General features: G+C 40.5%; 1 long non-coding RNA gene across 3 annotated transcripts; it reads right to left on the minus strand.

Moving 5' to 3' along the window:
• Positions 1-6,514: 6,514 nt before the first annotated feature.
• Positions 6,515-11,101, minus strand: LOC104094293 (uncharacterized). Of its 3 annotated transcripts, none has more exons than XR_685848.4 (5): positions 10,886-11,101; positions 10,311-10,372; positions 8,865-8,973; positions 8,462-8,510; positions 6,515-6,836 (listed from the first exon to the last, which is right to left on the minus strand). It is a non-coding gene; the product is annotated as an uncharacterized lncRNA (long non-coding RNA). The 3 variants fall into 3 exon arrangements; XR_685852.4 differs by having other exon boundaries at positions 6,699-6,836; positions 8,865-8,965; positions 10,886-11,025; XR_685850.4 differs by having other exon boundaries at positions 6,699-6,836; positions 8,865-8,977; positions 10,886-11,025.
• Between the last annotated feature and the right edge of the window lie 60,988 nt (positions 11,102-72,089).

The following is a 72,089-nucleotide window of genomic DNA, read 5'->3' on the forward strand; positions in this document are numbered from 1 at the left end:
TTTACCTTAACGTCCAAAACGTCCGTTAATATATAACGCTCGTCACTCTTTTTTTTTTTACTTATTTTCGTCCTACATAGCAAAAAGAACCACATTTAGGTTCTGGACTCTAGATTATAATATATCAACAGTGGTAGATACTAGATACACGTGATCGATATCTCGATATCAAAAGTACAACATTGATTGAGGGGATCAGATTTTAATTATCTTACATATAATATGCTATTAACTCTGGTTTAATCAAGTCTTATCTACCTAAGTACAAAATTGTACTATGATTCTTTTTATAATCACTCAAAACGTGAGAATTCAAGTTAAAGATCAATAAAATGATACAACATTTATCCTACGTTATTTCTCTGTGGACCGTAATATATTTTGCTTACGTGTGATAAACTATTCCCTCCATATCACAATTCAAATGATCATGTTAATTTGACCGAACACCAAATTTATACAGATAAGATTTATTTTTTAAAATTTATGTTCTAAAATAAATTATGATATTTGTATGCTTACAAATCATCTCATTAATATATATATATATATATATATATATATATATATATATAAAGTGTCATAAAGTGAAACTGCAGGAATATCAATTTTGGTTGAATCAAGATATTGTATTAATATAAAATATAGTAAATTTTTATACGATGATTCTATCTGAAACGTGACAAAGATACAGAAACAGAAACTTGAGAGGGAAATAGAAGAAGAAGAAAGAAGAATAGAAGTGCATGTGAATCACGTGCATGCAGTGTACGTTCCGACGCCTTTACTTTCAAACTCAAGTGGGTCCTACATGCCAGACTAATTAATTTAGATGCAAAAATAAGAACAATAACAATTAATGCAGTGCTAAAACAAGGAAATAATTTGTTTCCCAGTGGACCCCACTATTTATTTTAGCTGCCCACGTGGGCGATAGTCACAACCGTAGAAAGATGCACTTAGATTTTTAAGTTTGTATTTTGACTACAAGACAGTTTTATTTTCAATGGAGCTCATTATCTCTCGTCTTTATATTTTTATACTAAATCGTGTTTTTAAACATGAATCAGGAGTAGAAGTATCCAAAATTCAATTCCTTTGATTTATTCAAGATTTCTTTTTCAGTTTATCCTTACAAAAATATTTTTGTCCTTTGGCGTGAGTAATGACAGTGAGTAAGTGGAGAATCGTAAAATTTCATGTTCAAATTTTAAGATTCGAATTTGTGTAGTGTAGCACTCATTTAAGCGAGAATCGCTCCCTATTAAATTTTACTACTCGTAGGATTCAAATTCAATGCTTTTAGTTAAGAGTGAAAGAATATTATCTATCGCACTATATCTCATGGTGATCAAAATGGCGTGAATTAATTGACTAACATACTCTAAACCCACCAGTAGATGATTTCTTAAAATAATGTTGCTCAAATTAGTTTGTGTGTACTTTAGTTATTCTACTGGATACCTATTAATATGTATTGGGTAATTCTACTTACCAAGAGACGGAAGAAATCACCTAATAATTTTTTATCTTCTGCAAACCAATATCAAATACGGGATAGTTAAATAAAATTATTTTATGTGATTTTGAGAACTTCATTTTCATGACCTTGTGACTCATCATCCTCTTGAAGTAGGAGTAAGATTTTAAATTAGTAAATGTAACTTAACAAATATGTGTAGAAGAGCTCCCTGGATGAACTTGTAACTTTAAAGCCTAGTAACTATAGTTTGCCTAATTATCATTCGTATCTATACTATTCAATTGTTACTAACTTGTATCACTTGTATTCAAACGTGTAACGAATACAATTATGTCAAGAATACAATATGTATCAACTATAACTAATGCGAAATACAAGGGTGTATACAATGGATACAATATGTATCGACTGTATACAAGGGTGTATACAAAGGATACAACATGTATCGACTGTATTTGTTCGCACGAATACAACTAAGGTGAAATACAGAAAATACAAAAAAATAAAATGTTCTTGTTAATAGTCGAACTAAAGACCTTCGCTAACTAAATACGCGCTCTAACCAACTGAGCTATAAAAGCTTGTTGCTCTCTTGTTTCAGTTCAAAACAATTAATCTTTTATTTTATGGATTTGCTATAAAATTCAAATATAGCTATGACTGATAATTTTGCTGAAAATATAGCTACAAATAGTAAATAAAGTGTAAATGTTTGATGTGTCGATTAATTTTACCTAATATAATTCATGTGACCAAAAGCCCACACTTGTGAAATGAATATGCATGCTTTGAGCTAGATCCCTTTTTTATTGGTTATATATATGCTTGCTTGGCAATATTGCAAAGGCCAACTTAACTGAAAGAATAGTTGCTTGGCAATATTGCAAATACCTAATATAATCTGAGACGGATTTTTAGTTGCACGCCCAACTTTTGCGGGATCCTATTACCCCTTAACTATTTTGACGTGAACGCATTACCAATGAGACATGTGATAACCAAATTTGTAGAAAAACGGTGATATACGGCATCATCACCTACGGGTGTAATTATTTGATTTCAAAAAAGTCCAAGAGGTGTATAGGAAAGCTTGGGTATGTAACCGAAGTTCGACATAAGTTTGAGGGGTATTTATGCTCTTTCCCAAAAAAAAGAGAAAAATATATTTTTAGCCGCTCCTAAAAATGTATATCTTATGTATATATATTAATTATATACAAAACTATACATATTTTATATACATTTTGTCTACCGAATGCAATTAATTTGGGCCGATTGACCAATTTTGTATTTTGCACAAATAAAAACTTGTAAAAATTGCATGGGGCACCCTATTTAGTCGCTCATTTTTAACTTGTACCCGTTTTATTTTTTCATTTGCATCCGTACCTGTTTTTTGTTAAAAGCGTTTTAAAAAGACGAGTTTGCCCTTCTTTAATAAAAGACTACTTTCTCTCCAAGTATACGACATATTGTCTCTTATCTCTGTCTCTCTATCCTTCTTCGCGGTTTTTGATTATTTTCTGAAATCAAATGGTTTTCGCCATTGCATTTTGCTTGATTAGCAACTGTTTATTCTCCAACAAAATTAAGTATAATCACATGTACGATTTTAATGGTTGTTTTTGTGCATTGCATTAACTTTGTAAGAGGTTTTAATTTAGGATTAGTTCTATGATTTAATTTCTTATTTTTTGTTAATAGTAATCTTAGTTGAATCGTTTTTCTTTTTTTATTTGTGCTAAAATAGTTTCCTAGGTTTTGCTTTGATTAGTGCATTAGTTTTGTAGGTTTTACTTTTACGATTAGTGCTTTTAGGCTTTTTGAAACTGTGTTTGTGATGAAAATTCTATATATTCTTCAGTAATTGCTGGAGATGTTGAAATTTTTAAAAAGTTTGAGACTCAAATAGATGATTCTATTAAAGTGTGAAGTTTATAATACTTCAAGGATAACTTAATTCTAGGAGCTAAAGTTTTGTTTTGTGATTTGTAAAACTAAAGTATGTTTTGTCTGCAGTTTTTATTTTATTTTTGATGAACTTCAGCATTATTGGAGTTGAAATTGTGTTCTGTATTTGTAAAGCTACAACATATTTTGGCTGAAGTTTTTGTTCTGTAATTGCTGAACTTCAGTATTCTTAGAGCTGAAATTTTGTTCTGTATTTGCTGAACTTCAGTATTCTTAGAGCTGAAGTTTTGTATTGTATTTCTCTGAAGTTAGAAGGCTTTAAAATATAATTTAAACCAAATTGTGCTGAAGTTTTTAATGATTATTTTGATAATGTTCTGAAGTTATTTTTTCCACCTATAAGTTTTTGAACATATGGCATCTAGGAAATCCAAAGCACCTAAAATACGTAATGCTCCTTCAGTCCCTTTTGCTCTACATACAAAACCAGGGGAGAGATATTATGAGTTCGAAGATTGGTTTAACTGTTCTTCTTACTGGAAGGGGAACCACGATTTGAAGGGTTTAATTGCATCTTTTTTGACTCCTGCACAACAGGAGAAGCTGAATAATGGTACATTTCGGTATATCATGGCTATGGAGAATTTTCGTTGCAGCATGAAGTTGGTTCATTGTTTGATTCTTTCTCGCGTATTCACCAATGATCGAGATCCATTAGTTTCAAGATTTTTGGTCGTGATGTGTCGTTCAGCCTTGAAGACTTTCACATTATGTGCGGTTTGAGGATCACATCATATAATGTTGAAAAACCAATTAAACTAGAGAGTAAGATTCTTAAGCGCTATTTTGGGAAGTCTAAGGGTGTAACCTTGAAGGACATTCAAGAGTATATGATACGAAATCAAATTAAAAAGGAAGATGTGAATTTCAAACACGTATGTGAGAGTGATGAAGATGCTGTGAAGCTTATGAAAATTCTTACTGTGGAGTCTATTTTGTTCGGAAGAAAGTATGAATTAACTGTGTTGGAGGAGTATGCAGCTATTGTTGAAGACAATGAGGCTTGTCTTAATTATCCTTGGGGTAATGCGTCTTATGAGAAGTTTATTACCTCAATGAAACATGCTTTGGACAACAAAGACAAAAATAATACAACTCAATATAATGTAAGCGAATTTTCATATCCATTATGTGTTTGGTTCTATGAGTGCTTCCAAGATATTGGGGACAAGTATTTAAAAGATGACGACTACTTTGATTTCCCTCAGGTTCCCAGGATGTTACGTTATCCATCTTGGGGAGAGCCTAAATTTAAAGAACTTCATGCGGATTACTTCAGTAATCATGGTGTAAGTTAATGTTATTTATTTTTTATTTTTTCTGTAGTTTTGTTAATATATTGACATATCAATTTTATTTTATTTTTTCTAATATACTTTTTTGTATTAAACAGAAATATCGGACATTTAGGGTATTGGAGATAATTTCTACCGAAGAGGAATTGAATTCAATGCCTTTAATTGGACAATTACCATGCAGTCGCAGCCGTTTGAAGTTAATGAATCTGGTTCCTTCAACTGGTGAATCACCACGTAGTCGGAGTCGATCAAAAAAAACCAATCGAACTCCTGTAATTGGAGAATCACCTCATACCCAGAGTTGTTCTAAATGTTCTACAACGGTGTTTGATAATAAATTAGTTAACACAATATATCATGTAAGTTTTTTTTTTGTGTATTTAATCTGAAGTTTTTCATACTATTTTTTTGCTTAATTATAGGATGTTTTATGTAATGTTTTCGTTTTGTATTTTACTGAACTTCAGCATTGTTTTTTGAGCTGAAATTTTTGTTTTGTGTTTATAAAACTATAGCATGTTTTGTTTGAGGTTTTTGTTCTGTTTGTGCTGAATTTCATCATTCTAGGAGCTGAAATTTTGTTCTGTATTTGTAAAACTACAACATGTTTTGGCTGAAGTTTTTGTTCTGTATTTGCGAAACTTCAGTATTCTTAGAGCTGCAGTTTTGTTCTGTGTTTCTATTTTCTGAAATTATTGTGTTGTTTCTATTTCTATACTATAGGGTAACGGGGGAGGTTAAAAAACATGCAATAGAAGAAAGTCACATGATCGCAAAAGAAGTTCTTCAAGAGTTTCGACGGGATGAGCAATATGTTATTGCGGACGAGGTTGTGAAAAAAAGTAAAGGTAGGCTTATTTACAGAGAAATCTTTTTTCCTGCTCATGTTATTCTTTTATTCAGAATAATCATTGTTAGTAATTTTTTATAGGAATATTTGATAAGAAGTTTGAAAAGTTGTTTGAGATTGTCGACAAGCCAAAAGGAAGAGATGATGGCGATGTAGATTTTGAATTCATGAACTATCAACAATATGATAGGATAAACGACTCCTTCGAAGCTCAATCTGATATTAATGCTGGTCATGATGGACTGCATAAAGTCGCAGATGAAAATGTAAGAGGTGAGCAAGCAACTGTTGAAGGCGGAGTTCAAGTATTCGAGCAAGTTCAATGTGTTGAACGGCAAGTTGAAGCGGAATGTTCTAGTGTTGATAGACTGAGCAAAGTTGCTGGATATGACGAACAATTATCAATCGAGAATGTAGGAAGCAAGAAAGGTGCAGATGATGAAGTTTTCGATACCGAAGAACATGTACCGAGTTGTGATTTGGGTACTCCTATTGCAAAAGGCAATATGTTTGCGGATGCAGATGATGAACTTGTTGGTAATGAAGAACACACACCGGGTGATGTGTGTACTCCTATTGGGAAAGGCAATGCGATTGCGAAAGCATTAGCTATTTGCCAAGATATTTTAGGTGCAGAGACACATGAAGTTGTCACTACAAGTATAAATATTTTCTATATATATATATTACATTTCGCGTTTCGTACGTTAAAATTTCGTCATAAGTTAATCGACGTAGTCTCGGGAAGGAGATTATTTTTTGAGATTATAAGTATTTATGCTATTTATAACATGTGATAAGTAAGTGCCGTGAAGGTTAGAGGGTAAACAGATCAAAGAAAATAAATTTCGTTGAAGGTTGTCAATTTGAAGGGTAAACAAATCAAAGAAAACAAATCAGAAAATATAGAACTCATCCAAAGATCAAACATATATATAGATTGGTACAATCTCTCATATTCTATATTTCTCATACAATTTGGCTACAGTAAAAAAAAAGAAAAAAGAAAGTGTTTTCAGCATCTAACTTGCTTCAGTACCTAGCTAAAGCAAAGAAAAAAGCAATCTCAGATTTAGCAATCATGGTAGCTTAAACAGAATCCAATCTTTAGCTCGGGAAACTTGATGCAAGTTCCATGAGTCCTATTGTGTGATTTATTGCATGCAATGTCCCAGGAAATCTTTATGCATCTCCCGCCAAGTGATAGGTTTCTTGGATTCTCCCACTTGAATCTCTCCAAATTCATATAATAATCAATTTTAATAATTAAAAATTGAGCATCGACTATTCTTAATTAAAGAAATGAGCACTTGACAATACAAATCAAAACCCAAATCACTGGCATAACATGATTTTAGGTGTAAAATGAACATTCTTTATAATACCTATTGCACAACTATTAATTGTTGTTGGCGCTATCTCTAAGGCATAGGGAAGGTTTTCCTAATAGAGATTTCATCAGATGCTGTACGATCAACATTGGCAATCCCATATTTTACAAACAGATTTAGAAGGATAACTGGATTATATTTACATCATAGGATGGGCTAATATACTTCATTTCTGGTGCGGCATATAAAAACATAAGGTTTACCAACTATATTCAGTTTTCAGCACATGTTTATGTAGAGTTAAATTTTCTTTTCCAATAATTATATTCTTATAAATTATCTTAAAATTCTCCACTTCGATACCACCTATTTGTGATGCATCATCATTCCTCATGTTCTTTTAACAAATTTGAAATTAAACTACTTCTTATCTAATGTCCATTTATTAAGGCTTAGGGAGCTCGTAAGCTCTTTCTTCATTTCAAAAGTACCATATAAGCTGTCAAGTATCATATTTTCCCCAACAGACCAAAGCAATAAATTTCAAACTTGAAGGCATCTAGCAAATAATTAACACAAACATACTCTAGATCGTTACTTCAAAAATGTAGCAGTATCGCTTTTTCTTTGAAAAGATAAGTAACAACTTAGCAGTAATGTACCAGTATCTTCGAAACAGTCAAAGTAGAGTGGAAAGGATATGAGTAGAGAGCTATCAAATTTGATAAATAGCCATATGTCCATGAAAGATGGTCAACTCCTAAAGCTATACCATAATACTGCATCTCAAAATGTTCAAGAAAAATTGAGCAGTGGTATATCGGGTTCTCTTCCTCTGGAAGGGAGAGGGGGGCTAGAATTTATTGTACTGGTTTGTGCTCAGAAAAGAAAATCATGTAACACATCGGCCCTAAATCCTATGATCTCACTCTACTCTCCTCACTCACCCCACTACGTGAAAACTATTGTGGAAAATCCTGAAAGACCAAGCGGAGATGTATAAGCTATATAATTCTAAAACAGATAGAACAGATAAATTCCTTCGTCATACTTGAAAGTTAATGTCTATAAGCCAAAGAAACTACTACTGCCTATAGGATTGACAATGCATATTTACATCCATATTATATTTCAGATGTAAAAGCACCTGACCATCTTTCGCTGTCGTCATCAAAATGGCTTTTCATTATGCTTTTGTACATACACTCTTTATTATATGAGTAACCAAGGACTTATATGTCTGACAAATTGAAATACTTGCGTTCTTTATTTTCTTTTGGACTTCTCCACTATCTGCATTTTCCTCCATTACGTCCAAATCAACAACGATATGTATAATACTTATAGTCGCTTACCCTGTTTGTGAGAGATTAAATTGTTGTGCACTCTTCCCTCCAATAAAAACGTAATTTTAACAGATGAAACATGAACATTGCATTTCATTTGTGAAAGGGTTCAAGATTGTTTCTAGAAGCATGAACATTATATTTTACAAACCATAACTCAAAAAAGGATAAAGAGAACTAACCACATCTCCATAAGAAATATAAATTGTCATTGTTTCTGATTCCCTTAACCTAAAAAATAACAGTAGCACATATGATCACATGAGAAAAAGTTGATAACAAGGAAATAAGAACTAAACAGCAAAAAATACATGGAGACATGATATTTTACTTCAAAAAAAAAATTGAAACATTAAAAACTAAGAGTTGAAGTTTATAGATTAACATTAAACACTTGGTGTATCCCCCTCGTATTTGTTTAAATGTTCATGCTTTTATCCTTCTTCTCTTCTTTCTGTTATTATGTTTCTGCCATCTTATAGCTCCTTAATCGTTCCTTCACTCTCAGCCTCAGCTTCGAAGACATAACATATGAGTACCTATATAATTACTTTAAAAACTAAAAGCTTTTAATCAATGGCCTACCAAAAGCAACAATATCTTGTACCAGTTCCTTTGGCTGAAGAATCTTGTGCATGAATGGCAGCCTGCTACTGGAAAACCAACTTTTTTGTTGTGCACATGACCTACATTTCTAGCTTTAATTGACTATTAGCATTATATAAAGCTTCTTCTGAAGGCATCAACCAACAAAGTAGAAGGATCAGACCCATGGGTTGTTATCTTCAACAAATTAAACAAAATATAACAACGAATGAAAATAAAATACAACAATTATATATGACATTTATATACAGGAAAAAAGCACTTAAATCAATTACAATCTCTGAACAACATTAGACTTGCATATTTTTCAGTTCAATTATCAAGATTCAAATTGGTTTCTGCACCATCCGCACACGCAAAATTATCTAATAATTTCTGCTCAATGGTTCATCTAAGTGTCAGAAATCATTACCTCCTAAATGAACATATGAACTCCAACTGGAGATTAGATCCTTTCAAGACAAGTGCAAGTCGAGGTTTAATCTTCTATGAGAGTTTTTGTTTAATATGTATTTATTGTAATTTGTTTGTTCTTATTGATAGTCGTAGTTTCAATTTTTTTCAGTAATTCTATTCTATTTTCCCAAAGAGGTACTCTGTGTTTGTTTTCAAGAGGTAAGTATTTGAGTTTCTTGGTGAGTATTATATTTTTCGATTTCTTTCCCTGATTGTGAGGTTTAGAATCACAGCAAATCAGTCAATGCTTTAATTGAATATTTGTTTTGTTTCTGTGTATGGTGAAGTTTACATTTTACAGGATGTTCTATATCCTTGATATCTTTGATGCTTTATCTTGGTTGGTATCTGTATGAAATTTGTATTGCGCTACTTCCTAAGGAGAAAACCTTAAAATTGTAAGTTTTGTGCCGCATCTAGTTATAAATACCATAAAAGTGCAGACCTTGAGCTCCAGAATTGGAGTTTCAGCAACCCCCCTTCCTATTCTATTCCTGACTTTGGCATTAGCTGAATTATTCAGTTTGATGCTTTGCTATAATCTTGTTGTGTTGCACAGCATAACTACAACTTTAATTTCTGAAAATATCAGTTCATACAATTAGTTGTGTCTATCCTTGAATTTGTAATAGTAATTTGTCCTGAATTCAATTACATGTTAATCAAAAGAGGCATACTAAGGTAACATTTAGAAGGATCTTATCATTTAATCTATCATCATAGATATTAATCATATTTCATGTCATGTGATGTATAGAGCATTATATAATGATTTCCACAATAGAATTTACCAATGTCTTCTTTTTGGCAGTGTCTTTGCACTACAATTGATTCACTAAACCTATAAACTCTTACATTTTTAGTAAGAACATAGCCAGCTAAATCAGCAACCATGTTATGATGAAATGGAATCATGGCACTGATCAAACCTCTTCTTTTGAAGCCACTTTAGGCAAAAGAGGGACTTACCTCATTTACCAGGAGCACTTTTGCAGCATCCTTGACTTCAATACCTTGCTGCTTTAACAATTCTGCAACGATACCACAAGGAAAAAATTAAAACAACTTAAAATAAAAACACAATAACTCTTCGCAGGTTGTGTCGCAAGCATATACCAAAGAGAACAGAGGGCACCCAATGATGTAGGTGTTTTGATTTTTTATTCCTAATTAGATTTTGTATTTTGCTTAAATTTTTTATAGCATTTCACCCTCAATAGGCACTCCAAAAAACCCATTTACCCTACAACATACTATTTTATCCAACCAAAATCAGAAAGATGCACCTACCTATCTATTCCTAAGCAATATACAACACAAATGAGAGACAACAATTGACATGCATGAAAAATCCAGTAAGAAAATAACCAATGGAATATGAAAACTAAATGGAATAAAACTAACCAGAACTTAGAATACCCCACTTACAAATTGGAATCAAAATAAAATTCTTTTGAAACTAACCCAGAAGCTAAAGCCAAAAACTTGAGAAAGAAGGAAATAACATATTTGGGATTTAATGGACAGAAAGCAAGAAAACAAACCCAAATTGGCATCAATTTGTAGAACTTTAAGGCGGAGTTAGGGCTCAGATTTTGCGGTGTTTCGAGATGGAGACTCAGATCTTCACAAAAATCTGTTATTTTTGGCCTTCATCGTTGTTTAACAAGGAGAGCTGGGAGGCAACACATAGAAATTGTCGAAGAAACGGGCATGAAGGCTGAAAATTGTCGTTAAACACAACACATAGAAGTTGTGTTTAACGGGTTATTTACCCTTGGTCACTTTTATAAAGTTAAATTAAAGGTGGCATATTTAGGGGATTTTGGCATTAATCCATATCAAGTGGGGGGTCACGACCCGAAATTTTCACCGTCGGGACCATGATGGCGCCTAACATTTCACTTGCTAGGCAAGCCAACGTTAGAAAATCATTAAACCAAATCCTTATTTTCATTCAGTAAATAACAATAATTAGCTAAGATAAAATATAATAAATGCAGAATAATATAAAAAAACTGTATTAATTATTACCACCCGGATCTGGAGTCACAATTCACGAGCATTCTACAATTTACTACAAGTAATAGTCTGAAAGAAATACAACTGTTTGAATGAAAGAAACAATAAAACAGAAGGATAGACGGGGACTTCAAGGTCTGTGAACGCCGACAGATCTACCTTGAGTCTCCGGATAGCGAGTCCAATAGCAAAAATCTCGATCAACCCGAGCCGGTACCAAAATATGCACAAAAAGTGTAGAGTGCAGTGTCAGTACAACCGACCCCATGTACTGGTAAGTGTCGAGCCTAACCTCGAAGAAGTAGTGACGAGGCTAAGGCAAGGCACCTATAAATCAACATGTATAATTTAACAGTGTATATACAAATAACAGTAATGAAGAGCTAGACAAGAATTATCGGGAGGGGAAAACATGCTGGGGGGAAATACGAAATAAAGAGCTATAGCAGAATGAGAACTGGAACAACCAATATACTATGAGTTAACAGGAGCACGAATACAGTGAAGGAAAAATGCACGGCATCACCCTTCGTGCTTTTACCCCCAATATCACCATAAAATCAATAAAAACGGCACGGCATCACCATTCGTGCTTTAACTCTCATATCATGGCACGGCATCACCCTTCGTGCGGCATCACCCTTCGTGCACTAACACTCACAATATGGCACGACATCACCTTTCGTGCATTAACACTCTCCCTTACCATAATGCAATGCATGAATAACAACACGGGGATAGAATAATAAGTACAAGCCTTACTTCAACATTTGACTCCACAATATCAATCTCAACTTTTAAATAAATACTCAATTATCACCACAGAATACGTAAACATGATAAGAACGATCAATTTAACAATACTAGTCTAAACACGTAACCATTAGGCATAGGAAAGAGACAATATAAGAAAAACGGAAGAAAACAGGGAAAACATATAAATTGACGGCGCATAAGTACTCGTCACCTCATATATACGCCGCTCACATGAATTTCACATAGCAAATAATCTGAGGTTCCTAATTCCCTCAAGTCAGGGTTAGACATAATACTTACCTCGCTTCGAAAGCCACTTAATACTCAATCACAACTTTTCCTCTAGATTCACCTCCAAACCACTCGTATCTATTCAAAAACGACTCAATAATATCAAATATTGCTAAAGAAATTAATTATATTGCATACATTTAGATTTTCCAAATTTTTCTCCAAAAAGTTAAAAATCGACCCCAGGCCCGCATGATCAAAACCCGAGGTTCAGACCAAAATCTATTTACCCATTTACCCCCGAGCCCGAATATATAATTGGTTTTGGAATCTGACCTCAAATTGAGGTCTAAATCCCCAAATTTTCAAAATCCCTAGTTTCTACCCAAATCCCTAATTCTACCATGAAAACTCTAGATTTTAGGTTGATAATTCATAAAATGCAATGGGTAATTGAAAGAAAATGGTTTAGAATCACTTACCAATACTTTGGGGAAGAAAACAACTCTTGAAAATTGCCTCTAGTCCGTTTGGTTTTTGAGAAAATAAAATAAATGGCCAATTCCCGTTTTTGGATTCTGTTAAGTGCTGGGCGATAGTGTTCATCGTGTTCACGAGAGCACTGTTGCGTTCGCGAAAAGTATAGGCTGCCAAGCCTTCGCGTTCGTGAGACCGTATTCGCGTTCGCGTAGGCTACCACCTGGCCTTCGCGTTCGCGAGACATTGCTCGTGTTCGCGATGAAGGAACGACCAACCCTCCCCAGGTCCCCAAGTTCTTCGCGTTCGCGATGAGCCGGTCACATTCGCGAAGGGTAAATCCCCCATCACTTCGCGTTCGTGACCAGGCCTTCGCGTTCGAGAAGAGATTTTCAGCCTCACCAGTTTACTCTTCGCGTTTGCGAGAGAACTTTCGCGAACGCGAAGAAGGACATGCCAAAACACCAGAATCTGCAGAAAAACCAAATTTTTTCAAAATCCAAAACATCCCGTGGCCTATCCGAAACTCATCCGAGCACTCGGGGCTCCAAACCAAACATGCACACAAGTCTAAAAATATCATACGAACTTGTTCGTGGATCAAATCGCCAAAATAACACCTAGAACTATGAATTTAGTACCAAATCAAATGAAATTCTCAAGATTACTTTAAAAACTCCTATCTTCTCAACTGGACGTCCGAATCACGTCAAATCAACTCCGTTTCTCACTAAATTCACAAACAAGTCTTAAATATCATAATGAACCTGTACCGGACTCCAGAACCAAAATACGGATCCAGTACTAACAATGCCCAACATCAATCAATTCTTAAAAATAATTAATTTTCAAACTTTTAATTTTCATCAAAAAATCATAACTCGAGCTAGGGACCTCCGAATTCGATTCCGGGCATACGCCCAGGTCCCATAATTCGATACAGACCCACTGGGATCGTCAAAATATGGATCCGTGCCCGTTTACAAAAAATGTTGACCGAAGTCAACTAAAATTAACTTTTAAGGTAAAAATTCTTATTTTCATGAATTTTCAACATAAAAGCCTTCCGGAAACATGCCCGGACGGGGCACGTAAATCGAGGAGGGTAAAAATGAGATTTTTAAGGATTAAGAGCGCGGATTCGAGTTCTAAAACATAAGATGACCTTTTGAGTCATCACATTCTCCACCTCTAAAACAACCGTTAGTCCTCGAACGGACATAGAAAAGTACCTGAGCTAGTGAAAAGGTGGGGATATCTACTCCGCATATCAGACTCGGACTCCCAAGTGGCTGCCTCAACAGGCTGACCTCTCCACTGCACTCGAACTGAAGGGTAACTCTTTGATTTCAACTGGCGAACTTGCTGGGCTAGAATAGCCACCGACTCCTACTCGTAAGTCAAATCCTTGTCCAACTGGACATAGCTGAAATCTAAACACATGGGATGGATCACCGTGATACTTTCGAAGCATGGACACATGGAATACCAGATGAACATCTGCTAAACTAGGTGGCAACGCAAGCCTGTAAGCTACCTCTCCCACTCTCTCCAGAATCTCAAAAGGTCCGATATACCTAGGGCTCAACTTGCCCTTCTTTCCAAACCTCATTACACCCTTCATGGGTGATACCCGACGCAACACTCTCTCCCCGACTATGAATGCAACATCACGAACTCTACGGTCGGCATAACTCTTCTGCCTGGACTGAGCTGTGCAAAGTCGATCCTGAATAATCTTAACCTTATCCAAGGCATCCTGTAGTAAGTCTGTGCCCAACAACCGAGCCTCCCCCAGCTCGAACCACCTAACTGGCGACCGGTACCGCCTACCATATAATGCCACATAGGGAGCCATCTGAATCCTCGACTGGTAGTTGTTGTTGTAGGCGAACTCTGCAAGGGGCAAGAAATGAACCAGAAGTATGAGGTGAACTGTGTACCTCGATCAAAAATGATAGACACGGGCACACCGTGAAGACGGACGATCTCACGAATGTAAATCTCTGCCAACCGCTCTGAAGAATAGGTAACTGCTACAGGAATAAAGTGCGTTGACTTGGTCAGCCTGTCCATAATGACCCAAACTCCATCAAACTTCCTCTGAGTCCGTGGGAGTTCAATAACAAAATCTATAGTGATACACTCCCACTTCCACTCAGGAATCTCTATCTTCTGAAGCAAACCACCAGGTCTCTGATGCTCACACTTTACCTGCTGGCAATTTAGACATCGAGCTACATATGCAACTATGTTTTTATTCATCCTCCTCCACCAATAATGCTGCCACAAGTCCTGATACATCTTGACAGCGCCTAGATGAATAGAATATCGGAAACTGTGGGCCTCCTCAAGAATCAACTCACGAAATCCATCCACATTAGGCACACAAATACGACCCTGCATCCTCAAAATTCCGTCATCTCCAACAATAACCTGCTTGGCACCACCGTGCCACACCGTGTCTCTAAGGATAAGTAAATAAGGATCGTCATCCTACCGATCTCTGATGCGCTCAAACAAGGAAGACCGAGGAACTGTACAAGCTAGAACACGGATGGGCTCAGAAACATCCAAACTCACGAATTGGTTGGCCAGGGCCTGAACATCCAATGCAAGCGGTCTCTCACCAACTGGAATATAAACAAGGCTACCCATACTAGCTGACTTTCTACTCAAAGCATCGGTCACCATATTGGCCTTACCGGGATGATACAATATGGTGATATCATAGTCTTTCAATAGCTCTAACCACCTCCCCTGCCTCAAATTGAGTTCCTTCTGCTTGAACAAATACTGCAAGCTCCGATGATCCGTAAATACCTCACATGGCACACCGTAAAGATAGTGCCTCCAAATCTTCAGTGCGTGAACAATGGCTGCCAGCTCTAGATCATGAACAGGGTAATTCTTCTCGTGAACCTTCAGCTGCCGCGAAGCATATGCAATAACCTTGCCACCCTGCATCAATACCGCACTAAGTCCAACTCGGGATGCATCACCATATACCATATACGATCCTGAACCTGTGGGTAACACCAATACTGGCGTTGTAGTCAAAGCTGTCTTGAGCTTCTGAAAGCTGGCCTTAAACTCGTCTGAACACCTGAACGGGGCACCCTTCTGGGTCAACCTGGTCAATGGGACTGCTATGGATGAAAACCCCTCCACGAATTGACGGTAATAACCCGCCAATCCCAAGAAACTATGGATCTCTGTAGCTGATGTTGGTCTAGGCCAGTTCTGAACTGCCTCAATCTTCTTAGGATCCACCTGAATATCCTCTGCTAATACAACGTGACACAAGAAAGCAACTGAACTCAACCAAAACTCGTATTTTGAGAACTTAGCATATAATTGGCTGTCTCTCAAAGTTTGAAGAACGATCCGAAGGTGCTGCTCATTCTCCTCTCGACTGTGGGAGTAGATCAAGATATCATCAATAAATACAATCACAAAAGAATCCAAGTAGGGCTTGAACACTCGGTTCATCAAATCCATGAATGTTGCTGGGCATTGGTCAACCCAAATGACATCACTAGAAACTCATAATGCCTATACTGAGTCCGAAAAGCTGTCTTAAGGACATCAGATGCCCTAATCCTCAACTGATGATAGCCAGATCTCAAATCAATCTTCGAAAAAACCTGGGCACCCTGGAGCTGATCAAATAAATCATCAATCCTCGGCAATGGGTACTTGTTCTTGATGGTGACTTTGTTCAACTGCTGATAATCTATACGCATCCTCATCGATCCATTTTTCTTCTTCACAAACAACACAGGTGCACCCCAGGGAGAGACACTAGGTCTAATGAAGACCTTATCAAGCAAATCTTGCAACTGTTCCTTCAATTCTTTCAACTCTGGCGGGGCCATGCAGTATGGCGGAATGGAAATAGGCTGAGTGCCCGAAGCCAAATCAATGTAGAAATCAATATCCCTGTCGGGTGGCATCCCCAGCAGGTCTGCAGGAAACACCTCTGGGAACTCACGAACAACCGTCACTGAATCCATGGAAGGAACCTCCGCACAAGAATCGCGGACATAAGCCAAATAAGCTAGACACCCCTTCTCGACCATATGTCAAGCCTTCACATAAGAGATAACCCTACTGGCAGAATGGCCAAGAGTCCATTTCCACTCTAATCGAGGTGACCCCTGCAAGGATAAGATCACCGTCTTTGCGTGACAATCTAATATAGCATGATAAATCAACCATATCGAGAAGTAAAAGGTCTACACGAGTCTTAAGACTCCCAATAGTGACCACACACAAACGATAAATACGATCTACAATAATAGCATCCCCCACTGGCGTGGACACATACACAGGAGCACTCAAAGAATCACGGGACACAACCAAATATGGAGCAAAATAGGATGACACATAGGAGTAAGTCGATCCCGGATCAAATAGAACTGAAGCATCTCTACTGCAAATTGAAACAGTACCTATGATGACAGCATCAGATGACTCAGCCTCAGGCCTGGCTGGGAAAGCATAACACCGGGGCTGGACCCCACCACCCTAAACTATGTCCCTAGGACAACTTCTAGCTGGCTGGTCTCTACCTCTAATGGCCTGACCTCCATCTCTAACAGTCTGGCCTCTACCTCTGGCCCTGTCTCTGGCTGGCTGAGCAGGTGGTGCAGCAACTGGTGCTGGAACCATGACACGAGAACTCTGATGCTATGAGCTGCCCGTTGCCTGAGGGCAAAATCTAGCAATGTGCTTCAGATCACCACAAGTATAACATAACCTCGGCTGCTGTGACTGCTGACCCTAAAACTGACCCTGTCGACCTGAGTAACCACCCTGATAACTCTAGAGTGGAGGTGCACTAATAGGAGCTGGTGGTGCACTGTAAGCTAGCTGGTTGGAATAAGGCATTTGAGGACCACGACCACCTGAGGCACCGCGGGGTGCCTAGAGTGTTGAATAAAATGGCCTTGGAGGATGGCCTCTGCCATAAGTACCCCTGCCTCTAGATGAGGCACCGCTGAACTCACCGGAATAATGAGGTCTCTTGTCAAACCCCTGACCTCCCTGAGCAAGAACCATCTCGACTCGTCTGGCGACATTAGCAGCCGCCTGAAAAGAAATTTCACTCTTAGTTTCCTTAGCCATTTGCAATCTGATTGGCTGAGCAAGTCCATCAATAAACCTCTTCACCCTCTCTCTCTCTCTCTCGGTGGGAAGCAAAAGAATAGCATGACCGGCCAAGTCCACAAAACGGGTCTCATACTGAGTAACAATTATACTGCCCTGCTGAAGATGCTCAAACTGATGGCGACGCTCATCTCTCAATGTGATAAGATGAAACTTCTTTATGAAGAGCTGAGAGAATTGGTCCCAAGCAAGAGCAGGCGACCCAACTGGTCTGGTCAACAAATAATCTCTCCACCATTTCTTGGTGGAACCAGTCATCTGAAATGCAGCAAAGTCGACCCTATTGGTCTCCACTATACCCATGTTCCGTAGAACCTCGTGACAGCTGTCGAGATACTCATGGGGATCCTCTGAAGGGGCACCACTGAAGTGAACTAGGAAGAGCTTGGTAAACCTGTCCAATCTCCATAAAGCCTCAGAAGGCATAGCTGATCCATCATCGGTCTGTGGCGCAACAACCGGCTGAACTACTCCGACTGGATGAGCGGCTGGAGTCTGATATTGGGGAGCCATCTACTCCGTAGTGTGAGTAGTAGGAGTCTGGGCTCCTTCTCCAGCCTGAGAGACGGCTGGTGCCATGGGAAATGCGCCAGTCTGGGCCACACTCTCCATAAGGCCCACCAAATGGACCAAAGCATCCTGAAGTGCTGGGTGGCAATAAACCCCTCCGGAACCTGAGCTGGCCCGACAGGAACAGTGTGGGCTGGAACCTCCTCGTCAAGCTTTAACTGAGGCTTCACTGCTGGGGCTACTGCTCGGGCTATGGGCTGAGCCCTGCCTCGGCCTCTGGCACGGCCTCGGCCTCGGCCTCGACCTCTGCCCCTCGTAGGAGCTGCCACTGGAGGCTCTGGCTGCTGCTCAGCTGAGGAAGCGGTACATGTTATTGCCATCTGCGAGAGAATAATAGATAGAAGAGTTTAATCAGTATTGAGAAAACAACATCGCACGACAGAGGAGAATAAAAGTGAAATTTGTTCCTAAACTTTATAGCCTATGGAAGATAAGCACAGACGTCTCCGTACCGATCCTCCAGACTCTACTAAGCTTGTTCATGAATCGTGAGACCTAGGCAACTTAGTGCTCTGATACCAACTTGTCACGACCTGAAATTCCCACTGTCGGGACCGTGATGGCGCCGAACATTTCACTTGCTAGGCAAGCCAACGTTAGAGAATCATTAAACCAAATCCTTATTTCCATTCAGAATAACAATAATTAGCTAAGATGAAATATAATAAGTGCGGAATAAAAAAAACTGTATTAATTACTACCACCCGGATCTGGAGTCAATTCATGAGCATTCTAGAATTTACTACAAGTAATAGTCTGAAAGAAATACAACTGTTTGAATGAAAGAAACAGTAAAACAAAAGGATAGAATGGGACTTCAAGGTTTGTGAATGCCAACAGATCAACCTTGAGTTTCAGGATAGCGGGTCCAACAGCAAAAATCTCTATCAACCCAAGCCGGTACCAAAATCTACACAGAAAGTGCAGAGTGCAGTATCAGTACAACCGACACCATGTACTAGTAAGTGTCGAGCTTAACCTCGACGAAGTAGTGACGAGGCTAAGGCAAGGCACCTACAAATCAACATGTACAATTTAACATCATATATACAAATAACAGTAATGAAGAGCTTGACAAGAATTATCGGGAGGGGGAAACATGCTGGGGGAAATATGAAATAAAGGGCTACAGCAGAATGAGAACTGGAACAACCAATATACTATGAGTTAACAGGAGCACGAATGCAGTAAAGAAAAAATGCACGGCATCACCCTTCGTGCTTTTACTCTTAATCTCACCATAAAATTAATAAAAATGGCACGGCATCACCCTTCATGCTTTAACTCTCATATCATGGCACGACATCACCCTTCATGCTTTTACACTCACAATATGGCACGGCATCACCCTTCGTGCATTAACACTCACAATATGGCACGGCATTACCCTTCGTACTTTTACACTCACAATATGGCACGACATCACATTTCGTGCATTAACACTCATAATATGGTATGACATCACCCTTCGTGCATTAACACTCTCCCTTACCATAATGCAATACATGAATAGCAATAAGGAGATAGAATAACAAGTACAAGCCTTACTTCAACATTTGGCTCCACAATATCAATCTCAACTTTTAAATAAATACTCAATTATCACCACAGAATCCGTAAACATGATAAGAACGATCAATTTAACAACACTAGTCTAAACACGTAACCATTAGGCATAGGAAAGAGACACCATAAGAAAAATGGGAGAAAACAGGAAAAACAGGTAAATTGGCATCGCATAAGTACTCATCACCTCTCATATACGCCGCTCACATGAATTTTACATAGCAAATAATCTGAGGTTCCTAATTCCCTCAAGTCAGGATTAGACACAACACTTACCTCGCTCCAAAGGCCACTTAATACTCAATCACAGCTTTTCCTCTAGAATTCACCTCCAAACCACTCGTATCTATTCAAAAACGACTCAATAATATCAAATATTGCTAAAGGAATTAATTACATTGCATAAATTTAGATTTCCCAAATTTTCCTCCAAAATGTTAAAAATCGACCCCGGGCCCGCTTGGTCAAACCCGAGGTTCGGACCAAAATCCATTTACCCATTCACCCCCGAGCCCGGATATATAATTGGTTTTGGAATACGACCTCAAATTGAGGTTTAAATCCCCAAATTTCTTAAATACCTAGTTTCTATCCAAACCCCTAATTCTATCATGAAAACTCTAGATTTTAGGTTGATAATTCATAAAATGTAATGGGTAATTGAAAGAAAATGGTTTAGAATCACTTACCAACACTTTGGGGAAGAAAACAACTCTTGAATATCTCCTCTAGTCCGTTTGGTTTTTGAGAAAATGAAATAAATGGCCAATTCCCATTTTTGGATTCTTTTAAGTGCTGGGCGACAGTGTTCATCGTGAGAGCACTGTCGCGTTCGCGAAGAGTATAGGCTGCCAAGCCTTCGTGTTCGCGATACCGTGTTCGCATACATGTAGGCTACCCCCTGGCCTTCGCGTTCGCGATGAAGGAACGGCCAACCCTCCCCCAGGTCCCCAAGTGCTTCGCGTTCGTGATGAGCCGGTCGCGTTCGCGAAGGGTAAATCCCCCATCACTTCACGTTCGTGACCAGGCCTTCGCATTCGCGAAGAAGAGATTTTCAGCCTCACCAGTTTACTCTTCGCGTTCGCGAGAGAACCTTCACGAACGCGAAGAAAGACATGCCAGAACACCAGACTCTGCAAAAAAATTAGATTTTTCCAAAGTCCAAAACATCCCATGGCCTATCCGAAACTCACCCGAGCCCTCGGGGCTCCAAACCAAATATGCACACAAATCTAAAAACATCATAAGAACTTGCTCGCATGATCAAATCGCCAAAATAACGCTTAGAACTACGAATTTAGTACCAAATCAAATGCAATTCTCAATAACACTTTAAAAATTCCTATCTTCTCAACTGGACGTCCGAATCACGTCAAATCAACTCCGTTTCTCACCAAATTTCACAGACAAGTCTTAAATATCATAATGAACATGTACCAGGCTCCAGAACCAAAATACGGACCTGGTACTAACAATGCCCAACATCAATCAATTCTTAAAAATAATTAATTTTCATCAAATATTCATAACTCGAGCTAGGGACCTTCGAATTCGATTTCGGGTATACGCCTAGGTCTCATAATTCGATACGGACCCACCGGGACCGTCAAAATATGGATCCGGGCCCATTTACCAAAAATATTGACCGAAGTCAACTAAAATAACTTTTAAGACAAAAATTCTTATTTTCATCAATTTGCAACATAAAAGCTTTCCGAAAACATGCCCGGACTGTGCACAAAAATTGAGGAGGGTAAAAATGAGATTTTTAAGGCTTAAGAGCGCAGATTTGAGTTTTAAAACATAAGATGACTTTTTGGGTCATCACATGGGGCCCACAACCCACTATGATAGAGACCTCCCTAATTCATTAAAGGGAGATGCATATATATGCAAAGTAATGGATGAAAGCTACGAAGGAATTCATTCGAAACTACATAATGTAATAGCAACATGACTTGCAATTCTAAGAGAGCACGGTATAACCTTTCTCAAAAATATCATACGGATGTTTTTCTACTTCGATATCGCCGTTATGTGTTTTGTCTCGATTGACGTGTGTTAAAAGGGATTTTCAAGAGAATCAGCTCAGGTATGTTAAGGTTGTCCCTTCTTTCCTTTTGGCATGATCCCTATGATACAAATGAAACGAGTAAATGCAAAATTTTCATAAATGCCTCTATTCATAGAAGCACTAGGGGTGCTATATTCTTGATTCCCCATGTGTCTTATTATTATATCTTCTATTTGTGGGTCTCAGAAAAATATGTAGTTGATAAAATTTATCCGAAGGCATATTGATTTTATGACATTCCGAGAGATCTTATTGACTTACTTTTCATTGCATTCATTTATACATGTACATTGACCCATAAACAGATGGCGTTATTGTCACACCTCCTTTTTTCCGAGGGATAGGGAGTTTTTCTAATTAAAGTGATATTGTTCGAAATGAGATTATTTAATTAATCAGAGTCGCCACTTGGGATAATTATTTTGGTGTCCCAAGTCACCGGTTTATTTTAAAATCCCCAATCGAGAAAATTGACTCTATTTATGGTCCGCGAACATAGAAGACCGGGTAAGAAATTCTGTTAACCCGGGAGAAGGTGTGAGGCACTACCGGATTCCGTGGTTTTAGCACGGTCGCTTTACAATTACACCTAGCTTAATTATCTGAATCATTACATGTTTAAAACCTTTTATGCGTTACTGCTTCTGTACCGCTTTTAATGAGTTTTAAACAATTATGGAGTTTATTTAAACAAGTCGTGGTGTCGCACACTTGTTATTTTTGTACATATCGCAAATCACACCACGTGAAACGTACCCGTGATTCACAGCATATTTATTTTAATTATTTGAAATTGGGGTCAAGTCGCGTGAAATGCACACTTGAATTTGGAGTTACGTATCATGACTATGCCACGGGAACCGTACCCATAGTCACGATGATTTATTAATCGCACCTAAAGCAAGCTACGATGTTCATGAATTATTTTCCCTAAAACTAGTTTGATATTATTGTGAGGCCAAGAGCTTATGAAAATTAGTTGTGGAAGAAAAGAAGTAAATTAGCTATGGAGACTTATTTTATTCTTGCGGGTTGGCAGACTTCTCTATTTGGCACAACTACGTGATGACCTCAACGAAAATCAATTTGGAGATGATGAATGTTCCCTTACACACAAATCCTTTTGCTATTATATTTATCTACTTTATCAAAACCCATTCTTAGATTCTATGAACAGTGTAGTATCCTAACTTAAGTGTAACGACCCGACCGGTCTTTTTGAGTATTACAGCCCTGTTCTCCCATTTACTGCGTAGTTTGTACTTTATAGCTGTTGTATGACTTATCGGGTTAGTTAGTCGGGTCCGGAGAGAATTCAGAGTGAAATGAGATACTTAGTCTCTTAAATGGAAAGTTTAAGTTGGAAAAGTCAATCGGATGTTGATCTTTTGTAAATGACTTCGGATTCGAATTCTGATGATTTCAGTAGCTCTGTATGGTGATTTTGGACTTAGGAGCGTGTCCGAAAAATTATTTGGAGGTCCGTAGTGGAATTAGGCTTGAAATGGTGAAAGTCGAATTTTTGGAAAGTTTGACCGGGAGGTTGACTTTTTGATATCGGGGTCGAAATCTGATTTTGAAAATTTTAATAGGTCCGTTATGTCATTTATGACTTGTGTGCAAAATTTGAGGTCAATCGGACTTAACTTGATAGGTTCCGGCATCGTTTGTAGAAATTTGAAATTTCAAAGTTCATTAGGCTTGAATTGGGGTATGATTCGTAGTTTTAGCATTGTTTGGGGTGATTTGAGGGTTTGACTAAGTTCATATGACATTTTGGGACTTGATGGTATCTTTGGTTGTGGTCCCGAGGGGCCCCGGGTGAGTTCCGAGATGGTTTCGGATCTATATCATAGCAAGGTATCAAGTGAGGGTGAGTAGAGAAGCAAGAAATGAAAAAGAAAACCACTGGGAGCGTGCTAGAGTCCATGCAACGCGTGAATTGTGGCATGCCAGCCCTCTCAGCAAGTTTGAAAAACTAGTGAAGTATAGAAGTTGGCGCTGACACTAGCACGCTACCCCCACCTGAAGTCTTTTTAAGTCAATTCGGGGGTTCATTTCCCCCATTTCTCTTGGCCGAACTTTGGGGTTTTCCTCCACTCTCTCAAGAGATCTAACTCCTACCATCTTCAAGGTGAGTAATCCCTACTAATTTTGTGTTTCATTCCATCAATTCCACCATAAAACTAACTCAATCCACCATGAAATCCTTAGATCTTCAAGAAATTTCTTCAAGAACTCAAGAGGGGGGGAAGGGGGGGAGGGGTTGTAAGATCTCTTCCAAAATTGTAATCCTACACCCTTATACTTACATGTACAGATTTATTATAGAAATATGAGTATGAATCAAGTATTAGAAATCATGGTATGGTGATTGGAAGCCGTAAATTCCCAATTTAAATCCATAACCATTGTAGAGATTGAAAAGTGATTATTTGATGGAATTTTGTTGGTTGGGTGTGAATGGTTGGTCACACATGTGATGTTTGGAGTATAAATTGTTAAAGAATAATGGTGGGATAGATTGTTGGAAAATGGTGGTAATTGGATGAACTAATTCTATGGTTAAGAGATGTAGAAATTTATGCTTGCCAGGTGTTTGATAAATTGTCTAAATGGCCTAAACTATGGAATTGTTACAAAGGTTGGTGCCATGGGATGTTGATATCATAGATTGAAGTTTCTTAGTGTAGTTGATTGTTGTAGTATCATTAAGGGGGGTGCATTTCGGGTGTGTTGGCTAAATTTTCTCTCTTAGAATCGAATTCTATAATGTCCCCGTAAGTTTCAAGTATGGTTGGCTTCGGGATTTTTAATTAAAGATCCACCGTTTATCATTTGGAATTGATTTTGATAGCTTGTGTTGATTGTATCGAACTAATTGTGATTAGATTCGAGCCATTCAGAGTTGGATAATCGAGAAAAACGTTATACTATTGGATTGAGATAGCGTGATTGAGGTAAGTAACTCTTCTAATCTTGGAGCTGAGGGTATGAACCCTGAATATATGTATTATGTGAATTGTTGAGAGGTGACGCACATGCTAGGTGACGGGCGTGTGGGCGTGCACCATAGAAATTGTGACATAATTGTTTTCGTGGAATTTTGTAGTCGAATAATCTTGGCATTTTCTATGCAATTGTATGTGTTAAAGAAATTGAGCTGAATCATATTCAAAATCATGTTGAGGCTATGTGCCAGTATTATTGGGTCCCACAGAGGTCATATTGCTGTGAATTATTTGTTTAAATTGAAAATTTATACTCAGTCATATTCATTTCATATCTCACTCTCTGTTGCTATTTATTGATTCATCATATCATTATTTTGGGCTAGTTTCATGAGATTGTGAGCCTGAGAGACTGGAGAGATTAATGACTGAGTGAGGCCGATGGCTTGATTGTGAGGATAATTATGAAATCGGGTTGCACGCTGCAGCAGGCCAGATTGGCTTATTATAGCATGTGAGTTGTCCGTGCGGATACAGATATTGATATTATAGCACGTGAGTTGTCCGTGCAGCACGTGAGTTGTCCGTGCAGATTATAGCGCTTGGGCTAAAGGAGCCCCTCTGGAGTCTGTACACACCCCCTAGTGAGCGCAGGTACCTACTGAGTGCGAGTACCAAGTGCGAGTGCCGAGCGAATTGGTGGATTGGGTGACTGTGAGGATTGAGTGACTGTGAGGACTGAGTGATGGGGAGGACTGAGTGAATTGATACTCTGAGAGTATGCATATGAGTTCATCTCTGAGATACATTGCATTGACATGCACACATGACATACATGCATAGAGATGTATTTCCTCATGTTGTACGGTATCACATCATTCATGATTTCTCACACATGTTGGACGATGGGCATAGTGATACATTTGTTTTACACTGGTTATCTGGAAGGAAAAAGAAACATCTTATTTATTATTGAAAGGATTTTGGGAAAAATTATTATTTTCAAACTTATTCATATTTTTGAAAATTCCGGTAAACGATTTGGGTTTTCATTGATGTACTTGAAAGGCAGAACTATTTTCAGAAATCATGTTTTTGCTGAGCATTTGATTGTTGAGTTACTTCTGGTATTACTTGTTTAAGTTGTTATTAACTATTTGTCACGACCCAACTGGAGGGTCATGACTAGCACCCGGGCCATACTTGCCGAGCACCAACGTACATTTTATCTAACCTTCCTTATTATCTTTAAGGGCCGACAAGATCAATATAAATAGTAGACATGGATCATGAACATCCAACAATGAAAGATAATGTCATGAACATACATAACATGGGACGACAAGACTGTCAAGAAACTATATATAAGGTACGAGCTATCATGATGCCATGAAAGACTATACAACAAAAATCAGCCGAAAAGGCATTCTAAACCATACATAAGTCGACACCTGTCTATGAGCCTCTAAAGGAACATAAGTGCTACAACATTGCCGGAACAGGGCCCCGACATACCCATAATGTCTATAACAAAAATGCATACCAAGACCACGGCAAGTCCGGAGAAGGGATCTCGCCAATAACCGCTGAACTGGACAGCCTACTGTGGTGGGGGAGCTACGTCTACCTGTCTATCAGGACCTGCAGCACGACATGCAGCGTCCACAAATAAAAAGGACATCAGTACGAATAAAGTACTGAGTATGTGAGGCAAGAAAGCATAAGTAAGAACAGTAATGTAAACAGGGATAGAGAATATACAACCTGTGACATCTGGGTACCTCTGAGGGCTACTGACATGAAATACATGATACATACATATATATATACATAAACTTTTAAAACATACGCCTTTGTGGGCATCACCATCATCATATCGTACCCGGCCATAATAGGCTCGGTAAAATGTACCCGGCCACGTGGAGCTCGGTAAAACCCAACTGATCAGTGGTTGCACAATAGGTGCCGTACCCGGCCGACTATAGCGCGGCTCGGTAGAGTAAAATAGATACATATATATGATGCATGCTGGACTCATTGGAATCATATTTTGAACCTTTCGGAGTGACATAAGGTTGGTATCCTTCGTACACGTTATTAGGATTAACTCTTCATCAAGAATCTTATAAGAATCAGGAACTACCAACAACATTGATAATATAAGAATAAGAGAAGTAACATCAATATCAATCGTTTCATAAGAAGGGCAGCAATGTAAGTACTGCTAGCTTCTAAGAGTAGAGTATCTTTGGGAGCTCGTTCATTACATTATGTACAATCGGAGTCGTGCAAAAGAATGAAGGGGATAGCCTCACATACCTTGTATATACTGCCCAACCTCAAGCTATGCAAATGTCACGACTCCTTAGTCTACAATAAGACAAATGACACTATCATTATCGTTTAAGCGTCGTAACTATTATGTATCGACCACAACCTATTTTACGATGAAACGGACAGCACCTCCCCTATTTATATGACTTCCCACAAGTCAATAAAATCACCAAACAGCCCAAACAACATCATTAATAATCATATTGAGCCTCCAAAACAGTCCACCAACCAACAACATTACTACCAAGCTTTTCGATATATATTTCACAAGTTCTAGCTTCAACGACTTAGCTGCAACTTGGATAATCTTAAATATATATAGAGTAAGAGGTTCCTTACCTTTAAACAGAAAGAACAACTCCAATTTGACCTTAATTTTCCATGAAATATCCCTTCAATTCTGCCACAAGAACAAGGAAGCGAAACTAGCAATTAATATGGGTTTTTCGGCACTAGAATTACTTTAGAAGACTTGAAATCACCTAGGGTTGATATTAAAAACTTGAAGGTGTATTTACAGGACATAAAACACTTAAAACAACCTCCCACACGAGCTGGAATAACACAAAAATCAGCAACAACAAGAAGAACAAGAAACTTACTAGCGCCACGGGATTCCCGACATTTGATTTGTGTTGTTTGCCCTTTGTTTGGGTCTTGGATCATGAGAGAACCTTGAGAGTCTGTTTTTAGGGTTATAAGATCTGAATATACTTAAAAATAATGACTTAAAACGGGGTTGAGGTATCTTATATATGTCCATATGTCTTAAACCGCCTTTGTGGGCCCCATAGAGAGCAGCTTGGCGTACTCTCGCGAAAATGCGAATATCTCTCTATTTCGAGATCGTATCGACGAACGGTTTAATGCGTTAGAAACTAGACTCATAGATCTTCAATTTGATAGGTAGATCACTCCATAATTCCAAGCACATTTGGAGAAAAATGCAGTAACATTTGACCTAAAGTTTAAGTAAAATTATAAACCTAAGTTGCGACAACTTTTATCGACTTTTGTTTCATAACTCGCTTGACTTCAAGACTTATGATGCGGATATTATATGATTCAAATACATTAAAACAAGACCTCTTGGGACAATTAATCACCTCTAGTGTTACCCGAAAATACGGGTTACAACATCCTTGATTCGTTTAACTTCAAATACTTGTTAACCACTCTTATACACCCTTGTATCATTTAAGACCAATAGGATTAACTTCTTATCATCTCAAAGATAATATCTTCTTGGATTTACGTCGACTAACTTACGGCGTGATCTATGGTATGCGAATTTGGGTTGTAACACCCTCTCCCCCTTAGGAACATTCGTCCTCGAATGTAAGGGTTTATGGGGTGTCTAACTCATTGTGGATTCCCACGGAGATTTCCGGCTGAGTTTCCCCTATAAAATGGACACTAGCCAAACTTACAAGCAGTTAAACCTAACCTATGGCCTTACAAGACTATACAAAGCATTATGGATATGTACATTATCTGCATATTACCATTTTGTATTAAAAAAAAGAGTATTCACAAGCTATTGCTTACCTCATAGAGCCGTTTCACCTTATAATGCGTCCTTCTTTCCCCCGGCATCCTCGTTATCTTCACTCTGGAATAGGTAAGGGTATTTAGACTTCATCTCCTCTTCTGCTTCCCATGTCATTTCTTCTATATTTTTGTTCCTCCATAATACTTTCACGGAAGCTACATCCTTTGTTCTCAGCTTGCGGACTTGTCGATCTAATATAGCCACTGGCACTTCATCATATGATAGATCCTTTGTAACTTGTATATCTTTGATAGGGACGACCCGGGAAGGGTCTCCAATACATTTCCTCAACATAGATACATGGAATACCGGGTGGACAAATTCCAATTCAGATGGCAATTCTAACTCGTAAGCAACCTGTCCAATTCGTCGAAGAATTTTGTACGGCCCAATATACCGCAGACTCAACTTACCCTTCTTCCCAAAACGCATAACACCCTTCATCGGCGAGATCTTCAGGAAAACCTAATCACCAACCTCAAATTCCAGATCACGACGTCGGACGTCGGAATAAGACTTTTGCCTGCTTTGTGCCGTCCTCAGTCACTCTTGTATCACTTTCACCTTCTCAATGGCTTGGTGAATCAAATCTGGCCCATATAATTCTGTCTCACCGACTTCGAACCATCCAACTGGTGATCTACATCTCCTCCCGTACAGTGCCTCATATGGGGCCATTTTAATACTGGAATGGTAGCTATTATTGTAGGCAAATTCTATAAGTGCCAGATGGTCATCCCAATTCCCCTTGAAATCTAGAACACATGCTCGTAGCATATCTTCAAGCGTCTGGATGGTACGTTCAGCCTGTCCGTCAGTCTGCGGATGGAATGCAGTGCTGAGATTTACTTGTGTGCCTAAACCCTTCTGAAAAGACCTCCAAAAGTTAGCCGTAAATTGAGCTCCTCGGTCTGATATAATAGATACCGGCACACCATGAAGCCTAACAATCTCCTTGATATACAACTTCGCATAATCTTCAGCCGTGTAAGTTGTCTTAACTGGTAGAAAATGGGCAGATTTTGTAAGTCGATCAACTATCACCCAGATGGAGTCAAACTTATGATAAGAGCGAGGTAATCCAATAATGAAGTCCATATTAATCACCTCCCATTTCCAGGTCGGAATCTCTATATTCTGAATCAATCCACTAGTTTTCTGATGCTCGATCTTTACTTGTTGACAATTAGGACACTGGGCTACAAATTCTGCAATAGACTTCTTCATGTTATCCCACCAATACTGCTCCTTAACATCATGATACATCTTTGTCGAGCCAGGATGGATAGAATATCGGGACTGGTGAATCTCAATCATAATCTTCTCTCGCAACCCTGCCACACTAGGTACACATAATCGGCCCTGGTATCTCAGTGTCCCATCTCCTCCGATCTTGAAAGCTGTAATCTTACACTGCTGAATTCCCTCTCTCAATCTTACTAAGGTAGGATCTTCATATTGCCGTGCTTTTACCTCGGCTACCAAAGATGATTCTGCTGTATTCTGTACAGTAACACCTCCGTCATCAGAGTCCAACAATCTGATTCTCATATTGGCCAGCTGGTGAAGCTCTTTGGTCAACCCTTGTCTACCTGCCTCAATATGTATTAAGCTTCCCATTGACTTACGGCTGAGAGCGTCTACCACAACATTAGCTTTACCGGGATGGTACAATATCTCGACATCGTAGTCTTTCAATAATTCAAGCCACCTACGCTGCCTCAAATTCAACTCCTTCTGCTTGAAGATGTATTGTAAACTCTTGTGATCTGTGTAGATGTCAACATGGACGCCGTATAAGTAGTGCCACCTTATCTTCAAAGCCTATATTACTGCAACCAATTCCAAATCATGAGTCGGGTAATTCTTTTCATGCTTCTTTAATTGTCTTGATGCATAAGCAATCACCTTCCCACGTTGCATCAATACGCACCCCAAACCTATACCTGAGGCATCACAATATACCACATAACCTTCTGTTCCTTCTGGGAGAGTGAGCACTGGCGCGGATGTCAATCGATTCTTTAGCTCCTGAAAACTATGTTCACAAGCATCAGACCACTGGAACTTGGTAGCTTTCTGTGTTAACTTAGTCAATGGTGCTGATATAGAGGAAAACCCTTCTACAAACCGCCTATAATATCCTGCTAGCCCCAGGAAGCTGCGGACTTCTGACGGTGTTGTAGGTCTCGGCCAATTCTTCACTGCATCGATCTTCTGAGTGTCGACACTAATACCCTCATCAGATATCACATGGCCAAGGAATGCTACTGAGTTCAGCCAGAATTCACATTTAGAGAGCTTAGCATATAACTTATGATCCTGAAGGGTCTGTAATACTATCCGCAAGTGGCCCGCATGTTCCGCCTCCGAACGAGAATACACCAGAATGTCATCAATGAATACGATCACGAACACATCAAGATAGGGCCTGAATACACTATTCATGAGATCCATAAAAGCTGCTGGGGCATTTGTTAGCCCGAACGACATCACCAAGAACTCAAAATGCCCATATCTTGTCCGGAAGGCCGTCTTTGGAATATCCTTCTCCTTAACCCTCACCTGATGATACCCTGAACGCAAGTCAATCTTGGAGAAATACTTGGCACCCTGGAGTTGGTCAAACAGGTCATCAATTCTTGGAAGTGGATACTTGTTCTTTATTGTAAACTTATTCAACTGTCGATAATCGATACACATCCTTAACGACCCATCTTTCTTCCACACGAACAAGACTGGCGCACCCCAAGGTGAAGTGCTAGGCCTAATGAAACCCTTATCCAGCAAGTCCTTCAACTGTGCCTTCAACTCTCGCAACTCTACCGGGGCCATCCTGTATGGAGGGATAGAGATCGGTTGAGTGTCAGGCAATGCATCAATGCTAAACTCAATCTCCCTTTCAGGAGGAAGGCCTGGGAGTTCATCTGGGAAAACATCTGGAAATTCATTGACCACGGGGATTAATTGTAGAGTAGGCGGCTTCGCCTCCGCATCCCTAACGCGAACAAGATGATAAATGTAACCTTTTGAGATCATCTTCCTTGCCTTAAGATAGGAAATAAACCTACCTTTCGGCGTAGCAATGTTCCCCTTCCATTCAATGGCGGGTTCACAAGGAAACTGAAACCTAACCATCTTCGTACGACAGTCAACATTTGCATAGCATGAGGCCAACCAGTCCATTCCCATTATCACATCGAAATCAACCATTTCTAACTCAAATAAATTTGCCGAGGTTTGACGACTACAAATCATCACAGTGCAACCTTTATATACCCTTCTAGCAATCACAGAATCTCCTATCGGAGTGGATACCGCAAGTGGTTTACTTATCAATTCAGGTTCAATGCCAAACTTATTAGCCACAAAGGGTGTAACATATGATAAGGTAGATCCTGGATCAATTAGTGCATATACATCATAAGAAAACACAGACAATATACCTGTAACAACATCCGGAGATGACTCGAGATCTTGTCGACCTACTAGAGCATAGGTTCGATTTTGAGCACCACTCGAACTCGGCACTGAACCTCTACCTCTACCACGACCTGTCGACTGTTGAAAACCTTGTGCTGGAGGTCGAACTGATGAGGAAGAACCAGACACAGATCCAGTCGGTTGAGCCATACCACCACCTCCTCTGTTAGGACAATCCCGCATCATATGGCCACGCTGTCCGCAAGAATAGCACGCATCGGAACCTCGACGGCACAGTCCAAAGTGGGCCTTGCCGCACTGATCACAACGAGGTGTTGGGGGTCTCGTCTGACTAGTATCTCTATGAAATTGTGAGCCTGATGCCCTCAAACTCTGACCTGAACCAGAATAGGTAAATCGATCATACCGAGGCCTCTGAAACTTTGGAGGAGCACTAGCTACAGGTGGCGCCGAACTCCTCGAAGATTGGGGCCTGATACTGCCTCTGAACTCATCAGAATACCCTGCAAATCTCGCCCTCTTATGCTGGACCCTATCCTGCTCCCTATCTACCCTTTGCTGGCGCTTACGATCCTCTAGGGTCTGGGCATAAGCCTGAATATGGGAAATATCCATGCCCTCTACCAAGGAGGCTGTTGTGCACTCATTTATCAGATGTGGTCCCAACCCGTTCACGAACAGATGCACCCTATCACTCATCTCGGCCACCATATGGGGAGCATACCTTGTTAAAGAATCAAACTGTATACTATACTCTCGTACACTCATATTACCCTGTCGAAGGTTCAAGAACTTATCAGCTCTAGCTCGTCGTATCTCAACTAGCAAGTAGTGACGAAGAAAGGCCTCAGAAAATTCCTTCCACACGGCTGGAGGAGCGTTCGGACCCCTAGATCTCTCCCAACTATCATACCAGAAAACCGCTAAATCCCGTAACCGATAAGAAGCCAACTCTACTACCTCCGTATCACTAGCATGCATAACCCGCAATGTACGATGAATCTGATCAATAAATGTTTGTGGGTCCTCCTTGGGGTCTGATCCGGTAAACACTGGAGGGTCTAGATTAATAAAATCACGAACTCTCGCACTAACCGGTTTATCAGCAGCACCGGTATTCTGCCTCTGAGCCTGAGCAGCTACCAAGCTAGTCAACAATTGCACCGCACTGCGCATATCATGGTCTGTAGTGCCAGACGGAGGAACTGGATGTACTGGGTGCCTCCTAATATCCTCGGGAGGAGACAGAGAGGTATGAGACGGCATCTCACTCTGAGCCTCACTTTGGCCTGCTCTGGCTGGAGGCACCTGAATGTTACCCTCTCCCACAGCTGTATCAAGCCGTTTACTAATTGCTTGCTTCCTAGTCGAAGGCATCGCTGAAAGAAAACAAGGTGAATATTAGATATGAACACTTACTACTCAACTCTACGCACGATCTAGATTCAGGAAGAAGGTAACAACCCTAGATGTCACGTAGCCTCCTGATTATAAATGTGGCGCGCTACACATCCATAATCAAAACTCTACTAGACACGGCTCATAGACATCCCCTAGGACAGACTTGCTCTGATACCAAGTTTGTCACGACCCAACTGGAGGGTCATGACTAGCACCCGGGCCATACTTGCCGAGCACCAACGTACATTTTATCTAACCTTCCTTATTATCTTTAAGGGCCGACAAGATCAATATAAATAGTAGACATGGATCATGAACATCCAACAATGAAAGATAATGTCATGAACATACATAACATGGGACGACAAGACTGTCAAGAAACTATATATAAGGTACGAGCTATCATGATGCCATGAAAGACTATACAACAAAAATCAGCCGAAAAGGCATTCTAAACCATACATAAGTCGACACCTGTCTATGAGCCTCTAAAGGAACATAAGTGCTACAACATTGCCGGAACAGGGCCCCGACATACCCATAATGTCTATAACAAAAATGCATACCAAGACCACGGCAAGTCCGGAGAAGGGATCTCGCCAATAACCGCTGAACTGGACAGCCTACTATGGTGGGGGAGCTACGTCTACCTGTCTATCAGGACCTGCAGCACGACATGCAGCGTCCACAAATAAAAAGGACATCAGTACGAATAAAGTACTGAGTATGTGAGGCAAGAAAGCATAAGTAAGAACAGTAATGTAAACAGGGATAGAGAATATACAACCTGTGACATCTGGGTACCTCTGAGGGCTACTGACATGAAATACATGATACATACATATATATATACATAAACTTTTAAAACATACGCCTTTGTGGGCATCACCATCATCATATCGTACCCGGCCATAATAGGCTCGGTAAAATGTACCCGGCCACGTGGAGCTCGGTAAAACCCAACTGATCAGTGGTTGCACAATAGGTGCCGTACCCGGCCGACTATAGCGCGGCTCGGTAGAGTAAAATAGATACATATATATGATGCATGCTGGACTCATTGGAATCATATTTTGAACCTTTCGGAGTGACATAAGGTTGGTATCCTTCGTACACGTTATTAGGATTAACTCTTCATCAAGAATCTTATAAGAATCAGGAACTACCAACAACATTGATAATATAAGAATAAGAGAAGTAACATCAATATCAATCGTTTCATAAGAAGGGCAGCGATGTAAGTACTGCTAGCTTCTAAGAGTAGAGTATCTTTGGGAGCTCGTTCATTAAATTATGTACAATCGGAGTCATGCAAAATAATGAAGGGGATAGCCTCACATACCTTGTATATACTGCCCAACCTCAAGCTATGCAAATGTCATGACTCCTTAGTCTACAATAAGACAAATGACACTATCATTATCGTTTAAGCGTCGTAACTATTATGTATCGACCACAACCTATTTTACGATGAAACGGACAGCACCTCCCCTATTTATATGACTTCCCACAAGTCAATACAATCACCAAACAGCCCAAACAACATCATTAATAATCATATTGAGCCTCCAAAATAGTCCACCAACCAACAACATTACTACCAAGCCTTTCGATATATATTTCACAAGTTCTAGCTTCAACGACTTAGCTGCAACTTGGATAATCTTAAATATATATAGAGTAAGAGGTTCCTTACCTTTAAACAGAAATAACAACTCCAATTTGACCTTAATTTTCCACGAAATATCCCTTCAATTCTGCCACAAGAACAAGGAAGCGAAACTAGCAATTAATTCGGGTTTTTCGGCACTAGAATTACTTTAGAAGACTTGAAATCACCTAGGGTTGATATTAAAAACTTGAAGGTGTATTTACAGGACATAAAACACTTAAAACAACCTCCCACACGAGCTGTAATAACACAAAAATCAGCAACAACAAGAAGAACAAGAAACTTACTAGCGCCACGGGATTCCCGACATTTGATTTGTGTTGTTTGCCCTTTGTTTGGGTCTTGGATCATGAGAGAACCTTGAGAGACTGTTTTTAGGGTTATAAGGTCTGAATATACTGAAAAATAATGACTTAAAACGGGGTTGAGGTATCTTATATATGTCCATATGTCTTAAACCGCCTTTGTGGGCCCCATAGAGAGCAGCTTGGCGCACTCTCGCGAAAATGCGAATATCTCTCTATTCCGAGATCGTATCAATGAACGGTTTAATGCGTTGGAAACTAGACTCATAGATATTCAATTTGATAGGTAGATCACCCCATAATTCCAAGCACATTGGGAGAAAAATGCAGTAACATTTGACCTAAAGTTTAAGTAAAATTATAAACCTAAGTTGCGACAACTTTTATCGACTTTTGTTTCATAACTCGCTTGACTTCAAGACTTATGATGCGGATATTATATGATTCAAATACATTAAAACAAGACCTCTTGGGACAATTAATCACCTCTAGTGTTACCCGAAAATACGGGTTACAACATCCTTGATTCGTTTAACTTCAAATACTTGTTAACCACTCTTATACACCCTTGTATCGTTTAAGACCAATAGGATTAACTTCTTATCATCTCAAAGATAATATCTTCTTGGATTTACGTCGACTAACTTACGACGTGATCTATGGTATGCGAATTTGGGTTGTAACATTATTGTTGGTTATTGAAGTTGGGACCCGACCTTGGTACAAGCTCGTCACTACTTTCAACCTAAGGTTAGATTTGTTACTTATTGAATACATGGGGTCGGTTGTACTCATACTACACTTATATACCTTGCATGCAGATATTGGATGCTAATGTTGCTGTGCTCGACGGGAGACAGAATTGAAGACGTACCTGCATTCCGGTGGTAGCTGCCTCTTGTTCTTGGTAGCCTTAGATTCATAAAACTCTGTTTATGTACTTTTCAAAAAGATGATGTATATACTTCATACCAGCTTTGTAAACTCTGTTCTTAGAAGCTCATGATTTGTACTACCAGTCCTTGGGGAGTGTATTAGAGTCACTTATATATTAATGGAATTAGATAGTTGTTAATTGGCTTACCTGACGGGTTGGGTTAGGTGTCATCACGACTAGGTGGATTTTGGGTCGTGACAAGTTTGTATCAGAGCTCTAGGTTCATAGGTTCTATAAGCCATGAGCAGGTGTCTAGTAGAGTCATGCGGATCGGTATGATGACGTCCATACCTTTCTTCGAGAGGTTACAGGGCATTTAGGATATATTCTTCCCATCTTTCTTTCCTTATCGTACAGAATTAATTCAGCTTGAGACATAACTCTTTGAATTCCTTACACACATTCGTATGCGCACATGAGCGCTCGGTATTTGCTGTGCATCACTAACTTGTGATTCTATGAACGAGCTTCGAGATGTGTATTATGTGTTTTAGTGATGGGCCAGATTGGAGGACTTGAGGCCAGGTTTAGACCGCAGTTTAGGCTCGATAGTTTCAGTTGTAACCTGTACATTTGGACTCATATGTCCGGCAATGCCCCTACGAGTGGAATTTGTAGCTCGATGAGCGGTGGAATGACTTTGTGATGAGTATGATATAACCACGGGATGTGTTAAGATGATTTGAATGTGACGAGAAATGTTTCCTTGAAATGTAAAGGAAGGCCATTGGGTGCTTTATTTTCATTTTAATGTGACATACTGTCTCGAGTATGAATGTTTTGAAGGATCTTTCACGTTGTTAAATTTGGGACAAATTAAATTTTCATGTCTGGTTAATGAGTTTGGACTCAGAAAGATTAAGTGATTTCATAGTAATTGTAATTGCGAAAGGGTATAACAAGATACCAATTTGAGGCTAAGCAGGTGGGTTATCTCCTGCAGAGTAATCTACGTAGGTGTGTTCCTTATGATGTGAATAGAGAGTTTCTTTTCTGCCAGCAGGGCGTATGTGTTGAGACTTGAATTTGAATCTGGTTGAGAAAGTTAACTTGAGTGTTAAGAGAATGAATGCGAGATTAGCGGATGATTGAGGTATTTTTCGTTGGTGTTGCATGGGCCTGAGAAGAATTTTCGTTGAACTGACTGCAGTATTAAGGCAGAAATAGAGTATGGGTACTGCGAATTATCGAGTGTTTTAATTGATGGCTTTGATCCAAGTGGGGGAGCCTGTTATTGATAATTCAATTCATGGTTATGTGTCAAATTTTTTGTTTTGGTCTGAAGTATACTTGAGAATCAGTGATGACTTGCAGAGGTGGAGTTCGAGAACGACTCGGGTAAGGAAATTTCTGGATATGGGTTATATTGTGCTTTATGAGTATATGAAAATCGTGGGATGAGTGAGTTATTATTTGTGAATGATGTAGTACGCACGGGGTATGAATTTGATAGGTGGTATTAAACTAGAGTTACTTCTTTGAGTGTTGTTGTGCTAATGAGGCACATGGCTTTTGGCCTATTTGGGCGGTATAATGTGGATTTGAATAAAGGGAGTAACTCTCGAGAAATTTCTAATGGATTCGAGATTTAATATGTAACAATTAAGAATTTTTGGCGGATTTGTTTATGGCTAAAATTTGAGATTTAAGTTGGATGGTGTCGAGATTGTGGCAATATTCTTGGGTTTTGGTGACCTACGTGGTTTGGTCGAGTTAGAGGAATTTAGTTCTAATAGCTTGGTTATGTGCAGATGGATTTCAAAGTGTTCATGATGGTTTCTACCATGGTTTGAATTGGATATTTTCTACTGGTGTGGGAAACGTGTTGTGTATTGTGATTTCCTCCTGGAAGGAAGCAAGAGAAAGGTTTCTAATTGACCGGACATGTAATTTGCTGGTGACTCAGAGTTGATAATGGGATTCTTGTGCTTGTCACATGATGGCATAATAGATGTGGTGTGTTGTACAGGATTAGGATTTACATGTACAATGTGACAGTTCAATCTTGAAGAGAAGGTAATGAATGTTGGACATCATGGTTAGTTTCAGATATTTTGATGAATGTAATAACTGCTCGGTAATTCCTGAGAAGGGTGCGCATTTCAGAAAGCGCATTGTGTTTTGACTTACGGATGTTCATCGATATTGCAGTACTCACCTGGTTGATAGACTGCTGATATTCAAATTATTACTATGTGGCACGGAAGAATTATGAAAGTATTCCTCATGGGATTATTGTGAATTGAAGATGTGTTAGTCATTCTAGTACTGGAGTTGGGATCAGTTACGGTGATTCATGTGTTTGATGAATTGGGAGACTGGGAGTTCTCAGAAGTATATTGTTTCGGGTTGCGGCCTATTTGAGGTGAGTATTTTATTTTAACGCAGTAGAGGCACTAGTTGCGTTAATTATTTGTGATAGCTACGCACTATAATTGTGCATATATGTGAGGTTTGAGCATATATGCGGGCATTGGGGCAGGTATTTGTACTCAAAAGAATGCTTAGGATCTGATATGCCTAGAGTTGACTGTAAACCTTTGTTAAGACCTATCTGAGCTACACTTGAGGTTACAAAGAGACTAATTCCCTGAATAAATGGGGTAGTTACTATTTCCGCGTTAAATTGCCGATTTGAAGTGTGATAGCAGACTTTGCACATGCTTACACTATGGCGTGTTATTTATACCAGTCCAGGAGTATGAGAATCTTATTTCATTAACATATAGAAGTGTACTTATTTAATTGCTCCTATATGATATGCTGGGACTAGAGGCATGTGATCATGCCAGGCGATTCATTTTATTGGCACGTGAGTTGTCCGTGCCATGTGTGGAAATTTTATTTCTATGATAATTTATCTGATTCGTTAATTTTCTTCCTCTACAATTATGCAGATGCACCTACGATTATCCTCTTCACGAAATTTGAGGAGTTGGTTGTAACATTATGGTCGTGGTGGTTCTTGATGAACTTGCAATATGGTTCTATTCCTTGAGACATCTCCCATATTTGGGTACACGGATTGCGCCGTTATGGATGGAGTTATATTGATGTGGCGTGTCTGTGGGATAGTTGTGTTTAATAATATAAGTTCATTAAACCTAGAACGGGTACTGTCAGGTTTAATTATGGTATATTCGGGAGTATAATATTGAAAGTCGGCTTAGAAAGTGGTTGTGGTTATAGTTAGGGCGAGAGAACTCCATGACTTGTTGATCTGATAAGGGGTCATGAGATTTTCGCGTGTTTCTTTTATTACCAACAGTGTACGAAGGTGTTGGGATGAGGTTTTGTTCGATATGGGGTTTAATGCTAGTACTTGGTTGGTTTGGAGTAGTTACTGTGATCAAGAATGGTGCTACGAGCGGGTGAGTTGTGTAATATGCTGGGAGGCTATATTCATGATTATAGTTATAGCTCGATGCAGCTTGTTTAGACTCATACAGTGTGTAATGTAAGATTCGTGTCTTGTAAGAAATTTTGAAGGTTGGAAATTGAATTCCAAGGTTTTTGGGCTAAGGTTAAATTAAGGATTTTCAGTTGTATTGTGTTGTCAGGCCTATGTGGAATAGGGTGATGTGGGATCACTCCCGGGTACGTGCGTGGTAATATGGAATTGAGATTTGATGTCTTGGAACAACTCTTGGCACGTCCGAGGATGAACGTATGTTTAAGTAGGGGAGAATGTAACGACCCAGCCGGTCGTTTTGAGTATTACAGCCCCGTTCCCCTATTTACTGCTCTATTTGTGCCTTATAGCTATTATATGACTTATCGGATTAGTTAGTTCGGGGCCGAAGAGAATTCAGAGTGAAATGAGACATTTAATCTCTTAAATGGAAAGCTTAAGTTGGGAAAGTCGATCGGATGTTGATCTATGTGTAAACGACCTCAGATTCAAATTCTGATGGTTTTAGCAGCTCCGTATGGTGATTTTAGACTTAGGAGCATGTCCGGAAAATTATTCGGAGGTCCGTAGGTGGAATTAGGCTTGAAATGGCGAAAGTCGAATTTTTGAAAAGTTTGACCGGGAAGTTGACTTGTGTGCAAAATTTGAGGTCAATCGGACTTAACTTGATAGGTTCCGGCATCGTTTGTAAAAATTTGAAATTTCAAAGTTCATTAGGCTTGAATTGGGGTATGATTCGTGGTTTTAGCATTGCATGAGATGATTTGAGGGTTTGACTAAGTTCGTATGATGTTTTGGGACTTGATGGTATGTTTGGTTGAGGTCCCGAGGGGCCCCGGGTGAGTTCCAGGATGGTTTCGGATCTATATCATAGCAAGGTATCAAGTGAGGGTGAGTAGAGAAGCATGAAATGAAAAAGAAAACCACTAGGAGCGTGCTAGGGTCCGTGCAACGTGCGAATTATGGCACGCCAACCCTCTCAGCAAGTTTGAAAACCAGTGAAGTGTAGAAGTTAGTGCTGGCACTAGCACGCTACCCCCACCTGATGTCTTTTTAAGTCAATTCGGGGGTTCATTTCCCCCCATTTCTCTTGGCCGAACTTTGGGATTTTCCTCCACTCTCTCAAGAGCACTAACTCCTCCCATCTTCAAGGTGAGTAATCCCTACTAATTTGGTGTTTCATTCTATCAATTCCACAATAAAACTAACTCAATCCACCATGAAATCCTTAGACCTTCAAGAAAGTTCTTCAAGAACTCAAAGGGGATTTTTGCAAGATCTCTTCCAAAAAGGTAATACTACACCCTTAGACTTATATGTACGGATTTTTTATGAAAATATGAGTATGAATCAAGTATTAGAAATCATGGTATGATGATTGGAAGCCATAAATTCCCATTTTAAATGCATAACCATTGTAGAGATTTAAAAGTGATTATTTGATGGAATTTTGTTGGTTGGGTGTGAATGGTTGGTCACACATGTGATGTTTGGAGTATAAATTGTTAAAGAATGATGGTGGGATAAATTGTTGGAAAATGGTGGTAATTGGATTAACTAATTCTATGGTTAAGAGATGTAGAAATTTATGCCTGCCAGGTATTTTATAAATTGTCTAAATGGCCTAAACTATGGAATTGTTACAAAGGTTGGTCCCATGGGATGTTGATATCATAGATTGAAGTTGCTTAGTGTAGTTGATTGTTGTAATATCATTAAGGGGGGTGCACTTCGGGTGTGTTGGCTAAATTTTCTCTCTTAGAATCGAATTCCATAATATCCCCGTAAATTTCAATTATGGTTAGCTTCGAGATTTTTAATTAAACATCTGCCCTTTATCATTTGGAATTTATTCCGATAGCTTGTGTCGATTGTATCGAACTAATTGGCATTATATTCGAGCCATTCAGAGTGGGATAATCGAGGAAAACGTTATACTATTGGATTGAGATAGCGTGATTGAGGTAAGTCACTCTTCTAATCTTGGAGCTCAGGGTATGAACCCTGAATATATGTGTTATGTGAATTGTTGAGAGGTGACACACATGCTAGGTGACGGGCGTGTGGGCATGCACCATAGAAATTGTGACATAATTATTTTCGTGGAATTTTGTAGTCGAATAATCTTGGCATTTTCTATGCAGCTTTATGTGTTAAAGAAATTGAGCTGAATCATATTCAAAATCATGTTGAGGCTATGTGCCAGTATTATTCGGACCCACAAAGGTCATATTTCTGTGAATTATTTGTTTAAATTGAAAATTTATACTCAGTCATATTCATTTCATTTCATATCTCAGTCTCTGTTGCTATTTATTGATTCATCATATCATCATTTTGGGCTAGTTTCATGACATTGTGAGCCCGAGAGACTGGAGAGATTAATGACTGAGTGAGGCCGAGGGCCTGATTGTGAGGATAGTTATGAAATCGAGCTGCACGCCACAGCAAGACAGATTGGCTTATTATAGCACATGAGTTGTCAGTGCAGCACGTGAGTTGTCCATGCAGATTATAGCGCTTGGGCTGAAGGAGCCCCTCCGAAGTCTGTACACACCCCCAGTGAGTGCAGGTACCTACTGAGTGCGAGTGCCAAGTGCCGAGCGATTGGGAGGATTGAGTGACTATGAGGACTGAGTGACTGTGAGGACTGAGTGATGAAGATAACTGAGTAAATTGATACTCTGAGAGTATGCATATGAGTTCATCTCTGTGATACATTGCATTGATATGCACACATGACATACAGGCCTAGAGATGTATTTTCCTCATGCTGTACGGTATCACATCATTCATGATTTCTCACACATGTTGGCCGATGGGCATAGTGATGCATTTATTTTACACTGGTTATCTGGAAGGAAAAAAGAAACATCTTATTTATTATTGAATGGATTTTGGGAAAAATTATTGTTTTCAAACTTATTCATATTTTTGGAAATTCCGGTAAACGATTTGGATTTTCATTGATGTACTTGAAAGGCAAAACTATTTTCAGAAATCATATTTTTGCTTAGCATTTGATTGTTGAGTTATTTCTGGTATTACTTGTTTAAGTTGTTATGAACTATTATTGGTTATTGAAATTGGGACCCGACCTTGGTACAAGCTCGTCACTACTTTCAACCTAAGGTTAGGTTTGTTACTTATTGAGTACATGAGGTCGGTTGTACTCATACTACACTTCTGCACCTTGCGTACAGATATTGGATGCTGATGTTGCTGTGCTTGATGGGAGACAGAATTGAAGACGTACCTGTATTCCGGTGGTAGCTGCCTCTTGTTTATGGTAGTCTTAGATTCATAAAACTCTGTTTATGTACTTTTCAAATAGATGGTGTATTTACTTCATACCGGCTTTGTAAACTCTGTTCTTAGAAGCTCATGATTTGTACTACCAGTCCTTGGGGAGTGTATTAGAGTCACTTAAATATTAATGAAATTGGATAGTTGTTAATTGGCTTACCTGACAGGTTGGGTTAGGTGCCATCACGACTAGGTAGATTTTGGGTCATGACACTAAGAAAACAACATCACAAGTATCCATTAAATTAATCCAAATTAAGGATGAATAAGATTGAGAATTACCAAACACTAAGATGGACTGTACAGAATAGTTCCAAAACTAATCTAAAATAAAGCAAGCAAGCAAATTTAATTGAATAAACTATATGTTAGCAAATAATTAAAACCCATGGATAATCCTCACCTATCTCGAATAGAGCAAGAAGAATGCTTAAATCACTCAAAGAGCAAAATAAGAATCCATACGTGCGTTCCTAAGCATTCTGAATTACCAAGAAGACATTTAATTTTCAAAGAATTTAAGAAACGGAATAAGGAACCAAATCTCTAGCAGACTTCAAGAACGAGAGAAATAATTAGCACATTTACACAAGATCTACCTTAGTGGCCAGCCATAGAAAATCTGATCAATCCCTCTTAACAACTCAACATCAATGATCCAATAACACCATAACAATTAATAAACAAAATGAAATCACATGTGAAAGCATGCTAACAGAGAAGAGGGGATCCATCAAGCTATTGTAATAAGATGAGATAAGAACAAAAAGGACCTTTTATAGAAACTCGACCAAATAACCCGAAACTCGAAGCAGACTCAAGAAACTCACTAAACTCCGATCACTTTACACGGCTAAAATAGAGCTTAAACTACAACTCTTTTAAGTGATGTAAGAAGCTGGTTTTCGGACTGTTTTAATGGTGGTTTTGCTACATTTTTGGACTGGTTTTTGGGATTGTGTTGCTGGGGAAACAAAGCCGGGTTTAGGGTGAATTTAGAGACTGTTGTAAGCTAGTTTCAAGATAAGATTTTTGGGGATTTCACTGATTTTTTGGTGAAAAAGCAATGGATTTTTGGTGGAAGAACCCGGAGTGGAAGTTGCTGCATTTTCCGGGAAAGAAAGGGTTGTTGTGCACAGCTTCTCTTTTTCTCTCGCTGCTGCTGTAACGATCCGGCCAATCATTTTGAGAATTTAAGTCCCGTTCGATGGCATAAGTCCATGAGCAACTTCGTATTATGTGTATTGACTTGCGTGCGTGGTTGAATTTAGTTACCGGATGATTCAGAGTGATTTGGGACACTTAGTCCTTAAAACGGAAGCTTAAACCTTAGGATTTTGACCGTAGTTGGAACTGTGTGAAGATGAATCCGGAATGGAGTTTTGTCAGTTACGTTAGCTCCGTTGGGTGATTTTGGACTTAGGGGAGTGTCCGGATTATGTTTTGGAGGTCTGTAGCTCATTTAGGCTTGAAATGGTGAAAGTTAAATTTTTGGAGATTTTGATCGGTAGTGGACTTCTTGATATCGGGGTCGGAATCTGATTCCGGAAGTTGGAGTAGGTCTATAATGTTGAATATGATTTGTGTGTAAAATTTGGGGTCAATCGGACGCGGTTTGATAGGTTTTGGCATCGGTTGTAGAAATTTGAAGTTTCAACTTCATTAAGTTTGAATTGGAGGGTGATTCATATTTTTAGCATTGTTCGATGTAATTTGAGGGCTCGACTAAGTCCGTATGATATTATAGGACTAGTTGGTATGTTTGGTTGAGGTCCCGGGGGCCTCGGGTGAGTTTTGGATGCTTAATGGATCGAATTTTGGACTTGTGTAATTGCTGAAGCTTTCATGCTTCTGGTGTAATCGCACCTGCGGTGAGGTGGCCGTAGGTGCGGACACGCACGTGCGAGAGGCCAAACACAGAAGCGGGATTGAGGATATGGCCAGGGTTCGCAGGTGCGAGGGAAGTTCCGTATCTGCGAGCCCGCAGATGCGCTTGAAGTTCCGCAGATGCGGAGAGTGAGCTGGAGGGGCAGTCCGCAGGAGCTAACATTTGTTCGCAGGCGCGCACTCGCAGGTGATGCTATTTGATCGTAGAAGCGGACCCAGGTGTGTAAGTCAAGTCTGCACCTATGATGGATTTTCCGCAGGTGCGGCGTCGCAGGTGCGACTATGGGTCCGCAGGTGCGAGATCGCTGGGCAGAAAAGAGGAAATTTCGAGGGTTTGGTCCTATTTTCATTTTGGGACTTTGAGAGCTCGGATTTGGGTGATAATTTGAGAGATTTTCAGAGGAAGCTTTTGGGTAACGATTCTTAACTCATTTATGATTATACTCAATTAATCTATAGTTGAATTCATCATTTAATTAAAGAATTTGGTTGAGAAATGTGGGGAAAAAGTTGGAAAGTTCTTCAAATAAACTTTTGAGTTTTGATTCATATTTTGATATCGGATTTTGATAATTTTGGTACGAGTAAACTCGTGGTTGATTGGGTGTTCGTATTTTGTGACTCTTACCCGATTTCGAGACGTGGGCCCGGGTCAACTTTTTGGGCCGAATTTTTGATTCTTTGCTAAAGTCGTAGATTTATTATTTAAATTAGTTTCTCGTAATTTTATTTATGATATGTAATTGTGTTTGGCTAGATTTGGGTCATTCAGAGTCGGATAATCGAGGAAAGGGCATTCTTACTGATTGATTGAGCTTGGTTCGAGGTAAGTATCTTGCCTAACTTCATGTGGGGGAACTGCCCCTTAGGATTTGAGTCTTCTATGCTAATTGTAGTCCGTGTGCGCGAGGTGACGAGTACGTGCTCGAACTTATTTGTGAAAAGTTGGTCTTTTAGGTTTCTTAGGTCTTTGTATTCACTGATTATGCAGTTGTTATGTTATGAATACGTCTCTAAATTACTAGTTTCACCTCTACCTGCTTTAATTAGAATTAATTGCTTCATGGTCCACCCTTGATGCTTATTTGAGTCATCTGTGCCTTAACTGAAATTTTTATCTCTTCTATTGCCATGTTATCTTTTCCCTAACTGCTTATCTTTATTTGAAGTTATAATTATCTCTTTTGAAATTGTTCATCCTTAATTGAGGCTATGATTATCTTTCTACTGTTTATCCCTAATTGAATTTGTTGTATCTCTTTCTTAATTTCCAAGCTTAAAAGAAGTTAGATATCCTACATTTTAGTTGACTTGTCCTTATTTGGAATTATTCGCCTTGTGTTAGCTCCCTCGTTGTCGAATTGTACATTGTGGACTGTTGTTACATAATATTTTCTTTCTTGTTGATCTGTTCTTATCATGACTAGCATTCTTTATTGTGGCCACTCCTCGTAAATTAATTCCTCCGTTCCTTTGAGTTCTGGAATTTCTGAGTTGATTTATTTTTCGTATCCTTGTATTAGTGTTATTGTTGCTGTTGTACTTGTTGTTCTTGCGTATTTACTTTGGGACTACGAGGCGGTATCTCGGGAGATCCCCCTGTCTTGCATATTTACTTTTGGACTACGAGGCGGTACCTCGGGAGATCCCCCTGTCTTGCATATTTACTTTTGGGACTACGAGGCGGTACCTCGGGAGATCCTCTGTTGAGAATTTACTTTTGGGACTACGAGACGGTATCTATATATATATATATATATATATATATATATATATATATATATATATATATATATATATATATATATGGGTTGCACATGTGGCGAGACAAGGTGGGAACATTATTATGCACGTGTGGCGAGACAAGGTGGGCATTTATTTTACTATTGCACACGTGGCGAGACAAGGTGGGCTATGTCAGGGATTGATTTGTGATGATTTGTGATGGCCTGGGGGCATTCTTGTTGTTGATATTTGTGTAGTGGTACACTTACCCGTGTGAGCTTTATCTTGTGGAAGTTGTGAGAAAACATTCTACGTGATGTCCGTTCTTTTCCTTATGCTCATTAGATGTCATGAACTATGTTAGGACACTTGCACAAGCATACACGTAGTTAAGCACTCTTATCGGATAAGAGGTTTTCTTGTTATTGTTGAGTACAAATGCACACCCTTGCTTACTTGCCTTCTATGTGAGAATGGCTCTATTTAGCACACGAGTCGTCAGTGCGGTTATGAGGTGTAATAAAGGCACATGATGCCAAGTGTTAGGGTTCAGGTATTGAGACCCGTGAGTTGTGATTTTGTCCGAGGTTCGGTACCTCGTGGAGTTTGTTGACTAAAACCTTATGTGAAAGTTGTCGTATTGTTGAGTTGTTACTTGTCCTTTCTTTATTTGTGATTATCGGACTTAGGCCGTGTTTCCGTTTATTCTTCTATGTCATTATTGTGGTGTTCCGCTGATAGTTGTTGTTTTCCTTCCTTATTACAATTACCATATTAATTGCTACTTTGCGTAGTCTTTATATAGATATCATACTCTGTTGTTTCTATACTTATACTTTGTTCAGGTCATTTAGTCCAGTAGGTGTCTTGACTGTTCCTCATCACTACTCCACTGAGGTTAGTCTTTATACTTGTTGGGTACCGCCGCAGTGTACTCATACTACACTTCTGCACATTTTTGTGCAGATCCAGGTATTTCGAAGTCAGTTGATCATTAGCTAGTTGTGCGGATTGTTGCTATGGAGACTCAAGGTAAACCTGTTGCTGTGTTCGTAGGCTTCAGAGTCACCTTCTAGTTTGTATTCATACTGTTACTTTATTTCAAACATTTGTATTTAGAAGAATTGTAGCAACTCTGTAGAGCTTATGACTTGTACTACCGATTTTGGGAATTGTAAATTTTATAGAGATTTCTATTTTAAAAGTTGTTAGATGTTATTTATTATTATTGTTATTCAGTAAATATTAGGCTTACCTAGTCCCTAAGACTAGGTGCCATCACGATACCCAACGGAGGGAAAATTGGGTCGTGACAGCTGCTGCGATTTTTCTTAGCAACTGTTAGGTTTTTTTTTTTGCTATGTTTTTCGCCCCCGTTTTTTCCCAGGTGCACCTCCTCTGTTATGTGTATTTTTTATAGGAGGAGTGAAGGTGCATTTTGGTGTGAATTAGAGAAAAATAAATCCATGTGCAGGTGTAAAGTTTGTTATTAAAAAAGAATCTTTGCAACTTGGCCATTTGTAATTGGCTTTTTTTTGTTTCACTTTCAAATTCTTTTCTTTTAAGAGAAATAAAAAAAAATATAAGGATGAAATATTAGCTAAAGTATCTCTTAAAAGAGAACATATTGTTTTTGAATATTTTTTTTTTTGCAAATGAAACACAACTAATATCTACAAATGTGACTTGTTTTGTATGATTTTAATTTTATTAAATAAACCTACTAAAAAGTGAAATAAAAGCTAAAATATATAGATTAAATGTAAAAGATACATACATACATATATATGTGTGTATATATATATATATATATATATATATATATATATATATATATATATATATATATATATATATATATATATATGGGGTATGAAGAAAAGTTACGGCGTTATGTACGCAGCACCACCTGATCAGTTGGTATACGTTGATGATTTCGCCCACTGAGGCTGAGATGATGGGATGCCCTCAGAGGCTTGATGACATTATATACGCATATACCTATGCATGATATGACATTTATACGCATATGCATGACATTATAAATATTTCAGGATTCACAAAGTTATTTAGTCTTACAGGCGGATTCCTTTACTCCATACTTCTTTTATGTCTTCTATGTATTGATTTTCATGTCTTACATACTCGGTTCATTATTCGTACTAACGCCCCTATTTCCTGGGGCCTGCGTTTCATGCCCGCAAGTGTAGGTAGACAGGCTGACAGTCCCCCTTCTTAGGATTCTAGCTCAACGAGAGTTGGTGTGCTCCACTTGATCTAGAGCTGCTGTTGACTTTGGTACGCTATTTTTGTATGTAGATATGGGTACGACGGGGCCCAGTACCATCCTTTATACAGTTGTACACTCTATTAGAGGTTTGTAGATAATTATGTATAGTTGGATAGTATGTGGCCTTGTCGGCTTCTAGTTTTGGATATATAGTTGTCTATAGCAGCCTTGTCGGCTCGCCCTACCGTATTCCGCATGTATATGTATATATGTATTTTGGGCATGTTTTCCTCATGTATGTTATTCATGTGATTCAATAGTTTATTGACAGATGTTATATATGACCTACCCTTAATTCATGTTTATATCTTAGACGCATGCTTAGGGGTGTTCGACAGGTAGGACTCGGGCACTCGTCATGGCCCATCGGTATGAGTTGTGACAAAAGTGGTATCAGAGCAGTTCTGTCTTAGGGTTGTCTACAGACCGTGTCTAGTAGAGTCTTGTTTTATGGGTGTGTTGTGCACCACACTTATAGACAGGAGGCTACAGGATATTTAGGATGGTTACTTTTCTTTCTAATCTAGATTGTGCGATAGAACTGAGTCGTAAGTATTCACTCCTAATCTTTACCTTATTTATGTTCTTAGTGTTGCCTATTACTACTAGACAACAGGCGCCAGCCGCTAGCACGGGTCAGAAGGCTACGAAAGTGTTAAAAGGAGATATAAGCTACACTATGGAGTCAGACCCATCAGAGATCATGGGTTCTATTGAGGATGATCCATATGAGTCATCCGTTCGAGTAGTTTTGATTTTGCCGGTAGCATATGGGGTGAGAGGAGTTTCGATCTCACCAAGGCCCTTAGTTTCATTATCAGGGCCCGTTGATCAGGGTATAAGGGGAGTGGTGCACGGATTGGCACAACCGGATTCCCCTCAGGATCAAAACTATGTCAAGGTATTTACAGATACTAGCTCTTCTGAGGTTCCAGATAGTCCACAGTCTTGGGAGTCCGTCAATCAAGGTTTGTCTGTGTATGTCATGTGATATGTAGAGGAAGAGGAGAGTAGTCGGGCCAAGAAGAGGAAGGTAGCTGATAAGGATATGAAGATTCCGCTTCGAAGTGTGTCTGATCGAGGCTCTCATATAGGACGAAGCGAGGACCCTCTACTGTAGGTTGCCTTCAAATATCAACTTTTAGTTAGTGAGCTCCACTTCTTCGTGGAGTATTACCCAAGTCAGGGTTATGTATATGTTATGTTGTTTTATGAGGATGCCGGGAGCCCTGTCCCGACTTATATATATTATGGTCATGCTTTCTTAGAGGTTTTACAGACATTATCCTATGTATAGTTTTGGGTATGACATGTCTACGGCCTTGTCGGCCCCTATGTATCTATACAAACCTTTTTTTGAATCAGTTATGCGATATATATATATATATATATATATATATATATATATATATATATATATATATATATATATATATATATATATATATATATATATAATGTGAGTGTGTGTGTGGGGCATATAATGACCCATGATAATAATAAACAATGATAAGGTACGTGGCGCTCAGTTGAGTAGACAGGTGAATAAGGTGAAGAATAAGTACCCGCTCCCGAGGATTGATGATTTATTTGATCAGTTGCAAGATGCCAAGTGTTTCTCGAAGATAGAATTGAGATCCGGGTACCATCAGGTAAGAGTTAAGGAGAAAGATATTCCGAAAACACCATTCAGGACCAGATACAGGCACTTTGAGTTTCGTGTTATGTCATTCGGTTTGACTAATGCCCCAACAGTATTCATGGAATTGATGAACCGTGTGTTCAGACCCTTTCTAGAAGTTCATAATTGTATTTATCAATGATATATTATTTTAATCTCGTTCAGAGACTGAGCATGCAGATCATTTGTGTATTGTGCTCAGAGTTCTACAAAAAGGGATGTTGCATGCAAAATTCTCTAAAAGTGAATTCTAGTTGAATTTTGTAGCTTTCCTAAGACCCATCTATCCAAGCCCATTAATGGGGCCATATAAACATAGATATATCTCAATTGCACTTAGAAAACAATTCATAATCCATCCCTCTCTATTGCAACATGAAGAAGCTCCAAAATATCAGCCTAAGATATCTCTCTAGGGTTCAAGACCAAATCCACAAGTTGGTAAGGTGATTTCTCTCTTGAAAGATCAAGATCACCTAGTTATCTCTCTAATTTGTGGTTTGGGGTAAAGAGCTTATTTGAGCTTGAAGTAAAGCTTAGTTGGATGAGTATTCTTGCTGCCAAGGTAAGGTTTAACTTCTCCTATATGTATTTAAGATCATCTATGTATATCTAGTTGATTTGATAAACGAAACTTGTGAAGTAAGTTGAACTTCATGTTCAAGTGTTATAGTTACAAGACTATTTTGGAGTTGAATTCTTGATGTTTTATGGCTGGAAATCACTAGAAATAACTTAAGAATACTATTGCTATTGTGGTTAATGTGTTTGGAAGAAGAGAAGGCTTGGAAAGTGCAAGTTAGAACTTGGTTCAATAAAGACTTGGCCTAGACCCACGACACTGACGGAGGTTCGTAGCTTTCTCGATTTGGCAGGTTATTACAGGGGATTTGTAGAGGTATTTTCTTCTCTTTCAACACTATTGAAAAAGTTGACTCAGTAGGGAGCAAAGTTTCAGTGGACTGATGCTTGCGAACGGAGTTTTCAGGCATTGAAGGACAGATTAACTTCAGCACCGGTTCTAACACTCCTAGAGGGAACCGATGGTTATGCTATCTATTATGACACTTCGGGCATTGGATTGGGTTATGTACTGATGCAGCATGGTAAGTTTGTAGCTTATGCTTCTAGACAACTTAGAAAGCACAAGAAGAATTACCCGACCCACGATTTAGAGTTAGCCGCGGTGATTCATGAACTAAAGATATGGAGGCACTATTTGTATGGCATTCATGTTGATATCTATATGGATCATAAGAGCCTTCAGTATATCTTCAAGCAAAATGAATTGAATTTACGCCAAAGGAGATGGTTGGAGCTACTGAAAGACTGTGACGTTGATATTTTATACCATTCGGGGAAGGCGAATGTAGTAGCCGATGCCCTCAACCGTAGATCTATGGGTAGCGTGTCATATTTACAGCCAGAGAAGAGTGGAATAGCCCATGCGATTTATTAGCTAGCTAGTCTTGGAGTTCTATTACTGGACTCAGGTGATACCGGAGTTACTATTCAGGACACTACAACATCTTCTTTAGTAACTGAAGTGAAGGAACGCGAGTAAGAGGATCCTATGTTAGCTCATTACAGGGATACAACCCCTCAGAAGGAGAAGACACCATTTGAGATTATAGGAGATGGAGTCCTCAGATATCGAGGACAATTATGTGCCCCTAATGTTGCAGGGCTGCACCGACAGGTTATGGGAAAGAATCACTATTCTTGTTATTCTGTTCATCTAGGAGAAAGAAGATGTATCACGATACCAGGGATATATATTGGTGGGACGGAATGAAAAAGGATATAACGAAGTTTGTTTCTCAGTGCCCTAACTATCAGCAGGTTAAGATTGAGCATCAAAAACCCGGTGGATTATTGCAGGCTGTAGAGATTCCAACTTGGAAGTAGGAAGTAATTAATATGGATTTCATCATAGGCTTACGTCGTACCCAGCATAAGTTCGATTCTATATGGGTGATTGTTGATAGACTTACAAAATCAGCCCATTTTCTGCCTGTTAGGACTACGTATTCAACAGAGGATTATGTAAGGCTTTACATTAAGGAGATAGTACGACTTCATGGTATCCCTATATCTATTATCTCAGATAGAGGTTCTCAGTTTACAACTAATTTCTAGAGGTCCTTCCAAAAAGGATTGGGGACTCAGGTAAGTCTTAGTACAACATTTCATCCCAGATAGAAGGACAGACTGAGCGTACTATTCAGACACTTGAGGATATGTTACGGGCTTATGTGATAGACTTCAAGGGTAGCTGGGATGATCATCTGTCGCTTATTGAGTTCGCATATAATAATAGTTATCATTCCAGTATTCAGATGGCTCCATATGAAGCTCCTTACAGACGGAAGTGTAGGTCACCTATAGGATGGTTCGATGATGGGGAAACTAAGTTAGTAGGACCATAGTTGGTACAACAGGCAATCGAGAAGATTAATCTTATACAGTAAAGGCTATTAGAAGCTCACAGCCGTCAGAAGTCTTATGCGGATAATCAATGACGAGACTTGGAGTTTCAAGTTGATGACTGGGTATTCCTAAAGGTATCACGATGAAAGGCATTATGAGGTTCGGTAAGAAAGGAAAACTTAGCCCTCGGTACATTGGACCATATAAGATCATACGCAAGATAGTCCAGGTAGCATATGAGTTAGACTTGCCTTCTGACTTGGAGTCTGTACATCCAGTCTTTCATGTGTCTATGCTCTGTAAATGTATCGGAGATCCTTCCAGAGTCATGTCAGTTGATGATGTTCAGATCACAGAGTCAGTTATCATATGAGGAAACTCCCATTACTATACTTGATAGACAGGTTTGGAGATTGAGGACTAAAGACGTAGCTTCGGTGAAAGTACTTTGGAGAAACAATAATGTGGAAGAAATGACTTTGGAAGCTGAAGAAGACATGAAGTCTAGGTATCCTCACTTTTTTCCTTTTCCAGAGGAGGATTCAACTGAGACATCACAGCCTTAAGGTGCGTGTATGGATTCTTGTGTTAGTTATTGTCATTGGTCGTGTGAGGCCATTGTCGTTATTGATGATTGTGGCCCTATGTGGCATTGAGTTATTAGGTTTTCTACAGGAAGGGTTGGTAGTAGTAATGTTACAAAGGAAACTCTGCCAAAATTTATATATATCCCGGGGAGTTAAACATTCGAGGACGAATGTTTCTAAGGGGGGAAGGATTTTACATTTCCCGTTTCGTACGTTAAAGTTTCGTCGTAAGTTAATCGACATAGGCTCAAGAATGAGATTATTTTTGAGGTTATAAGTATTTATGCTATTTATAACAGGTGATAAGTAAGTGCCGTGAAGGTTAGAGGGTAAACAAATCAAAGAAAATGAGTTTCGTTGAAGGTTGTCAATTTGGGATAAATACGGTCCAAGCTATAATACCCTGTATTTATGGATTAGTGCCATACAAGGTACCACATGACCATGATAGTAAGGTGTATAAAGTATGTTAAAAGTGATTAGTATTTTAAGTAAATTAAGATATTACCTAATTATGTTGGTAATTGGTTAATTATTAATTTGAGTGAGAAGTTAACACATCAATTAGAAATTTGTGAATAAGTTTTTTGTGGAATCATCACCCCAACGTGGCAGCAAGGGGTTATGTTTGCTAAGACCAAACAATGACTCTTTGGCTTATATGGCTAGGTGGCATATTTAGGGGATTTTGGAAAAGTAATCCATATCAAGTGGGGCCCACAACCCATTATGATAAGAGACCTCCCTAATTCATAAAGAGAGATGCATATATCTGCAAAGTAACGGATGAAAGCTACAAAGGAATTCATACGAAACCACATAATGTAATAGCAACGTGACTTGCAATTCTAAGGGAGCACGGTATAACCGTTCTCAAGAATATCATACGGATTTTCCCTACTTCGATTTGTTGTTACGTGTTTTGTCGCGATTGACGTGTGTTAAAGGGATTGTCAAGAGAATCGGCTCAGTTATGTTAAGGCTATCCCTTCTTTCCTTTTGGTATGATCTCTATGATACAAATGAAACGAGCAAACATACAACTTTCATAAATGCCTCTATCCATAGAAGCACTAGGGGTGCCTATGTTCTTGATTCCCCATGTGTCTTATTATTATATCTTCTGTTCATGGGACTCAGAAAAATATGTAGTCGATAAAATTTATCTGAAGGCATATTTATTTTATGACATTCCGAGAGATCTTAATGACTTACTTTTTGTTGCATTCAATTATACATGTACATTGACCCATGACCAGATGGCGTTATATACGCAGCACCACCTGATCATTTGGTATATGTTGATGATTTGGCCCATTGAGGCCGAGATAATATGTGTCACGACCCAATTCTCCCTCCGTAAGACGTCGTGACAGCACCTAGTCTCTACGACTAGGTAAGCCTAACAAAATGCGAAAATAACAAAAATGGAAGTAAAACTTAACAACTAACTGCAGCAGATAACTAAATAACTGGTAACAACGCCGCTCGGCATGTACAATAAACAACACTCTAGTAATACACAGTAGTCCCAAAACCCGAAACATCATAAGTCACAAGCTACAGAAGGAAACTAGTATCTCTATACACCAGAGTCTAATAAAGGAAGTACGGAAAGTAAATGACATAGGAGGAAATAGAGGGGGATTCCGAGGTCTGCGGATGCGGCAGATCTACCTTGAAGTCTCCGTACAACAACAAGTACTCTTAGCTAATAGCGGGGCTGATAAGAAGTACCTGGAACGTCGACCGGGCCCAAGTCTCGGAATCGAGTAAAAGTCACAAAATATGAACACTCATTCACTCACGAGTTCACTCGTACCAAAATTATCCAAATCCGAAGTCAAAATCCCAATCAAAACCCAAAATCTTGGTTGAAGAACTTCTTTCCATTTTTCCCAAATTTTCACCCAAAATCCGAAATTAAATGATGAAGTTAATAATAGATTAGTGGGATATAACCAAAATCAAGTAAAGAATCATTACCCAATCGATGTCTCTGAAAATCCCTCAAAATCTCGTCCAAATCCGAGCTCCCTATCTCAAATTTTGATAAAAATGGCCAACCCTTGTTTTTGGAAACTTTAATACTGCCCAGACATTTCCTTCTTCGCGAACGCGGCCACACCCTCGCGTTCGTGAAGCACAAATTTACTTCGGCCAAAAATAGTCCATCGCGAATGCGATGCCCTTGTCGCGAACGCGAAGACCATTCAGCTCGACCCTACGCAAACGCGGGACCAACGTCACGAACGCATAGGCAAAAAGGGCCTGGGGATCCAGTTGGCCAATACCTCTACGCGAACGTGGGACCTCCATCGCGAATGTGTAGACCAAGTACCTCAGTGCTTCGCGAACGCGGGACCTCCATCGTGAACGCGAAGCACAAAATCTCGCCTGCCTCCAGTTCCCTCGCGAACGCGAAGAAGGAAACCAAAACTGAAGAACACCAGAAATCTGCAATCTCTCCTAAGTCCAAAACGATCCGTTAACCACCCGAAATCAACCCGAGGGCCACGGGACCTCAACCAAACATACCTACAAGTCCTAAAACACCATAAGAACTTAGTCGAGCCTTCAAATCACATCAAACAACGCTAAAACATGAATTGCCCTCCAATTCAAACTTAATGAACTTTGAAACTTCAAACTTCTACAACCGATGCCGAAACATATCAAATCACATCCGATTGACCTCAAATTTTGCACACAAGTCATAATTGATATTACGGACCTACTCCAACTTCTGGAATCGGAATTCGACCCCAATATCAAAATGTCCACTACCGGTCAAAATCTCCCAAAATTTGACTTTCGCCATTTCAAGCCTAAATCAGCTACAGACCTCCAAAACACAATCCGGATACGCCCCTAAGTCCAAAATCACCCAACAAAGCTAACGGAACCGACGAAACTCCATTTTAGAGTTGTCTTTACACAGTTCTGAATATGGTTAAAATCCTCAGGCTTAAGCTTCCATTTAGGGACTAAGTGTCCCAAAACACTTCGAAACCAAAAACAAAACCTCGCGACAAGTCACATAAGCAAAAAAAGATTCGGGGAAAGCATAAAATAGGGGATCGGGGCTATTACTATCAAAATGACCAGCCGAGTCATTATATCCTCCCCCTCTTAAAATAATCGTTCGTCCTCGAACGAGCATAAAGACATACCCGAAGTGGTGAAAAGATGAGGATGACGGCTGTGCATATCCTGCTAGGTCTCCCAAGTCGCCTCCTCGACTGGCTAACCCCTCCACTGAACCTTCACGAAATCAATGTTCTTCGATCTCAGCTTTCGAACCTGTCTGTCCAAAATAGCCACTGACTCCTCAACATAAGATAAATCCTTGTCCAACTGGACTGAGCTGAAATCCAACACATGAGACGGATCACCTTGATACTTCCGGAGCATAGAAACATAGAATACCAGATGAACTCCTGCTAGACTGGGAGGTAAGGCAAGCTCATAAGCAACCTCCCCAACACACCGCAACATCTCAAAGGGACCAATGAACTTTGGATTCAGCTTGCCCTTCTTCCCGAACCTCATAACGCCCTTCATAGGCAAAACCCGGAGCAAGACCCGCTCTCCCACCATGAATGCAACATCGCAAACCTTTTGATCCACATAACTCTTCTGTTTGGACTGGGATGTGCGAAGTCGATCCTGAATCACCTTCACCTTATCCAGGGCATCTTGAACCACGTCTGTACCCAATAATCTAGCCTTGCCCTGCTCGAACCAACCCACCGGAGACCGGCACTGCCTACCATACAGAGCCTCATACGGTGCCATTTGGATGCTCGACTGATAACTGTTGTTGTAGGAAAACTCCGCAAGTGGCAAGAATTGATCCCAAGAACCTCCAAAATATATCACACACGCACGGAGCATATCCTCTAATATCTGAATAGTGCGCTCGGGCTGTCCGTCCATCTAAGGGTGAAATGATGTGCTCAACTCAACCCGAGTACCCAACTCTTACTGTACAGCCCTCCAGAACCGTGATGTAAACTGCGTACCACTGTCAGAGATGATAGATACCGGTACGCCATAAAGCCTGAGGATCTCGCAGATATAAATTCGAGCCAGCTGCTCGGAAGAATAGGTAGTCATCATAGGAAGGAAATGAGCTGACTTGGTCAGCCTATCCACAATCACCCAAACTGCATCAAACCTCCGCTGAGTCCATGGGAGTCCAACAACGAAATCCATAGTGATCCGCTCCCATATCCACTCCGGAATCTCTAACTTCTGAAGTAACCCACCTAGCCGTTGATGCTCATACTTCACCTGCTTGCAATTTAGGCACCGAGCTACATACTCCAATATGTCCTTTTTCATCCTCCTCCACCAGTAATGTTGCCTCAAGACCTGGTACATCTTTGCGGCACTCGGATGAATGGAGTACAATGAGAGGTGAGCCTCCTGGAGAATCAACTCACGCAACCCATCTACATTGGCCACACATAGCCTATCCTGCATTTTCAATGCACCACCATCCCCAATAGTGACCTCCTTAGCATCACCGTGCTAAACTGTGTCCTTGAGGACAAGCAGATGAGGGTCATCATACTGACGCTCCCTGATACGATCATAAAGAGAAGACTGAGAGACCACACAAGCCAATACTTGACTCGGCTAAAAAATTATCCAATCTCACAAACTTGCTGGCTAAGGCCTGAACATCCAATGCCAATGGCCTCTCTACTGCTGGTAGATATGCTAAACTCAACAAACTCTCTGCTCGGTGATTCAAGGCATCGGCCACCACATTGGCCTTCCCCGGATGGTACAAAATGGTTATATCATAATCCTTAAGCAGCTCAAATCACCTCCGCTGATGCAAGTTAAGATCCTTCTATTTGAACAGATGCTGCAAACTCCAGTGATCGGTGTAAATCTCACAAGGGACATCGTACAAATAGTGTTGCCAAATCTTCAAGGAATGAACAATAGCTGCTAAATCAAGGTCGTAGACATGATAGTTCTTTTCATGCACCTTCAACTATCTAGATGCGTAGGCAATCACCCTACCGTCCTGCATCAACACTGCACCGAGACCAATCCGCGATGCATCACAATATATAGTATAAGACCCCAAACCTGTAGGCAATACCAATACTAGGGCTGTAGTCAAAGCTGTCTTGAGCTTCTGAAAACTCTCCTCACACTCCTCTATCCACCGGACTGGAGCACCCTTTGGGGTAAGCCTGGTCATATGTGCTTTAATAGATGAGAATCCCTCTACAAAATGATGGTAATACCCAGCCAAACCAAGAAAACTCCGGATCTCCGTAGCTGATGACGGTCTAGGCCAACTCTGCACTGCTTCCACCCTTTTCAGATCTACTTGGATTCCATCACTCAATACCACATGACCCAAGAATGCCACTGAGTCTAGACAAAACTTACACTTTGAAAATTTTGCATATAACCTCTTTTCTCTCTATGTCTGAAGCGCAGTCATTAGGTGCTTCTTATGATCCTCCCGAGTCCGGGAGTACACCAGAATGTCGTCAATAAACATAATGACGAATGAGTCAAGATAAGGCCGGAACACACTGTGCATCAAGTGCATAAAAGCTGTTGGGGCATTGGTCAGCCCAAATGACATCACAAGGAACTCGTAGCGACCATACCGAGTCCTGAAAGCAGTTTTAGAGATATCTTGCTCCCGAATCTTTAACTGATGATAGCCGGAACGTAAATCAATCTTTGAAAACACCCTGGCACCCTGTAGCTGATCAAATAAATCATCAATACGAGGCAATGGATACCTGTTCTTCACTGTAACTTTGTTCAGCTGGCGATAATCAATGCACATACGCATAGAACTATCCTTCTTCTTCACAAACAAGAAAGGATCACCCCAAGGTGACACACTAGGCCGAATGAAGCCCTTATCAAGAAACTCCTGTAACTGCTCCTTCAATTCCTTCAACTCAGGAGGAGCCATACGATACAGAGGAATAGAGATGGGCTGAGTGCCCGGCAACAAATCAATGCCAAAATTAATATCTCTGTCGGGCGCCATGCCCAGAAGATCAGCTGGAAACATATCTAGAAAGTCCCTCACTACTGGAACTGACTCAACTGTAGGGGTATCAATACTGACATCTCTCACATAAGCTAGATACACGTCACACCGCTTCTCAACCATTCGTTGAGCTTTAAGAAATGAAATAACTCTTTTGGGAGCATACTCTAAGGTACCTCTCCACTCTAATCACGGTAAACCTGGCATAGCCAGCGTCATGGTCTTAGCGTGACAATCAAGAATAGCATAATGGGGAGACAACCAGTCCATGCCCAAGATAACATCAAAGTCTACCATGCTGAGTAATAATAAATCGGCTCTGGTCTCAAAACCACTAAGAGCAATAAAAAACGACCGATACACGTGGTCCATAACAAGGGAATCTCCCACAGGAGTAGACACATAAATAGGGGAACTCAAGGAATCCCAAGATATGCCCAAATACGGGGCAAAATAAGAGGACACATAGGAATAAGCGGAGCCTGGATCAAATAAAACTGACGCATCTCTATGACAGAGCGAGACAATACCTATAATGACAGAGTCGGAAGTAACTGCCTCTGTACGAGCAGGAAGAGCATAATATCTGGTTTGGCCTCCCCCTCTAGGGCGACCTCGACCTCCCCAACCTCCACCTCAAGCTGGCTGAGCAGGTGGGGCGGTAGCTAGTGCTGGAATCATAGCCTGAGGACCCGGTGGAGCACTTGGTGGCTGAGAAGTCTGTGGAGGTGCACCCCTCTGAAGTCTGGGGCAATCACTCACCATATGGCGAGTGTTGCCACACTCAAAACAAGCTCTCGGAGAACGTGGTTGCTGTGACTAGCTCGGGCCAGGTCTGCTGGACTGACCGCTAAAAGCACCCCATGCAGGAGGCACACTAGACACTAGCGGTGCATAATAAGGCTCCTAGAGCCTAGAAGGGACCGGAATACCACTGGCGGCTGGAAGAGCTGAATGAATGAGGCGACTCCCATAGCCCCTACCCTGGCGAACTGCAGATGGGACATGAGTACCACTATAAGTGCAGACTCTCTGGACTTCTTAGCCTCCCTATACTCTCTATCCCGAGCGAGCATGCCCTCCAATCTCCTAGCAATACTCACAACCTACTGATAAGAAATATCCATCTTCAACTCCCGGGCCATACTAATCCTGATACTGGGGTGGAGTCCCTCAATAAACCGACGAACCCTCTCTTGAACTATGTCAACCAAGGCCGGTGCATGTCAGGCCAAATCACTGAAACGAACTGCATACTCTGACATAGTCATAGCACCTTGGCGCACCTGCCCAAACTCCGCACGCCATGCGTCCCTGAGGCTCTGAGGGGCATACTCTCTCAAAAACATGTCCGAGAATTGAGTCCATGTAAGTGAAGCTGCCTCAGCTAGACTACTTAACTCATAAGCACGCCACCACTGATAGGCTGCTCCTCTAAGCTGGAATGCAGTAAAAGAAACCCCATTCGACTCCGCTACACCCATAGTACGGAGAATACAGTAACACTCCTCTAGAAAACCCTGGGCATCCTCTGACACCAATCCACTGAAGGTAGGAGGGTGGTACTTCTTGTACCTCTCAAGTCTGAGCTGCTCCACCTCAGAAACTGCTGCCCTAACCTCACGCTGAGCTGGAGCTACCGGCTGCATCGGTAAAATCTCTGGAACCTGGTCGACCTGAACCCGCTGCTCTGGAGTACCTGCGATAGGAGTTTGTGCTCCTCCCCCGACCTGAGATGTGGCAGGAGTAAGTGGAATCAATCCAGCCTGAGTTAAGGTGCTGAACATGCTCAGAAACAAGGCTAGAGTCTCCTGGAGGGCTGGTGCAGCAACAGGTACCTCAGGTGCCTGCCCTCCAGTTGGAGCTACTGGGGGCTCCTCTGTAGCAGCTCGTGCGGGTGCTCCGTCTGCACCGCGTGGACGTCCTAGGCCTCTACCCTGACCCCGACCTCTCATGGCTCTAGCAGGGGGCACGGGTGCCTGGTCATCGGATCTGCCTGTACACGTCCTCACCATCTATGAGAGAATATAATACAGAAGTTTAGAATTTTGAAGTCAACAATTTCGCACAACAAGGAATCAAAGAAGTGTATTATTTTTCCTAACAATTCCATAGCCTCCCGAAGATAAGTGCAGACGTCTCCGTACCGATCCGCGAGACTCTAATAAACTGGCTTGTGACTCACGACACGTATGGACCTAGAGCTATGATACCAAAGTAAATGCCTCGTAGTGTAAATATGCAAGACATGGGGATCTCCCGAGTAAACGCCTCGCAGGTAATTCAACTAAGCATGTTGCACAAATTTGCAAGTAAGGGTTAAGGCACGTAGACATGTGGTACTGGGCTAAACATGATCACTACATATGCTAAGGTAACTCAGTTAATGTATTTTAAAAGAAGACAACTCAGTTAATGTATTTTAAAAGATGACAAATCAGCAAGAACTGAATTTTCCATAATCAGCCCATTTACGCACTCGTCACCTTGCGTACACAGCGCTCACATATCACAAATTTTTACAACAGTACCAAATCCTAAGGGGATTTCCCCCACACAAGGTTAGACAAGGCACTTACCTCAAATCTCGCTCAATCAATCGGTAAGAATGCCTTTCCTCGATTTTTCGACTCTGAATGGACCAAATCTAGCCAAAAGCAATTACATATGATGAATAAAACTACAAGGAACTAATTTAAATCATAAATTTACGACTTTAGCAAAGAATAAAAAAATCACCACAAAATGTCGACCCGGGCCCACGTCTCAGAATTGGGAAAAAGTCACAAAATATGAACACCAATTAGATATCTAGTTCACCCATACCAAAATTACCAAAATCCGACACCAACTCGACCCTCAAATCCTCAAATTACACTCCCCAAATCCCCAGCCTCAAACTCCCAAATTCCACCTTAAATACACGCTAACTAGGTGGGAAAATAAATGAGGAAGCAAGATTATTAATCAAAATAAGCACAAGGGACTTACCTCAAGAAATCCCTCGAAAATGCTCTCAAGAAATCACCAAACCCGAGCTCAAAATGTCTAAAATGAGCAAAAATCGCGAACCCTTGCATTTAAATGTTCTGTCCAGCATTTCCGCTTCTGCAGTCACTTAGTCGCATTTGCGGCCTCGCAGAAGTGACACAATACCCGCATCTGCGGTTCCTGCAGTCCAAATCCCGCTTCTGCGGGTGCGCATCTGCTCCAATATGTCTGCTTCTGCTGACAGGCCTCCCCAAGCACCCGTCCACTTCTGCGATCGATCTTCTGCATAAGCGATTCCGCTTCTACGGCCCTCACACCGCACCTGCGACCACTGGCCAATTCCCCTAGCCCCGCACCTGCACCTCTTTGCTCGCATCTGCGGTCAGCCTTGCACAGGCGCGATTACACCAGAACCAGCCCAGCACCAGAAAATCCTCTATAGTCCATAAATGATCCGCTAACCATCCAAAACTCACCCGAGGCGCCCGGGACCTCAACCAAATATACCCACCAGTCCTAAAACATCACACGAACTTAGTCGAGCCTTTAAATCACATCAAACAATGCTAAAAAATGAATTACACATCGATTCAAGCCTAATGAACTTTAAAGTTTCAAACTTCAACATCCGACGCCGAAACCTACCAAATCAAGTCCGATTGACCTCAAATTTTGCACACAAGTCATAATTGACATTACGGACCTATTCCAACTTCCGAAATTGGAATCTGACCCCAATATCAAAATGTCCATTCCCGGTCAAACTTTCCAAAATTCATCAAATTTCCAACTTTCGCCAATTAACGCTAAAATGTCCTACAGACCTCCGATTCAATATCCGAACACGCTCCTAAAACCAAATCACCCTACGGAACTATTGGAACTGTTGAAACTCCATTCCGAAGTTGTCTTCACACAGTTCAAACTATGATTGATTCCTACAACTTAAACTTCCATTTTAGGGACTATGTGTTTATTTCACTCTGAAACCAAAACAAATCCTCCCGGCAAGTCACAAAACCAAAAAATGAAATAGAGGGAATAGTAAATAGGGGTTCAGGGCTTATTTCCTCGAAACGACCGGCCGGGTCATTACATTCTCCCCCTCTTAAAACATACGTTCGTCCTCGAACGAGTATAAAGACATACCTAAAGTGGTGAAAATATGAGGACAACATCTGCGTATATCATGCTCGGTCTCCCAAGTCACCTCCTCGACTGGATGACCCCTCCACCGAACCTTCACAGAAGCGATGCTCTTTGACCTCAACTTTCGAACCTGCCTGTTCAAAATGGCCACTGGATCCTCAACATAAGATAGATCCTTGTCCAACTGGACTGAGATAAAGTCTAACACATGAGACAGATCGTCGTGATGCTTCAGGAGCATGGAAACATGGAATACTTGATGAACTATAGAGAGACTAGGTGGTAGTGCAAGTCTGTAAGCCACATCTCCAACCCTTTCAAGGATATCAAAAGGTTCGATATACCTAGGGCTCAACTTACCCTTTTTTTCCGAACCTCATCACACCCTTCATGGGCGAAACCTGGAGCAAGACTCGCTCCCCAACCATGAATGCAACGTTGGCGAACTTTTCGATCCGTATAAATCTTCTGCCTGGACTGGGCTATACGAAGTCGATCCTGAATCAATTTAACTTTCTCCAAGGCATCCTGAATGAAGTCTGTACCCAATAGCCTAGCCTCACCCGGCTCGTACCAACCCACTGAAGACCAGCACCATCTACCATACAAAGCCTCATACGGTGCCATTTGAATGTTCGACTGATAACTATTATTGTAGGCAAACTTCGCAAGTGGCAATAATTGATCCCAAGCACCCCCAAAATCAATCACACACGCATGAAGCATATCCTCCAATATCTGAATAGTGCGTTCTGGCTGTCCGTCCATCTGAGGGTGAAATATTGTGCTCAACTCCACACGAGTACCTAACTCATATTGTATGGCTCTCCAGAACCGTGATGTAAATTGCGTACCCCGGTCAAAGATGATAGATACCGGGACACCATGAAGTTTAAGGATCTCGCAAATGTAAATCTGAGAAGCTGCTCCGAAGAGTAGGTAGTAACCATATGAACGAAATGAGCTGACTTGGTCAATCTATCCACAATCACCCAAACCACATCAAACTTCCTCTGAGTCCATGGGAGCCCAACAACAAAAACCATAATGATCCGCTCCCATTTCCACTCTGGAATCTCTATCTTCTGAAGCAATCCACCCGGTCACTGATGCTCATACTTCACCTGCTGACAATTTAGGCAACGAGCTACATATTCCACTATATCCTTCTTCATCCGCCTCCACCAATAGTGCTACCTCAAATCCTGATACATCTTCGCTGCACCTGGGTGAATGGAGTACTGTGAACTGTGAGCCTCCTAGAGGATCAACTCACGCAAACCATCTACATTAGGCACACATAGCCTGACCTGCATTCGTAACACACCGTCATCTTCAATAGTGACCTCCTTGGCATCACCGTGCTGAATCGTGTCCTTAAGGACAGGCAGATGGGGGTCATCATACTGACGCTCCTTGAAACGATCATAAAGAGAAGAATGAGAAACTACACAGGCCAAAACTCTGCTCGGCCTGAAAACATCCAATCTGACAAACTGGTTGGCTAAGGCCTGAACATCCAAGGCTAAAGGCCTTTCTGCTACTAGTAGATATGCTAAACTGCCCAAACTCTCCGCCTTGCGACTCAAGGCATCGACCACCATATTGGCCTTCCCGGGATGTAGAGAATGGTGATGTCATAATCCTTAAGCAACTCCAACCATCTCCGTTGATGCAAGTTAAGATCCTTCTATTTAAACAGATTTTGTAGACTCCGGTGATCTGTGAAAAACTCACAAGGAACACCATACAAATAGTGTCGCCAGATCTTCAAGACATGAACAATAGCTGCTAACTCGAGGTCGTAGACATGATAGTTCTTTTCATGCACCTTCAACTATCTGGATGCGTAGGCAATCACCCTACTGTCCTGCATCAACACCGTGCCGAGACCAATGCGCGACGCATCATAATACACCGTATAGGACCCCGATCCAGTAGGAAACACTAACACTTGGGCTGTAGTCAAAGTAGTCTTGAGCTTTTGAAAGCTCTCCTCACACTCCTCGGTCCACCTGAACGGAGCACCCTTCTGGGTCAATCTGGTCATAGGTGATGCAATAGACGAGAAACCCTCTACAAATCGATGGTAATACCCCGCCAAGGTAAGAAAACTCCGGATCTCCGTAGTTGAGGACGGTCTGGGCCAACTCTACACTGCTTCAATCTTTTTTGGGTCTACCTTGATCCCCTCACTCTATACTACATGGCCCAAAAATTCCACTGAATCTAGCTTGAATTCACACTTCAAAATTTTTTCATATAACTTCTTCTCTCTCAAGGTTTGAAGCACAGTCCTCAGGTGCTGCTCATGATCCTCCTGACTCCGGGAGTACACCAGAATGTCGTCAATAAACACAATGACGAAAGAGTCAAGATAGGGCTGAAATACATTGTTCATCAAGTGCATGAATGCTGTTGGGGCATTGGTCAGCCCAAAAGATATCACAAGGAACTCGTAATGACCATACCGAGTCCTGAAAGCAATCTTCGGGATATCCGACTCCCGAATCTTCAACTGATGATAGCTTGAATGCAAGTCGATCTTAGAGAACACTCTAGCACCCTGAAGCTAATCAAATAGGTCACCAATACATGGCAATGGATACGTGTTCTTCACTATAACCTTGTTCAACTGGCGATAGTCGATACACATTCGCATAGAACCATCCTTCTTCTTCACAAACAAGACAGGAGCACCCCAAGGCGATACACTGGGCCGAATGAAGCCCTTATTGAGTAACTCTTACAACTATTCCTTTAACTCTTTCAAATCTACCGGGGCCATCTGATAAGGTGGAGTAGAAATGGACTGAGTGCCCGTTAACAAATCAATGCCAAAGTCAATATCCCTGTTAGGCGACATGCCCGGAAGTTCTACCAGAAATACGTTTGCAAAATCCCTCACCACCGAAACTTGACTCCACAGTAGGATTATCAATACTAACATCTCTCACATAGGCCAAATACGCATCACACCCCTTTCTCAACCATTCACTGAGATTTAAGAAATGAAACAACCCTGCTAGGAATATGATCCAAGGTACCTGTCCACTCTAGCCGTGGTAGACCTGGCATAGCCAACGCCACCATCTTGGAATGACAATCGAGGATAGTGTGATAGGGTGACTGCCTCCGTCCTAGTAGGAAGGGCATAATATCTGGCCTGGCCTCCCCCTCTAGGGACCTCTACCTCTAGCTGGTTGTGCAAGTGGGGTGGTAGCTGGTGCTGTAATCATAGCCTGAGGACCCGGTGGAGCACGCGGTGCCTGAGAAATCTGTGGAGGTGCACCCCTCCTGAATCTGAGGCAATCCCTCCCCAAATGACGAGTGTCGCCACACTAAAAACAAGCTCTTAGAGGACGTGGCTGCTGTGACTGGCTCGAGCCTGATCGACTGGACTGACCACTGGAATCACCCCGTACAGGAGGCACACTAGACACTGGCTGTGCATAATAAGGATCATGGGGCCTAGTAGTGTGATAAGTAGGGATTTTGACCAATTATTTGCTCTCTTTTACTTGCGATTTAGCTCAAAAATGCTTAAAGGCATTCCCGGAAACTAACAAAATGTGCTTACTTGGAGGAATATTGGGATATGAGCCAAAGAAGTCAAAATCAACTCATAAAGGAGTCAAAAGTGAACAAGAACCAAAATAGGGCAAAAAGGTCAGCAGTGCGGCCGCAAAGAGGAGATTCAGAGAATGGTATTTGGGCAAGCTGAAGGAGTGCGAACCGCACCAAAATTGTGCGGCCGCAGAATATCAAGTGCGGCCGCACTCACTATTATGCAGTCCGCAGGAGTGAAGAATCAGAGAGTTGGATTCAAGTTCAAAATCAAGGAGTGCAGACTGCATCATTTTTATGCGGTCGCACAATCAAAAGCGCGGCCGCACTCATTTTTATGCGGACCGCAGAAGCCCCGAAGTTCCAAGCCCAAATATTCCAAGAATGCGGACCGCATAATAATTGTGTGGCCATAGAAGCTCAATGTGCGGACCACACCAGATATATGCGACCGCACAACCTCCGCAGGGGCAATTTTGTCAGATATTTTCAGCTTAGTATAAATAAAACTTTTTATCATTTTTAGGAAGAGTGACGCTGGAGAAGAGCACATGAGCCATTTTCTTTGCTATTTTGAGGACTTTTGTACTAGATTAACATCTATACATTAGATTTTCTTTCCCTAATCAATTAATATGCATTCTATCTTAATTTCTTCTTTGATTTCTGTACTTTTCATGAGTAGCTAAATCTTTAGCTAGGGTTGTGACCCAACCCTAGTGTGGGTATTTGATGGGTGTTTAATTTAGGGATTACTTTTGATTGGGTTAGTGATATTTAGCCTTGTTCATGATTGAACCCTAGAATCAATGGCTGCAAGCATTGATTCATGCCTATTTGACTTAACCTCTACTTAAGAAAGAGAGGCTAAGTCTAGGAAAACTTGGCTAACAAGAAATTGGGGTGAACTCAAGAAATTGATAGCCCAATTAAAGGGTTAAACCTAGAGATAGTAATACCCGACTTGAGCTAATATCACTTATATTGTGCAAATACCCAATTGGATTTGAGAAAGCCAAATTGGGAAAAATCACTCAAACTACTGCGAGGTATAGAGTGAGAACCCGGATGTGATTGCTACATCACGACCCCAACTAATCAAATTTGCCCTAGAGTTTACAACCCATTAGATAACCACCTAGGTAGAAGTCACGACCCTAGTCCCTTTTAATCATTTGAAAAACTCAAAACCAAAAATATTGTCCTTAGTTTTATACTTGCAAACAATAGAGTAAAGTAGAAGTAGAACACCAATCAGGTTTGTAGAAGTGTAATTGGAGCCAGAACTTGCAATTAACTTAGATATACACCTAATCCCATATTCTAACTCCCTGTGGATTCGATCCCGACCTTCGTTGGGTTTATTATTGCATCGACCACCTCACTATTTAATTGTGGTATGGGTTTGGCTGAGATCATAGTGGCCGAAGCACTGCTGGGGGCTGGAAGTGCTGAATGAACAGGGCGACCCATATAACCCCTGGTATGACGAGTTACCGCTGGGGCACAAGTACCACTATAAGTGCCAGACTCTTGAGACCTCTTGGCCTCTCTCTCCTCTCTATCCCGAGTCAGCATGCTCTCTAACCTCCTAGCAATCCCCACTACATGCTGATACACAATATCCATCTCCAACTCTCGCTCGATGCTCAATCTGATGCTGGGGTTGAGCCCCTCAATAAACCGACGAACCCGCTCTCGAACAGTAGCAACCAAGGCTGGTGCATGCCTAGCCAAATCACTGAATCAGACCGTATGCTATGACACAGTCATATGACCCTAGCGCAACTGCTCAAACTCTGCATGCCAAGCATCTCTGAGACTCTAAGGAACATACTCCCTCAAGAACATATCTAAGAACTGAGTCCAGGTGAGTGAAGCTGCCTCAGCCGGACAATCCAACTCGTATGCGTGCCAGAACTGGTAGGCCGCTCCTATAAGCTCGAATGTAGTGAAAGAAACCCCACTAGTCTCCGCAACACCCATAATATGGAGCATATGGTGGCACTCCTCAATAAAACCCTGGGCATCCTCTGACGCCAAGCCACTGAAAGTAGGTGGGTGGTACTTCTTGTACCTTTCGAGCCTGAGTTGCTCTGCCTCAGAAGCTGCTGCCCTAACCTCGGGCAGAACTGGGACTACCAGTTGCATCGGTATAATCTCTAGATCGTGGTCTGCCTGAACCCACTGCTCTAGGGTACCGGCGATGGGAGTCTGTGCTCCTCCCCCGGCCTGAGATGTGACAGGAGCAATAGGTATCAATCCTGCCTGATCCAAGGTACTGAACATGCTTAGGAACTGGGCTAGAGTCTCCTGGAGAGATGGTGTAGTAACAGGCGTCTTAGGTGCCTGCCCCCCAACTGAAGCTACTAGTGGCTCCTTTGTAGCAGCTCGTGCGGGCGCTCTGGCTACACCACGTGGACGTCGTCGACCTCTACCCCGACCCCGACCTCTCACGGCTCTAGCAGGGGAAGCGAGTGTCTGATCATCCGATCCAGCTGTACGTGTCCTCACCATCTGTGAGAGAATAGAAAGACAGAAGTTTAGAGTCCGGAGTTAAAATCTCGCACGATAAGGAATCAAAGAAAGTGAAACTTTTCCTAACAGTTCCATAGCCTCCCGAAGATAAGTACAGACGACTCTGTACCAATCCGCGAGACTCTACTAAACCTGCTTGTAACTCTTAACACCTATGAACCTAGAGCTCTGATACCAACTTATCATGACCCTATTTGTTTTCCCTCCTTAGGACATCGTGATGGCACCTAGTCTCTACGACTAGGTAAGCCTAACAAATTGCGGAAATAAATGAATAATAAACTAAACTCCAATCTCAACACATGATATATAAATATAAAACTGCAAATCCATAATTTCAACTCCCAAAACCCGTTAAAAATAAGTCATAAGCTTCTAAAAGAAATACTAAGTGTCTCTATACATCAGAGTCCAAGGAGAATAAGGAAAACAACATAATAAGGATAGAGGGGGACTCCGAGGTCTGCGAACGCTGGCAGATATACCTTGAAGTCTCTACATGCGGTCCGACTCACTGTCCGCTTCTACGATGGAGCCTCCCCTCCATGTTCCGCTTTTGCGATCACAAAGCCGCTTCTGCGGCTTTGCAGATGCGGCGAAATCTCAGCACCTGTGCACACTGCCTTGCCAGCCCCTCCCCGCTTCTGTACTTTCCCAGCTCGCACCTGCTAGAAAATGTCTACAGGTGCGATTACACCAGAAGGCAAAAAATTTCAGATTTTTTCGTAAGTCCAAATTTCGATTTGTTAACCATCCGAAATACACCCGAGGCCCCCGGGACCTCAACCAAACATACCAACAAGTTCTAAAACATCATACAAACTTAGTCGAAACTTCAAATCACATTAAACAACGCTAAAACCACGAATCATACCCCAATTCAAGCTTAATGAAACTAAGAATTTCAACTTCTACATTCGATGCCGAAACCTATCAAATCAAGTCCGATTGACCTCAAATTTTTCGCACAAGTCATAAATGACACAACAGACCTATTCCAATTTTCAAAATCGGATTCCGACCCCGATATCAAAAAGTCAACCCCTCTGTCAAACTTCCAAACTTAAATTTCTATTTTAGCCATTTCAAACCAAATTTAACTACGGTTTTCCAAATAATTTTCCGGACACGCTCCTAAGTCTAAAATCAATATACGGAGCTATTGGAATCATCAAAATTCTATTACAGGGTCATTTACACAAACCAATATCCGGTCAACCTTTTCAACTTATGTTTTCATTTTGGAGACTAAGTGTCTCAATTCATTTCAAAACCTCACCGGACCTGAACCAATTACCCCGGCAAGTCTCATAACAACTGTAAAACACAAATTGAGAAGTAAATTGGGGAATGGGGCTGTAACTCAAAACGACCGGTCGGGTCGTTACATTCTCCCCCTCTTAAACAAACGTTCGTCCTCGAACGGGTTTAGAATCATACTTGGAGCCTTAAATAGGTGTTGATATTTGCTCTGCAACTCCCGCTCAATCTCCCAGGTAGCTTCTCTGACTGGTTGGCCTCTCCACTGCACTTTCACTGAAGCTATGTTCTTTGATCTCAGCTTTTGAACCTGCTAGTCTAAAATGGTCATCGGCTCCACATCATACGTCAAATTACCATCCAACTATACTGTACTGAAATCCAAAACATGAGACGGATCCCCTACATACTTCTGGAG

The sequence above is a fragment of the Nicotiana tomentosiformis genome, chromosome 6 (genome assembly GCF_000390325.3).
Source record: "Nicotiana tomentosiformis chromosome 6, ASM39032v3, whole genome shotgun sequence".
Lineage (NCBI taxonomy): Eukaryota > Viridiplantae > Streptophyta > Magnoliopsida > Solanales > Solanaceae > Nicotiana > Nicotiana tomentosiformis.